This window comes from Carassius auratus, chromosome 13, assembly GCF_003368295.1.
Source record: "Carassius auratus strain Wakin chromosome 13, ASM336829v1, whole genome shotgun sequence".
NCBI lineage: Eukaryota > Metazoa > Chordata > Actinopteri > Cypriniformes > Cyprinidae > Carassius > Carassius auratus.
The window spans coordinates 25,390,493-25,452,498 of record NC_039255.1 but is presented as its reverse complement, the minus strand read 5'-3'; the positions used below and the strand labels follow the sequence as shown (position 1 = coordinate 25,452,498).

Here is a 62,006-nt window from a genome sequence, read left to right as displayed (position 1 = left end):
GAGTGGTGTGGTAGTCTGGACAAGCTTCAAGCATCAGTGAAATGATTTGATTCGTGTGAATAAGGTAAAGAGCAGTGCAGTGAAGGTCATTGCTTAACTGTTATTTTGTTTCGAAAAATGCATGTAGAAACCAGTTTATATACACATATATATATATATATATACAGTTGCAATCAAAGTTACTCAACCCATCAGAGACTGCAGTACTTTACAAATACAAGCTTTTCTGAAGATCCAGGATAACATTTTAATTGTATCTATTACAGTTCACTGGCATATTAAAAGTGATAGTCAATATATAATGTAATATTTTTGAGTTAAAATATTTATTTTTTTAATAATTATGCTATGTCATAATTATTCAACCCCTATTCAACATTGCTGTTTTTAAATCACTTATTTGCATGGTGGGGAATAAAACAGTCTCAAAACACAATTAAGCTTTTAGAAACTATTAAAAACAGAATTAGCTTGAGCCGTTACACATACAGTTAGCCCATACCCATGTATTGAAGTTGAGTAGCAAAAATGCCAACAGAGATCTCACAAAAACTAAAGAGAGTAAATATCGTAGTACTTTAGAAAGGTTAAGGCTATATGAAGATTTCTAAGACATTGAAAGTTCCTAGAGACACAGCTCTCAGCCTTATTCCTTGCCTTAAAGTGTGTTTTACCAGAAAACCTTTGAGGGTGTTGAAGAAAAAGCACAATATCATAAAATGTTTAATCAGAGCAACTGAGAAAAATCTGCAATGTACAGCCAAATACTTGCAAGACGACCCGATGAATGGAGGAAAACCATTTCAATGCAGTGTGTAAGAAGATCACTAGACAAGTATGGCCTTTATGTTGAGACATCTTGATGAATACCACTCTTGATCAAGAAGAACAAAAGGCAGACTTGAACTTGATAAAATTCATTTGTGTAGACTTGTGGAGCTCTGAAGGAATGTTTTATGGAGTGATGTGACCAAACTGGAACTTTTTGGACCCATGGATCAGCGGTATGTCTGCTGCAAAAAAGGCAAAGCTCATAAGCAGAAGAAGACCATCTCCATCCTAAAACTTGGAGGTGGATCAGTCCTGTTATGGGGTTTCTTTACTGTAGAAGGAAGTGGAAAGCAGAACCTGATTTTACCAAGTGAGACATGTTCCTGGGACAACATCGTTGTTGACCCTGGAACAACATTGTGATTAACCAATCAGATTTGAAGATCCAGTTTATAGATTTTGTGAAGTTTACGCTTAAAATCAGTGTTTGGTGCTTGTACATCAGTGTCATTCATCTATCATATCCTCTGATTTTATGGATTACTCATGGTTAAGGTTAGGTTTAGGTGTAGGGATATGGTTAAGAATATGTTTTTGGAGTAAAATGTTGTTCCAGGGTCAACAAAATATGTTGACCTAGGAACACATCGAACTTGGCAAAATCAGGACGTGCGAAGTGGAAATCATGACTGTATGAAGGACATCATGGATTCTTTGAAGTATCAGGCCATTTTGACAAGAATTGTGATTTCTTTGGTGCAAAGACTGAAGCTGATGCTCAATGGACTTTCCTGCAGGACAGTCATCCCAAAGTACACATTCAAATCTACTTCAACTTGATTCAGTGATCCGTTATAGAAGGTTCTTGAGTGGTCTGTTCAGTCTCCAGGCTTAATTCTCATTGAAAATATCTGGTTGAATTTAAAGAAAGCAGTGGTGAATGTGAAAACCAAAGATTTTCAGTGATCTGGAATTTTTTTCAGGCGAGGAATGGGTCAAGACTAGTAGAGAGATGACAGAAGCTTCTAAGCACTTACAGACAGCGTTTATTGGTGATTTAAAAAAAAAAAATTTGAGTTTCGGGGGTTTGAATCATTTTGAACATAAATGTTTAGAGCCAATTTGAATTTCATCATGATTCATCAGTGGTCCCTTCTCAGAAACACTCAAAAGTGTATTAACAAACTTTCTCTAATACTTTACTGGTGCCTTTGTTAAATTGTTTTCATAAAATTTTGTTCGCCGCAGCAAAATGCCTTACTGGTCAAAGGGGTTGAATAATTTTGATTATATATAGTGTTTTTTTTTTTTTTTTGCCTCAGATTTGTTTGGCTGGACTTGAATATCTTGGCATATTCATGAATGTGCCAAGAGCCAAAAATTCAGCTTTTTATAAATGTATGTGGTTTTGATAAAGCAGACATAGACACTCTTATAATCACACATTTTAATGAATGAAAAAGGAGGAAGTTCAGTAAACATTTTGGTGGCGCTACTTACATTCAGAGTAACTGCAGTTAGTCTTTGTAACCATCAATGTAACATCAGAAGAATAAACAGCAAGAGCTCTTAAATGTGCTATATGCAACAGCGACAGTATCTTTCACAATAAATGTTCTTGAGTTCATGATGCGATGGTTGTGACTGGCACAAGGTTAGCTCAGACCCATGATATCTACAGGAAAAGTCTCTAACCTTTTCCAGTGATTCGTCTTTCATTCCCAGTACCCCAGTGTACAATAAGAGTAATAAGTATCCACAAAAGTGTAACAAAACAGGATGACATTTTGAAGAAACCAACCATGCGGGACAATGTATGGTGGATTAAAGTACTGTTGTTCTCTAGTATTAATCAAGTTGTGTATTTTCTCCTGCACTTAATCACAGAAACCATTAATAGTGGTCTGTGGTAATGTGGTAATGAGGACTGAACGGTAACTACCCTTATTGAGTGTCTTATCTCAACGACCCCTTTTCTCTCTTGGCTTTATTCACAACTCAAAATCAGCATACTCATAAATGAAATTTCAGCTTTCTATCTGGAAAGTTTTTAAAATAAATAATTATAAAATCAATCACAAAGATATTTTAAATGTATTCACATGGAAGACAACATTTACCAAAAAAAAAAAAAAAAAACTTCCAAACCGATCAACACTGGCTCCTATTACAATAAGGCTAAAAGGCTAATAATTATCTATGCTTCTGGCCAGTTTCAAACCACTGTAGCCAGTATAAGCAAAGTGAATTAAATGACCGAATAAAACACCAAAAGTCACTAAAATCCCGAAAACACAAATTTATTCTTTAACATATAAAAATACTATACCAAAATGAAATACAAATATATATTAGAATCTGTTAAGCATTCTGTATAAAGTGAAGGTCTAGGGAGTTAGGAAAAGGAAATCAAAGCGAAAACAAACACCCACCAAAATTAAATGAAATAAGCTAAACTGCACTTATTTGCGTTTTAATTCTAGGACGATGTTTGTGGCAATTTGCAAACCTTCATGAACGCAGGAGCTTGCAGAGGTAATACTGTAGGAATCAAATAGAGAACATGGTGGAATCTGGGAAATCATTACTGTTACTGGGAGAACTGTCACTTCCAAGAGGTGTGTACAGTGTTGTGGTCATAACCCATAGTCATATTGTACCCCTCAAACAGTTTCAACACTGACCAATATTAGAAAATAAAAATAAAAACTGCAGTGGCGTCGCATATTTAGCAGTGTTTTGATAAGCGATGTTCTATTTTCTGCTCAGCAGTACTAATATTAACCACAATCCAGACATCACATGACAATGAGCATGCATCTTAGAAAACTGTGATGAGATCTATCTAGCGCTTGATTTCAGCTTTCCCTTACATTCTGTAGAGTTCTCTGTTTGAGGTAATGGAATGACAAACACTGTATGGAATAGATCGAATGGATCCTTTCGCTTGACTTTCATTTTCTCGATCTATCAGAAGTTGAAATATTGTAAAGAAGCTCCCCTCCTCCAACAACATAACTCTATATTATGGCACCAGAAGCTTCGCAGAGCTCTTCACACTTTCACATGGAAGGCTGTTGGGTATTTTTGGCCCCCCATGTAGTTTATTAATGATGTTATTTGCAGTGGAAATAGGGCAGAGACACATGGAAGAGTCCCATGTGCCATCCATAACACAAAATGATTGGGAATATCTGGTAAGACAGCATGTTGTTCCATGCATATCTGGTTTCACACGTTCTACTTTACCAGCATGTCTCTGAGGGTGTATTCTTCCACACAGATATAATCATATAGTTTTTTTCAGGCATGGTGGAAATGTGAATGTTCCTTTCATCACCATTACAGAGTCTTATGTGCTCAAATACATGTCCTGCACTGCAGAGAGAGTCAAAAAGACCATCATTTTCTTCTAATGCGTGACTACTGTCCTGCTTTTGGGCTTAAACAAGCCAAGGGCCACCTCGCTTGCCTTCCTCTCAGCAGAGTTGCTGTTAATTTACCTTTCTGAGACTTTATAAAAGAAAGAAATGGAGTTAAAATTTCAGGCTGTTGTGGAAATATAAAAGGGTGGGGGTTAGTGTGATGGGACGGGGCGTATGTCTCTGTATACCCAATGAAAGATATCTATTTCTGTTGACTTTTTGTGATGGCTCTTTCTGCGGATCTGTCAGACTGTGATGAGGTGGTGATGCTAGTGGTTGTGTTCTACATGCACCCCACACAGCCACACTTGATGGTCTTTTCAACCTCCTCGCTGAAGGATGTGCCATCGCTGCACTCAAAAGTGTATTTCCTGCGCTTCATCCTTTGACTGGCGCAGCAGGAGCCGGTGTCGCAGGAACCGCTGCACTCCACCCACGACACCATGCGTGTGGTCTGACAGATGGCGTAACCACGCTGGACCTGGTAGAAGTCCCGCACTGGCTCCCCATGGCACTCAGACTCTAAAACCACATGAAAGCCAAATTCACAATGGACAAGTAATTTAATAATAGTAAAGGAGCTATCCATGCATTATCTTGTCAGAAACAGAATGCTTGACAATGACCATGTGCCTGAAGGTTTGTGCTTATGTTTTCTTACCTTTGTCACAATGTTCTCCACTATAGCCCGTCTCGCAATGACAGTAGGCATCTCCTGTGTCAGATATCTGACAGTGACCATGTTTGCATTGAAGCTTTCTGCATGGATTGAAGAGCTCTTCCTGCTGGTTGCACAGGGCACCATGAAAACCCTCCTGGCACTCACAGCGGTACGACTGCATGTCCATTGGAATACATCTCCCATGAACACACCTGTGTAAAGAGAATGAATGAATTAAAGCATAACATATTCCTCAGGCCAGTCTGCTTATTTCACCTCGAGGATTTGACTGACTTGCTGCCCAGGCAGGGGTTCGCCGAAGGCTGGTCACAGTGTTGCCCACTCCATCCGGGCTGGCAGTGGCATACAGGGCCTATGGTGGTGTTGGGTTGGCAAATACCATGGAGGCAGTATATCTTTCGGCAGGGCTCACATCCGGGCACCACACCAGGTTTCATCTGGGTTTTGGTAAAGTCTTGTAGCTCATTATTGATGTAAAGGTTCTGAATACAGCCGTGAAAACTGGAGCTGTTTTGGATCTGCCAGACGCGGGGAGCTATGGGGTGGACACTGACCGGCATGCCTGATTCAGCGAGACAATTTAGTTGGGAAGAGACCAGTTAGCAAACACGTTTAGCAAAACACTTATGCCACTTGAATTCAGTTATCATTAATGGTATATATGTCAGGCTCTATAAATCCTGCTCCTTTGGGTCAACTGTCATATACAGAGTTTATCTGCAACTGTGATCAAACACACCAGAATAAATGAATCGTGGTCTAAATGATTACTGGAAAATTACAGCTAGGTGGATTTAACAAGGGTTGGAGCTAAACTCTTTAGGACAGTGGCCCCTCTAGGACCGGATCTGAAAAACCTGGGTATACTGATTTGTTGATTCTAGCCAATTTCAAGAGCAATCGAGTGGAGAGCATGTGTTGTGTCTAGGTCAGGATAGACAGTATTGTACAATGATTTTAGCTGTGATGTAGGCAGATATCCTTGGTGCACTCCTACCTCCCACATACAGTGGAGCTTCTCCTCTCAAGGGCTGCACTTTACCAAAGCTGTCCATGGTGGTTGGGATACCACCATCTATGGAAAGGTTCACCATCTGGTCAAAGGTCACCAGTTCTACAGTGTGGAACTGACCATCATTGATGGTCTCAGTGCTGTGTAAAACAAGCATGGAAGATATCTGATGTGAAAGTTAAATGGCATTAAAGCTTTATAAATGTTTCATTTGTAGTCAGCTGCTGAGTGGAAAATACAGAATCACTTGATCTTTTGAAAATTAAATGTAGTTATCAGTGATCTTCATAATTAGTAATATCCCTGTATGCCCACATTTCAATGGAATTCAATAAAAATACAGCTCAAAACTCCAGCTCACCTGTAGATTGCATGACTTGGTTGGCTGCCAGGGTCATAGCTGACTTTAACATGACCTTCATGAAGCTCCACAGCAATGTGGTCATTGTCCCCATTGTACAGAAGAATTCCATTATCTTCTGCTGTGGACACCTGAGAAAAGAACCAAAATAGCTCATATATCATCAGTAGAAGTGTATAAGGGTCAGCCTTGTTTGCTAAACCTTTTTGCTACACTGGTTACCTTTTATAAAGCGCTACTTGTGTTTTACTAGTTCTGAATGTTGCAAGCCATGTGAAAGATGTTAAACAATAACACTGGCAGATTTCATCCAGTGTTTGTTTAAAGTTTGAGTTTTGTTGAATACCTGTAGCGTGATGTTAGCCTGAGGCCAGTTCTTCAGGTCACTCAGTAGCAGGTAGGAGTCTCGGTCCACAAAGTTGACACTGACCAACTTTTCACAGCGTGGTCCACCAAACCCTTCCAGGCACTGACACAGTGCATGGCCCCCCCGCTCCACACAGGGGGCATTGTTTTGACAGTCAGCCAATTCGCAGAGAGAGCGCGGAGTAGATGGGACTTCACAAAGCTGTCCACTGCACACAAAATGTTTCAAGTCAGTTTTGATCATCTCAAATCTAATTGTGATTGTCATGAGCATGTCCCTGAGCATTTGTAAGAGATGTTTCATGAAAATGAAGTGACATACAGCCAAGTATGATGACCCATACGCAGAATTAGTGCTCTGCATTTATCCCATCCTAAGAGCACACAGACACCATGAACACACACCCGAAGCAGTGGGCATCATTTATGCTGCGGCGCCAAGGGAGCAGTTTGGGGCACCTTGAGGTGCTCAAGGGCACCTCAGTCGTGGTATTGAAGATGGGAGAGAGCGCTGTACATTCACTCCTCCCACTTACAATTCCTGCCGGCCCTAGACTCAAACTCACAATCTTTGGATTACGAGTTAAAATCGCTAAACATTAGGCTACAACATAAGAGGCACATACTTCAATTGGGTCTTTACCCCCAAAGGTCTTAATCACTGTTGTATGTAATGGCAGGCACACAATCAAACATTAAGGACATGTAAGCAACAGCTGCAAATGGAACAGAAGTAAGCCATTACACGGCCGCCGCCGAGAGCGTAAAAATCACTAAACAACCATAAACATTACAGCACAACACAGCATTCAGTCATTTAACAAAGTATTATGAAGTATTATGAGGAGGATGTTTATGCAATACTTACATTGTTCACTTCACATCATCTCTAGTCCATCACTTAACCTGCAATCTTGCTCTTTTAGTCCCTATCGAAAGCTCATGACCATAGATGAGAGTTGGAGCATAGGTTTGTCCACATGCTCAACTCACTCTTCATCACTACAGCCCAGTATAATGACTGCATTACTCCTGCCACTGCCTTAAGCCACCCAGCAATGTCATGTGGAGACAACTCATTCCTTAAAGAACTAAAGAGGACAATACGCCTCTTTGTGACTGAGAACCAGGGCCCCAGATATGGAAGCACAGACCCCTATCCCACCATCAAGTGTGCACTCAAGGAAGGTCACAATTAAATAATGCCCAGCTCCCCACCAGGAACCTTTCTGCTCCTGTGCTGTGCCTTGGGATCCCATCCATACATATCCCAAACAGAATAGTTGACATTTACTTTGGGTTCAGAAGTTCCTCAAGAGTTCCTTCCACCTTCAGACTCCATCTCAGCAGTTCCTGAACCTAATTAACTTGGACCAGTCAATACCTCCACTGTCTTAGCCATTTGATGGTTTGCCACAACCTCATTGAGGCTGACCAAAAGTACTTCACAACGGCTTATCTGAGCTTTTTTGCTTCTGCAACTACTGTGGCCAGACAGCCAAATCACCCCACAAGGTTAGCCATTCCTGAAAGACCTCCACCTTCACACTGACAGCCTTCATCACCACCTGTGTCTACCAATGTGTCCACACAGACTCCATGTCTCCAGCCTCCTTGGGAAAAGGGAATATCACCTCTGAAGGTGGGAATTAAACATCTTCTGGACAAGAGCCTTCACCAAACATTCTCAGTTCACCATCACAATCTGTTTAGGTTTCCTGGTTTTGTCTGACAGCTACCTTGCTATTTAACCAAACTCATTATCTGGTCATGATCAGTTGACAGCTCTGCTCCTCTCTTTACCTGCGTCTAAAAGAAATCAGATGGTACAATATTGCATTCCTATATACAACTTTATGTATAAACATGGTGTTTGTTGTATCCAATTCATGAAGAGGACAGAAATCCAATAACATATAACTGCTCAGGTTTAGATCAGGCAGTCCATCCCTCCTAATCACCTCCCTCTGGGTTTCGCCACTGTCACAAACATGTTTGTTGAAGTCGCCTAGCAGTACAGTGGGGTTTCTAGAGTGGTAGCTGAAGTTAAACCAGACAGGCTGACGAATGAACAGGACATAAATGAACATTTATTCTAAATTGACTTGAAATAATTTCAAGGTAATTCATCAGTTTTCCCAATGTTCCCAAATGATCTTCATCTGTTTAGTTCATCTGTTTAGTTTAACCCATCTCTTTTAGAGAACTACAGACCAGTTTCCCTTCTTCCTTTCATTGCAAAAACACTTGAACGAGCTGTGTTCAAACAAGTCTCTGCATTTCTCACACAGAACAACCTCATTGACAGCAACAAATCTGGCTTCTAAAGTGGACATTCAACTGAGACGGCCTTGCTCTCAGTTGTTGAAGCCCTAAGACTGGCAAGAGCAGAATCCAAATCTTCTGTACTTATCCTGCTTTATTTGTCCGCTGCTTTTGACACGGTTAACCAGATCCTCCTATCAACCCTACTGGCACAGGGCATCTCAGGACTGCACTTCAGTGGTTTGAGTCTTACCTATCAGATAGGTCTTTCAAAGTATATTGGAGAGGTGAGGTGTCCAAGTCACAACATCAATCTACTGGAGTGCCTCAGGGCTCAGTTCTTGGACCACTTCTCTTCTCTGTCTACATGACATCATTAGGTTCTGTCATTCAGAAACATGACTTTTCATACCACTGCTATGCTGATGACACTCAACTCTACCTCTCATTCCAACCTGATGATCCGACGGTAGCTACTCGCATCTCAACTTGTCTAACAGACATTTCTTGCTGGATGATGGACCATCACCTTTAACTCAACCTTACCAAGACAGAACTGCTTGTGATTCCAGCAAACCCATCGTTTCATCACAATTTTACCATCAAGTTAGGCTCATCAACCATAACTCCTTCAAAAACAGCTAGAAGCCTTGTAGTTATGATTGATGATCAGCTAACTTTCTCAGACCACATTGCTAAAACTGTCCGATCCTGCAGATTTGCTTTATTCAACATCAAGAAGATCAAGCCCTTTCTTTGGGATCATGCTGCACAACTCCTTGTTCAAGCTCTTGTTCTGTCCAGGCTGGACTATTGCAATGCCCTCTTGGCAGGTCTTCCAGCCAATTCTATCAAACCTTTACAATTAATTCAGAATGCGGCAGCAAGATTAATTTTTAATGAGCTGAAAAGAATACACACAAACCTCTGTTTATCAAATTGCACTGGCTTCCAATAGCTGCTCGCATAAAATTCAAGGCATTGATGCTTGCCTACAAAACTACCACTGGCTCTGCACCCATTTACCTAAATTTGTTACTTCAGACTTATGTTCCCTCTAGAAGCTTGTATTCTGCAAGTGAACGTCGCTTGATTGTGCCACCCCAAAGAAGCACAAAGTCACTTTTACAGACTTTTAAATTAAATGTTCTTGACCTCCCCAACTCCATTCCGAGCAACTGAGTGCTTAGCCATCTTCAAGAATCGCTTAAAACACATCTCTTCCATCTTTATTTGACCCTCTAACTTCAACACTCACTATTCTAATTCTATTCTTTAAAAAAATCTAACTACCTTTCTCATCTTTTTGTTTTCTATTTTCTTTTCATTTATTTTGCAATTGTATATGTGTGTGTGTATGTGTAAAGACCTCTAACTAGCTTGCTCTATTGTTTTTTATTCTATCTGTTTTCTTTTTATTATTTATATTATTTAAAATCCCATGCTACGTGTACTGTGTTAAGCTAAATGAGACTTGTTATATCACTTATATATCATTGCTCTTTTGTTGTTTTTGATTGCTTACACTGTCTTCATCTGTAAGTCGCTTCGGATAAAAGCATCTGCTAAATGAGTAAATGTAAATGTAGTTCACGTTTAATAATGGTGGATACAAAAAGAGTAAGAGTTTGCTCAGACACTCAACTGAGACAACTTTTATCCAGATTGACTTATGAATGGGGTAATACCACAGCAAAAGCCATTCATCCTACGGAGATGTAGGAGTAACATGAAAAGTGCACTCCACGTCAACACTTCTTCATTTCACTTCACTGAGTCTGATAAAATCCCTCCAGAATTAAAAGTCTGCCTGTATCTCGTGGGTTTGAGGACAGACAGTAATGGGAGGAGGCAGAGCAATCTCTCTGAATGCTTTACACTCCAAAGTATCTCCGCAGGGATAACAAGTACTTTCTACATCTGTCACAAGAAACTCCAGCTGCAGTGTGTGATTAAGGTACACTGCTAAACGTTCACTGGTTAGCAAAATGTATTTAGGTAATAGAAGAAAAGAAAAACAGTTGCAAACAAATCGTCTGATATTAGTTTCAGTCTATCAGAAGATGAAGTGCAATTCTGGATCACTGATAAACTGGGGTTCACTCCACAGATGTTAAACTGTAAAATTGTGTAAAGAACTGACCTGTAGGCCTTGGGGCAAACGCAGGAGTATCCATTAACCTCGTCCACACACTGTGCCCCATTCTGACACCTGTGGTCCTTGCAATCGTCATAGTTCATACTGCAGTCCTCACCCACATAACCAGGTGCGCATATACACCTACATCAAACACGTGTGCAACCATTATAGAGCTCTTTGAAAACAACTGATCATTTGGTTAATAAAAAGGCTGTTACTCAGCTACTATGTCAGAGGAGATGAGGTTACTTTGGGCCAGTGACTGTGATGAAGCAGGTGGACTGGTGCTTGCAGGGACTGCGTGTAGAAGCACACATGTCCTCCATATCGTCACACATCTCCCCTACACACACACACACACACACACACACAGTGCAGTCTGTAAGTCTGGTGTCATAACTATGTGCTTACAAGAGTTTGAGAGAAAAGACAAATTGGTAGCACTTTATTCTTCAGTCCTGTTCCACATTAGTGAATAACTAAATACTAACATTTAACCCATATAACTTACATTATCCAGTACACATTATACTGTAAAATAAAGTGCAACCGAATATTCTTTGTGATAACACTTTATTTCGATAGTCCTCTTTAGAAATTCTACTACAGTTTTGCTTTAAAAAAACAATCAACATTAATGGATGTGTTGAGGAAGTAACGTGTACCTGTGTAAAAAGGGGCACATAAACAGGTGTAATTGTTGATCCCATCTATGCAGGTTGCTCCGTTCTGACAGTCGTTGTCTTTACACTCGTCAATATCAATGTCACATGTGGGGCCTTCAAAGCCTGCAGCACACGAACAGCTGAGAAAACACACAAATGCGTCATTTTTAAATGACGATCAAGCTTCCTAAGCACCGAGAATGAATTTCATGAAGACTTCAAGGTCAAATTTCACCCCATAAGCAAAACATAAGAAATAAGAAATAACTGTGCTTTTGCAGCTTATTCTAGAAGAATAAATAATAATAATAAAAAAAGAAAGTAAATTGAATTTGGCACAACAAATAACCATTTAATGCATGCTTTCAACCACTTGACACATTAATAAATGATAAGACTCACCTAAAGCCTTCATCCTCTTCTCCAGACATGTGGCATGTTCCTCCGTTCATACAGGGCTCACCGATGCAAGCGTTGAGCGGCGTCTCACAGTTCTTGCCCTGTGTGTAAAAGGAAATGTGTGAATGTTTCATGTCCATCTATCAGGATTCACACTGCTGGTGTTTAGTGTGCTCACCTTAAACCCGTCTGAACAGCGACACCTGTAGCCGTCCGTGTGATCGGCCTCACAGCTGCCGTGGTTCAGACAGGGCTTGGACATGCACGGGTTACACTTGGCTAGTATAGCAGCGTCCACTTCACCTGCATACACAGAAACACCATCCTTACTGCCCTGACAGATGCAGAATAACACCCCTCATCCAAGGACACACAACGGGAATCTGAGTGTCTTTCTCAGAGCATGTTTACCTTGACACTCGAACCTCTTGGCCGGGGTGGTGAGCAGTAATTTCCCCTCCATGCCGTGCGGTCCAACACAGCGTGCGATGCCAGGCTCCTTGTAGCCAGTTTTCACCCAGTCAGAGAGCCAGCGCAGACGGCAGTCACAGTGCAAAGGGTTCGCACCAATTGCTCTGAGAGCAAACACACACCATTCAGCATTAAACAAATACAGATTGTTTTAGACAACCAACATCAGATGCACTGAACAAGCCCTGTCTGTGTGTAATGTACAGTACACAGCATAAACGAGTACATAGATATACTTCTATTTCTTAATGATCACTATTACTACTATTGAAAGAAGAATTTTTATTTTTTATTTTATTAAACACATATTTAATAAAAAGTAAAACTTGTCATTCCTATCTCAAAAATTAGCTTAAATTTGCTTAAATGCAGGGTTGCAAAAATAAATGTTAAGAAAAGTGTAATATTCTAGTACATAGTATGTCCTCCCTAACTTTAAAACTGCTCTGACTCTTCTTGGCTCTGCGTGATCTGTCCTGTTTAACTCCAGCAGGACCACCTCCTTTAATGTCCAGGTCTTTAATGGAGACTGTCTCTATAAAATCCTCTCTGAGAGAGTTAAAGTGGGGTGAAAGAGAGGACAGCAGCTGAATTCTGAAAATGTGTGAATTCATGACACTTTGGATAACTCGTACATCCGTGTGTTTCACTGCTGCAGGCTGTGTTTTACTGTGTGAGATGAAACGATTACTTTTGCCTGCTCGGAGACACTTGCTTGACATTATCCTGCTCTTTTCTCAGCAAAAACCACTGATTCAAGTGAAGGCCTGAACATTGTAACAAGTCCAGTTCTCTGTCAGCATTACGTCCGAGAATGATTTAATGTGCTATGTAACACTTTACTGCCTTTAACTTGAACCATTTTTTTTTTTTGCCATGCTACATTTGATCACTTTTATAAGAAAATCTTATTTTCTTATTATTTATTGATCAGCCAGTCTTGATACAACATCATATCTTCAAGGAACCCTAATGTCTTCTATGAAAAAGGAAGTGGAGCTGTTTTCCATCATCATTGCTGCTAGATGGCGCTGTAGATGTCCTAAACACATGTGGCCAAACAAACAAAGCTTGTTCGAATTCTATTCAACTCCCCTAAAATAAAGACAAATTGCACAAGAGGCTTTGTATTACACTGAATCTACAAGAAATAAAGGAATTGTTCACCCAGAAATGGAAATTCAGTCATCGTCTACTGTTCCACACCCACAAGACATTTGTGAAGCTTGGATTTGTAGAGTAAAATGTCCATGGTAAAATTCCAGCAACCCACACTCACATTTGGCTTAATGCTTTAATAAAATGCAGAAATATTCAATATATAATAACATTTATTACTATTAATCATTATTCTGCCATGTTTTATCACATGTCAAGACAGTTCATAGATCTGAGGACAGACAGACTGAGCACCAAGAGCACAAACCCTGGCAGACACAAGCACTGATGTATATCCACGGCTCTCTGAATCATAGCTTTAGGTCAAAGTGTGTCTGCATATATAGACGTGCATTAGTTTAGTCTCTTTACTCACAGATGTGACAGCGATGCAGCGTCGTTGAAGATCCCATCAGGCAGCTCTGAGATGTCATTACCATGCAGAGACCTTAGAATGACACAAGAGACACAAGCATCATCCACGCTCGTGACATTACCAGCGCGCCTCACACTGTTTCTTAGTTTCTCTCGACACACTGATGATATGACGTATGTTTTATACATAACTTCTCAAATGTAGGAGAGAGTGTGGGTTTTGATCTTAATAAAGGGTTCAGAAGGGGTTTGCATTAAAAATAAATATTTAGAGTTTATGTGTTTGAGGTGCATATACAGTATAATTTGTGTGTTGTGTGTATAAGTTGTGTGGCCGCAGTGTGTGAAAACAACCAGCCTATAATGGTAAAAATCCACCCACTCATTGTTTTATATTCCCAATCCCAATCTCAGTCTCTCCACACGAGCAGTTCCAGAATATGACGTTATACTCATTTGTGACGCTCTGCTCTATTAGCACACACACAGCCCTGAGTGAGGAGCAGCGGTCCATCATTACTGTTCTCTTGCTGTAGCTGCTGGAGATACAGTGTCAGCACCATAGAGACATTAACAGTGTTGTGTGTTGGGATGAACCAACGAACACAGGAGTCTCCATTGACCAATGAGGACACAACAAAAAAAAGAAAAGTCCTATACATTTGTGCTAACATTTTACACCGGACTACCTCACAAACGAGGGTCAGTTCAGCGCTGGAGTTGTGCAAAGATTGCTTCTGAAAGAGGGACGTTTGAGCGCAAACATCCAGACGAAAAGATTAAAAAAAAAAATTATATATATATATATATATATATATATATATATATATATATATATATATATATACTTATATACTTGTTTTTAGTTTTTGCTTTTTTTTTGCAGTGAATTACATTGTTAAAAGTGTCAACATTGTTAAAATATGGAACAAAATATTTCCAAATATTATAATTATATTATTAAAATGATTAAAATATATGAGATTGAAACATATTTATTTATGATACATATAAACCTGGTTATTTCTTTTTTAAAAGTTTATTACGTAAGTACTTTCCAGTAATATTACAGAAATCTGACCTGTTTAATTTATCGCACTTAGTTTACTAGTTAGTGTTAAATCTGTAATCCAAATAGATCAAAATATGTCATTCAGATACATTCATCTTAAAATGAGTTTGATGCCACTATTGTCGTCTTTAGTGCTGCTTCATAGTGGAATTGAATTTGCTTAATTTTTGGTGAACTTTGCTGAATCAACATTGTTATTTAAATAAACTGAATTAACACTGAACTAAACTGAGCTGAATAGTGCAGTGTACAGATGAACATGACTTGACTTGATGAACATGCATGAGCACAGCTGTGTTTTCTGCAGGTCTGGTTGGACAGCTGCCCTCAGCCGGAGCTCAGGTTTATCTGTTTCCATGCTGCAGGTTCTGAGGAATTCAGCGATGCTGGTGTTGGGTTACTGAACGCACAAATGATAGGCAGGATAACCAGAGAGAGACTGTTCCCTGCTTCATGATTAGCTGACTACACAGCTGTAGAGCAACAGGAGTCTTAACACAATTATCTGTCATCTTCAGAGAAGCAACCAATCATAATGTTTTTGAATAATGTATTTTGTACCGCAATCTCTGCTTATTGTCTCATTACATGTTGTTTGTTGCATCATACTAGTTAAGTAAAACATGTGGATTAGTATGAAAAAGATTTTTTTTACTTGTTTCATGCCTGTTAGGACAGTTAAACACCTTTCCAGTGCAGAGGCAGCTGTGTATGCAGATGAGCATTTTCAGATCCATGTTGAGCTTTGGATGCATTGAAATATTTGAACGTTTTGAACCCATATGTGACCGCTGACTGAATGTGATGTATCTAATCAAAACTCAGAGCATGAGGTGAGTATTACCAGGGTTCTTTTCTCTGTTCACTATCCTACTTGAATGTTGGAGACGATGGAAAAACAGGTTTAGTGCTTGATGTTAGGTAGTAAAGAGCTACGTACAACAAGCGGAGAGACCGAAGACCTCCAAAGGCCAGAGTCGGGATACAGCGAAGAGCGTTATAGCTCAGGATCCTGCAGGACAAAATCAGACAAATCCTGCAGTGAGAATTGAGTGTCTCAGCTGAGTTTCTGCATGACATTCATGTTGTTGAGGACGTACAGGGTCGTCAGCTGACTCATGTTGGCAAACGAAGAGTTGGTCAACGTGCTGATTTTGTTGTTACTCAGGTCTCTGAAACAAAAGATCACAACATGCCCATCAAACCAAAATGATAACCTGTCCAAGAATGCCTGTCTGTGAAACGTTAAGAGCGAGGCATACACTAGCTGCAGGTTTTTGAAGTTGGACAGCTCCTTCGGCACCACACTGAACTGGTTTCCATCCAGATACCTGCAGACACAAACTCACTGTTTAACCCATTCAGAGGACAGATTTGCATATTTATCTGTTTCTGACCGTCTTATGGCTTCAGAAGGCTTGTATGAACCTCTCTTATGATGCTTCTTTCTTTGTTAGTGAGTGTTTTGTTTGTGTGTGGTTCTGTAGCTCAGAGACAGTGTGTGTGTTTGTGTGTGTGTGTGTGTGTGTGTGTGTGAAAGTCTGCTGGGCGTTCCGCAGGACTGACACGGCCTCTCATCACCTGGTTGTGGTGCTTTGGTAGGAGGAGACCGCTTTAATGACTGGCTGAGAGCACAGCACACCTGGCCAGATTCAGTGAGAGCTCTAGCCAAATGAGAGGTTTTCCCACTCAGAGGAATGACAGGCATCTGCAGACGGTCTGTGTGTGTCACTCCCACTGAAAACCACCCTAATTACACTCCTGCTTCACACACACAAACACTATAGCTCCGACCAGTGCTGACAAAACATACAGCTCTCTTACTGATAACAAGAAAGGTTTCGCATTTATGACTTTATCTTTGTGTTTGTTTGTGTTTTGAATCAGATGAAATCCAAAACTAGATCAAGACAAGTCTAAGCACAGATTTATCATCTGTATTTCAGATATTCATGAACTGCTGTATGGTATCCTGAAACACTGCGTGCAAACCAGGTGGGATGTGATAAGAGATCTGGTAACCTTAAAAAGAATCTTTAAAGAATGATAAAAGAGTTAAAGAGCTATGAAAGAATCTTAAATGAAAGAGTAACCAGCAACAACACAAAAGTATTTAGACCAAAATTTAAGATACGTGTATTTGAAAGGCATAACCAAATTCTATATTCAATTTAAATACCTTAAATTTAGGCATACATATTATTATTCTTATTATTTTTATTATTTTGAGTGTATCTCATCAAGTAACATTTTCTCAGTTGCTGGGTCTCAATCTCTGTGAATTGGTCTGGGTATATCCGTCCACTGTGAAACCTCATTCTTTCCTCATCTTGCTCCACATTAACATGATTGGTTGTGATTTAATCTTTTTTGAGGGAAAAAAGTATTTGATGCTGGAAACTTCAGGATACAAAGAGAGTTTTGACTCACAGCTCAGTGACGTTGCGCGGGATTCCTTTGGGTAAGACATGCAGGTGTTTGTTGCTACAGCGGACCATGGACTCCAGACAAGTACACTCGGTAGGACACTGGACGGGCGGCGTGCAGCTCGCCTCTTCTTGATCTGCCCACATCAAAATGACAGAGGCAGTGAATCAACATACTGTGATACAATCAAAAACATAATGCAGTGTGTCAAATCAATCTTTATAAAGAGAAGAGTGTGTACCCTCTTGGCAGCGGAAGTCTGGTAACGCTACATCCTGCAGGGGAATCTCTTTGAGGAACGCTGGCCGCTGGCAGCGCGGGTTTCCCGTGACAATCTTACGGTTTCTCAGCCAGCTGCTCAGCCATGCCAGATGGCAGTTACAGTTGAATGGGTTGGCCAGCAGGTTTCTGCCACACACACACAAATATTTTAATTAGCCTCGTCAGCGGCACCAAATAGTCCTAAACAGCAGGCTACTCTTTCCAATGAGGATTATTTTGTAATTCATTACGATTAACACTGGATCTCTAGCGTATGGTGCAGCATAATGACTGGTATCTACCCTTCACCTACATCCCATCATGCTTTGTGTGAATTATGGGAGTAAATTTCATCATATGGAAATAAGTAGGAATGTGATGTTAATAGGCTTGCATTCATGGCCGTTCACACCAAATATGATTATATTAAGTAACTAACTTAACCATGGTTCTCTGATAACATGAAGTGAGATATCTCACTTTGGGAACAGCCTAGGCATGATTGATTGTGGAAGCACCAATGACTCCACCTCTGCCAATCACAGCAAACCAATGACTGCAGCGATCAGATTGTCCCGCCTCCCTGTATATAAACTGCAGTTACCTGCTGTTTTTTCAATCTCCGCATATCTCTTTTCTGTACAGAACACAGAGGTAATACTGTGAGATACCTCACTTATGTTTTTAAAGAACCAGGGTTACGTAAAAAAGTAACCTAAAATTTTCTTTCTAACATTAGTTCGATATCTCACTATGGGATATAGATATCTTCCGTGTTGTTGTATACTGAGGAAGCAGACTAAACATGAATACAAGCTGAATTAAACCTCTTTGACCCAACTAAAATTCTTAAAACAACAAAAAAATCTGACACTATTATAAACTGGATTACCCAAGTGCTTAACATACAATTTGTCCACACGCTTCCAAGACCAAATGGGCAAGTGAAGGTTCTGTCACTTCCAGTCTATAGAACCTCACAAAAGTGTGCTACAAAAAAGATTATCTTGCAATAGGATACATTACTGCCACAGACACTGCCCCTTCCAGTGTGCTGTAGAAGCCTCCTGCGCCACTTATTTTTGGTGTAGTCCAGGGCTTACCAAAAGAAGACCAGCTACTGCTGCCATGGCACTACCCACTCAGTAAGACTGGATAACACTGGGAAAACGTACCTGTACCACTTGGGACAAAATTGGGGAAGCCCCATCCTTCTCATATGAGTTTTCGGAAGAACTTACACATATGGACAACTGTTTGGGTGCATATGGAAGATTAGAGGTGACTGTAACCCTCTTAGAAAATAGCAGGAAGTCTGCAAGGGAAACACAGATTCTGAGGCTATACCGTGTATTTTACACATATGGGATCCACTTAGGTCTCTATATATGGAACCCATCCCTCTACCGGCTCTCACAGATTCATCAAGTGAGGGCCTGGCACTGGACACTCTGGCATGTCTGGCTGCCAAGGAGATGGAGGAGCTTGATGGGGTCTATGATATGGACTCTCTGGAGCAGTCTTAGCAAGTCAACCCGAAGCCGGGGCCTCTCAGTGCTTCTACCTGTTTGAGAACACAGGTGTATACCAGCTCCAAACAATGGCTATATATACCTGCTCCTTGGCCTCCCTGATCTTGCACTACCACTCTTTGTCTCTCCCAGGCGTCTCTATGCTGGGGTCAGCGTGTGTGCAGCCCTTACCTGCATTCGGGCAGAGAGTGCATGAGTAGTACATTTGACCGCTCTTTTGAACTGCCCACAGCTGCTCACTGGCTAGAGAGGAGGGTGAGTTTGATCCGAGACTGGCTTGTCCACAACACCCCATCCCCTCTAGGGACCCAGAGATAGTGTTGCTCTTTTGTCAAAATTTTGGGTACCACTGACCATGAAGTCAGTGGTGGGGAAAGAAAGATACAAAAGATTCTATGCCTGGCCCTCCTCCAGGGGAGGAAGTGGTATGTTCACAATCTCCCGAAGAGCAGCTCTTTCCATTTCTGGGTCGCCTGTCTCAGGGCCTCTTGCTCTTCCGCTTGCCACCAGGTTTGCCTTGGGACTGATTTTACAGTGCTGCTTTGCTGGGGGCTGCTGCTTTTGCTGCACAGGAGCAGGGCGTTGACAGGGGGCCATCCACGGCAACGAGTCAACTGAGGCGCTACAGTCAGTGGCCGGATGGAGGCAGCAGCTGAACGCCGGGCCAGGATGTGTTTGATGGCCTTAGTCTGTTTCTGTGTGATGGAGAACTTCTGGGCAAAGTTTTCCACCACATTGCAGAGGAGGCCGGTCTGGGACAAGAGGGCTGTTAAAAACTGAGTCTTGTCAGTCTCCCTCATGTTGGCTAGACACAGCCAAAGATGGTGTTCCTGGACCACTATAGTGAACATTGCATGGTCCAGAGACCGCACAGTAACCTTTGTTGCCTGTAGCAGGAGGTCAGTAGCAGTGCAGAGTTCTTTGGAAACTTCTGGGTTGTGCCCACCCTCATGCAGGTCCTTCAGTGCCTTGGCCTAATTAACCTGCAACAATGCCATGGCATGTAGTGCAGAGGCAACTTATCCACAGGCTACAAAAGCACTGCCGGTCAGGGCTGGTGAGTGCCTACAGTCCAGGGATGGGAGTGACAGATTGCCCAGCTTTCTTCAGGGGTATTTGGACACTTGTGGGATCTCCATATAACCCCACCCTGCCCCACCGTCGAGGGTGGTGAGGAGGACGAGCCACTGGGGTAGTTTCTGGCAGTAAAAGGTGTCATCTACGACCCATTGAGCTAATCATGCACCTCCGGGAAGAAAGGCTGGGGGATGGGGCCCTGAGAACCAGCCTGAGCCACCCTGAGAAACCAATCATTCAGCCTTGAGGGTTCGGGACGCATTGGAGGTTTCCATTCAAGCCCAATCCTCTTGCCAGCCCGAGCAAGCATAGCGACCATTTCCAGATCAATATCCGGCATTGCTAGCCACCTAGAAGGTGGCAGCACTGTCAGATAATCATCTCCAGAAATGTCTGGCTCACTCTCCAATGCAGCGATCGAAATCTGATCATCGGAGGGAGCACTGAAGGATACAAGTGGTACCCTATGAGAGGGTCCATCCTGTTCCTTCAGTGGCTCCACTGGCTGCGAAGTGCCGGTGGAAGGAGGAGCCCTTGGAGGTTGGTCACCATAAGACCAGTCCATCTACTGCCATTAGTAGTGTGCAGCCACCAGGGGAAGCCATAGATCTAGACAGAGGCATGGGCACCCACGCTCCTTTGCTGGAAACGGAGCCTGGTCCAAACCCCGCAATGAAAGCATGACTCATCCACAAATGCTACCTCAGCATGCTTATTGCCCAGACACATGAGGCAGTGATCCTGACCATCACCCGTCACCAGGTAATGAACAGAAACACATGGATGGAAAGGCATCTTTAAAAAGACACGTCTTTAAAAAGACGTCCACTCGTGAATGTTCTTTTTGAGTTTGTTCTTTAAGTGTGCTGAAGTGCAAAGGGAGATGTCCCCCTGCAACACAAACAGGGGATGCAGGTGAAGGATTGTGCAGCCTGATGTATGCAACCCACTCAACATGGGAAGAGCCACAGACACTGAAGCGCTGTACCGCCAGCATGAGAGCTTCCTAAGAGCGTGCTGAACTCATTGAGTTTCTCCGAAGCAGTAGTCCGGAGCAGAACAAAACAATCACTCGGCATCGAATCAAAAACCTGAATATGCGCTGCACTGGCTGCCTACTTATACTAATGCTGGGATCAGCAGCAGCTGGATGCAATAATCACATGCCAGTGTGCACTGGCTTGTTTAGTTACACTCGAAGTAGATCGATCTCTGTCTAAGCGAGATCCCAATTCATTGGTCATCCGACATGACGTCAAGAGTGACCAACTGAAGAACTATAGCTAAGTTTTAATAATCATTCTAGATTTATGACAATACAGATGTCCACACCACAACAATGTTTTGCTTACACACTAGGTGGAGCATCTCACTACTCTACTGAATGTCCTATCGTTTTTGACCACTGAGAAGAATTACATAAATGCTTGCTGCATAGCACATGCAAACTGTTAAGAAGTCAGGTACTAAGAATTCTCAAATGAAAGCAAGAGCATGTGTTGACATTCTATTTACCTTGTTAAGAAAAGTAACAAAGTAGTATACTGTGTTTAAAGAATAAAATGTAAAAAAAAAAATTCTGAATTATGTTTCTAATATAATTGCATTATATAATACTTTTCTTAGATTTTTACACTGGTTTTCAAAACAGCTTTATGTGCTATAATGCCACCAATCTCGCCCTTGTGTGCAATGTGGTCTAAAGCTCAAATCTAATTGGATGTCTTTTTCATCGCAGGGCACAATTCGACACACTCTTTGGGAAAAAACCTCGCTTTGTCGTGCCACGATTGATCTCGCCTGGTGTGAATAACTCCATAGGGATCTATTGTTTTGATTCAAGAACGTCATTGGTCTGTACATTTGCATCGCTTAATCGCACCCAGTGTGAAATGCCAACAAAGCTTTTGAAAGTCAAATGATAACAATGTATGAGAGAATAAATGAGGAAAATACACAGTTTAATGAACTGAAAAAATCCTGAAGCAACTGTCAGGCTCCAATGGCATGGCTTCCCAGCAATGAGCTGGCTCAAGTTAATGATTACAGGAAACATCTGTCTCTACTACCACATGCTAAACTCCTTCTCAGGATTTCTGCCAATGTGTGTTGAGATAGAGCAGCGGTTTGGCTCGTACAGGGTTGAGAGGCTTTGCAGCGTGTCGAAGGCTCCGGGTGTGATGGTGGTCAGCATGTTGTCGTAGAGCGATAGCAGACGGACGTTGTGCAAGCCTGTGAAGCTGTTGTTGTGAATGCAGCTGATGCGATTGTTGCGCAGCATTCTAAAAGAGAAAGATGTGAAGGTGAATGCACAGAAAAAAAAACATATATTTTGGCTGAATCTGATATTTGGTGGGAAAAAACTGGGCTTACAGCATGCGCAGGCCATCCAGTCCTCTGAACATCCCGCTGTGCGCCGAATCCAGCTGGTTCGCCGTCAGGTGCAGCTCATTGACCGAAGATGCCCCCTCAAATGCCCCATCCTCGATCTCTGAGATCTTATTGTTGCTCAGGTTTCTGCAGGTCAAATGTCATCATCAGTGAAGCATCACAACCAGAGCGTCACTCAGACATGAGAGCGGCGGCACTTACATTTTCTTCAGGTGAGAAAGCGTCTTGAAAACCCCTGTGGCTTCTATTGTCGTGATCTCATTATTGTTGAGACGCCTTAAGAAAACAGAATGAGAGTAAATAAAATAACAGACTTCTGATATTAATTGTTTGCAGAAATATAGCGCAATGTGTTTGTTACAGTCCTACAGTTCGGTGGTGGATGCTGGGATGTGTTCAGGGATGCGGTTCAGCCGTAGATTGGAGCAGTCCACTACATTTGACTCGCAGCGGCATTTGGCTGGACAGACTGGGTCATTATTACAGTCGTAGCTCAGCCTGGCGTCCTCCGTTCCTGCAGCACACACAACACTGTCGTATTCAAGGTGTTTGAGCAGAGACTCGCAGTGAGACGCGATCAGGGACATGTCAGAAGAACTTAAGACAGGAAGTGTCTACATACAACAAAGCTCAAAGCTGTTATCTAACAAGTGTTCAATAATTAAAGTGCACGCTCACTTCAGAAGACAGCAACTGTTTGTCAATGCAACCACCCCCAAATTGCCACAGTTGACATGATCTTATAATTAAGCACCATAATAGTTTCTTTCGTTGTTGTACTGAAATTAAAGTAGCTGCTCATACATATACTAACAGGAAAAACCACGGCTTCTGTATCATGTTAATAAACGTGTCACACACTCACCTGGGATGACGTACTGCTCTTTGGCTACGACAGAGACACAAAAAGACAACAATCACCAAGAATGATCAAGAAACTATGATAATCTCAGAATACAGATACATAAGGCCACAGATGTGCTTTGGAAAATGAACTATATCAATGTTGGAAGGCACTAGAGGTATAGTATAGAGTTATTACTGTATAGGCTCCGTTTGTGTAGTGTGTATACAGTACAGTGCTGTGGTGTTCAGCATGAAAAATTGAAGTTTTACATTTTCCATGCTTGTATTTTGGTATGTATATCAAATCCATTTCACCAGCTGTTGTGTGGAGGGTTTCATGGACAAAACTGAATCAGATCTGCAAACAGCATTTTCCTGAGGTTCTCAGTATCAAGCGTTTAATTCACATACTATATGTAACAGAAAATATAAGATTCCTGTATATGATTGTGATCCATTTTCCAGAACAAAAGATGATGATTAAACAGAGCTGGAAATGATTTGTGATAAATGACACCTGATCACAATCTGTCATTTCTAAAACAACACATGTGGGCCCGAAACACACAGTATACTGTACACTGCTGTTCTTCAAAAGTTCACCAAAGCTGAATCAAATGATCAAAAATACAGTATAAACAGTGATATTGTAAAATATTATTACAATTTAATTTGCTGCTCAAGAAACATTTTCTGTATGCAATTGCTCAAAATGACAGTAAAAACACATTTGTAATGTTATAAAGATGTTGATAAATGCTGTTCTTTGAACTTTCTATTAATCAAAGAATCCCGAAAAATAAAATATCAGTTAAAAAATAAAAATAGTTAAAAAATAAAGTATCAGTTTCCAAAAAAAGTATTCGGTAGCATGACTGTTCAACACTGATAATAATCAGAAATGTTTCTTGAGCAGTAAATCATCATATTATTCTGATTTCTGAAGATCATGTGACACTGAAGACTGGAGGAATGATGCTGAAAATACAGCGGAGCATCACAGAAATAAATTACACTTTAACACAGATTCACACAGAGAACCGTTTTAAATGGTAATGTTTCACATTTTTACTGTATTTTTTGTGAAATAAATGAAGCATTGGTGAGCAGAAGAGATTTCTTTCACAAATATTAATTATTCTGAGCTTTTGACTGCTAGTGTATATTAAGCAGATGCTATAATGTGATAGTATTGGTTTTACCTGCAGACTGACTGTAATTTATGGTGTGGAAAACTACTCACTCAGTACAATAAGAGGTCAAACTCTCATACTGTTTTTGATGAATCACACAGTGTGTGATGGAGAGTCAGTATTACTGTGTGTCTGATGGTTTTGTGATTAAACATCATTTAGTTTGACTAGTGTTTAAAGTTGAGGTTTGTGGTTTTGAGGACTGTGTTGTAGGCTGATGGCCAGTGTTTTACCGGAGCAGCGGAACTTCTTGCTCTTGATCTGGCCGATGCGTTTGTTGGCGAGCCGGCGAGGGCTGGTGCAGCGGGCACCACTGGTCTCGATGGGGTTAGAGCGCAGGTAATCAGCCAACCACTTCAGATTACAGTCACAGATGAAGGGATTCTGAGCCAAATGACTGCAGGGACACAAACACATTCACCTTAACGCCTCTGTGCATTCAGCTCATCTAGCTGCTTTCACAGCAGGATTAATACAGTTCTTCAAATATAACATCACTTCAGTAATGACTGGATGAACTGCTAACATTTACAATCTCAGCATGCTGTCTGTTGGTGAAGAAACATCTTAAACATGATGTTGAATCCATAATTGTATTAGCTACAGTTACTTGTATTTGCCACATGCATAATTTCAGTGGAATATATCCAGGTTCATTACTTATTGCATGTTTTTATAATAATACAATCACTAGGATTAAATCTGCGACACAAATGAAGACTCGTTAACTTAAGGCATGCAAGCAAGCGAGTTCTCTTATGACCGTCAAAGGATCTTGTTTAAAACAGTAAAAGCGTCTGGAGTGTGCGCTCACAGGGTCTGGATGGCACGCAGCGAGGTGAACGTGCCCTTGGCCAACGTCTGGATTTTGTTGTCATATAAAGAAAGCAGCGAGAGATTCTGCAGGTCCTGAAAGGTGTTGGCGCGAAGACAGTGGATCTTGTTTGCGTTCAAAAGGCTGGAAACAAAGTGAGGAAGAGAGATATGCTGATGAAACTGAGACATAAATGGATTCTCCAACAGAGAGAGGATGACACCAAATGATCTAAACTGTTCTGTCCAGATTGATTTTATGGCTTTATGAAATCTGGCTCTGAAGGAGCCTCTCACACTCACAGCAGCTGGAGGGCGTAGAGTCCGTCGAACACTCCTTTGGGCAGATCAGTGATCTTGTTTCCGTACAGAACCCTGAACATCAGAGAGACCGTCAGCAGAAGAACACATACACACGTCCAGCTCATCCTCACATGAGCGTTTGGAGGAATAAACAGAGCTGTAGATTCAGTGTCACAGTGCTGGCATCAGCCCTTAGTCCTGCTGGAACTTTGTTGAATGACATTCAAATATGCAATTCCCTTGGCTCACATTAGAAATATATTTCTGCTATAGACAGACTTTTAGCAGCAGAAATGATTTCAAACAAGAAATAAAGGGACTTTTTTCCATTAATGAAAATGTGTCAAAACAAATCCACAAAATCCCAGTCCATCAAAAATGAAAAGCTGCGTTATATGTAAAAACCGAATTGCTTCCAGCTAAAACATGAGTTCATAATCCATAATAATATTTCCTCCAGTGAAAAAGTTCATCTTTCACATGAAAATCTGCTCACTTGGCTTTAAACAGTGCTTGATCTGTGCAGATTTCTCTCCTGATTCACACCACATCACTTTTTCACTGGAGGAAGTCTTATTATGGATTAATATTTTAGTCCGTACACCAAGAAAGGTTACCTAGCAAAGTCAGCACGCTGCTAAGTGTCCTCTACAGTACTTACAGCGCACACACACACACACACACACACACACACACACACTCACAGGGAGTTCAGCGAGCGCAGGCCCTGGAAGGCGTCAGGAGCGAGCTCAGAAATCTGGTTGTTGCTGAGATCTCTGTAAAGACAGACAGAAGGAGAATGAAGAGACGCTTCTGGTTCAGCATCAGTAGATGATCTGTGTCACGCTGGGTCTGGCTGTTTTTGGATCGTGTGGCTGTAGGTATGTGAATGTGTAGCTCTGAACCTCCAGCCCTGCTGTGGTGGCGCTGTGGTGAGGTCTATTAGTAAACGGCAGCATTATAGGCCCTGGAGAAGACTTTAATAAGCCTGCGGTCTAGCCATCAAACCACACGCCAGTACCAGGGAACACACTCCCCGATGAGATCCGATGTGAATTTATAGAGTGGTGGAGAGTTGGCTTTTTACAAGCTGTGCTACATGTCAACTGTAAAGAGAGGGAATACAACTCTGTTTAAATGGGTCAGGCTGGTTTGTGCTGGTTTAAGGTGGTCTACCACATCAACCATGGCTCCAGATGTGAGTCCATTTAGAGCAGGTGTTTTCTATGACTGTTTAAACTGGATTATCAGTAAAGTCTAATCCATAAATAGGCCACTTACACTACTGTGAATCTGAGCTGATTGTTACTTTACAGTATGTTGCACACATGAGAGAAGTGTTGTGTTATCTTAGCTGCTGCAAACTCACATTCTGCGCAGTTTCTTATAAGGAGAAAACGCTCCAGGAGGGATGGATTTGATGCTGTTCTGTTCCAGTCGTCTGTGAAAAGAGAAACACAGAAGAATCTTTTTATATTGTATTTTTTGCTCTCTGTGTTGTCTGACATCTCAAATCCACATCAGCAGAAGCCACAGACACACTCCAACTCCATCTGAAATGGCTTGCTTAGTTCGGGACTCTTAATATCCAGAAATATCGTCGACTTGATTGCACAGATACTATTTAAACTGAACTGAGCTGGATAATGACATCATTGGATTCAATCAGGAACTGCATTTGCCTAGAAGATAAAGTTTACTATAGTAATTTTGCATTATTGACACTTTTTTCCTGTTTAATATTGTTCAATTGCTTTGACACAATCTGTATTGTTAAAAGCGCTGAATTAATAAAGGTGACTTGACAATCAAGCAGGCGTAGTCTTGTTTTTGTCCGAGTGCATAGTCTCTGCCCTCAATTCTGGAATGATCCATCAGTAAAGCAGAATGCATTCATGTATGAAGCTTGCTTTATTTTTAAATTTAAATGATCACTGTATACTTAGGGCCAGAATTATTAACAGCTTGCACCAGTGCAAACCATCTTTTGGTGTTAAAATAGTGCTGTCAGGATTGACTAAAGGTGTGCAGTGAAGTGGACAGTTATTTTTGCGCCTGACCTTACTGAATACACATCTGTAGAAGTTTCCCTTTCAGAAGCAAAATGTATGGGAGGAGAGTATTTAAATGAACGTTTACGCTCAACAAACTTCTGCTAATTGCACCATTATTTAACGCTCCCAAAAAACATGTCCTAAAGCAGACGCTAATTTGCGTTGTTCATTATGGTAATGATCTGCCTGCGTCTGTGTTCTTTAATTTGCATATTTGTCAGTAAATCACCTGCAGAAATGTTCACTCCCATTAGCGTTTTTTTAGAATTTATTCCGCGATAATTTACCTTGTTTAGTAAATCTGGCCCTTGGTGTAACGTTAATTATGACTGGGATACACTAAACTTGTGAACACACCATTTTCATCCTGGAAAAGTTGATGCAAGTTGCAGATATTAGGGAGTCTAAGTTAATGGATTTCACAGAAAAAAGAACAAAAAAGTGTTGTGTATAATGGATACATACTTGTATTTATTATCTTCAGACTAAGATTTTGTCCAGAGATCACGCATGTTTTATATGTAGGGCTGATTTAGAGCATGAGTTTGTTGTGAAAGTCTGGTAGTGTGTGATGTGTTTGAAATCTGTTCAAGTTGTGTAGTGACTTCCAGCTTTAACATACACAGTCCATTTGCAAGGTGACTGACAAGCAGTGTTGGGTATAGTTACTTTGGAAAGTAGTTAGTTAGGTTACAACGTTACCATCAATTAAAAGTAATCAGTTATGATACAGCATTACCTATTCATAAAAGTAACGCGTTAGAGTACTCATGCGTTACCAAAAATTAAAAGCCGTTTGCAGTGGCTCACACATGACAGACACAGCCCCCGGCCCCTTTAAATGCACCTAGAAGTCGTGACTCCCTACAATGAATAACGTCAGTCATCCGACTAAATTAACACTGCAGGATAACAATAACAGGAAAGACAGTCAGCAATAGGCTATTCCACATGGCGTTTTATTTATTTATTATCACAGAACATATTATTAATCAAAATTCGCACCTACCCAGCCCGGGTAGCCTAGGCTACTGTATATTATGAGCACCACAAGATAACTCCTGATTTTTCTTTAACTTTAAATAATGCAGTTATCAAAGTACAAGTATGCTTACTTGTAAACACAACCTTAAACAGGCTTGCAGATTTAAATCCATTTAGAAATGATGAACAACCAGCCAGCCAACGATCTAACAGAAATTAACAGCTGCCTGTCAAACAAAAATGATAACAAACCGAATTAAATCCTTCATTGCCACACAGGCAAATGACAAATCGCTTAATAGGCGAACTAATTATTATTAAAGTGTCACAGTCACAAGCCTAAATTCGCTGTAACACAGTCCTCTTACATTTACTCTTCAAAGTAGTGATTAAAACGTAGCAGAAGCAGATTTTCGAAACGTTTGTCCGACAGTCGATTTCTCCTGGGAGTAAGAACGAGAGTGCTAGATTGGTGTTTGGATGCGAGATGTTTTTTTAAATTTGAGGTAGAATTTTTGGCGGTCGACTGAAGCAGAAATAACGGAGTTACTGATTACTTACGCACGAAACTAACGCGTTAAGTTACACATTTCAGGAAAAAAGTAATTAGAGTTCTGTAACGTGTTACTTTGTAATGCGTTACCCACAACACTGCTGACAAGTACAATCACAAATGGATTAATGCCAAAACCTCTTTTACCCAGACAGCAAGCAGTTTCGGCCCAGAACCGGCCCACATCTGGCCAGTGTGAAATCCATGTGGGCCAAATGTGGGCCAGATCTGGGCCGAAACTGCTTGCTGTCTTGGTATAAGGTTTTGAACAAAGTTATGTGGTCACAGTATGTGTAAACAACCGACCTATAATGGTAAAAATATTCCCAGTAATTTATAAATAGTCTCTCCAAACGAGCGAAAAAATCGTAGCGAAAAAAAGTCCTGCCCATGTGTGAAGATCTCTGCAGCAGCAGCAGTCTGCCATTATCGTTTTCTTGCCGGAGATGCAATGTCTACATCAAAGAGGCATCCCAAAAAACATCATTCAGTTCAGTGCTGGAGTAGTGCAAAGTTTGCTTCTGAAAAAGGGATCAATTAACTAAAGCTATAGCTACCATTGTCTCTGGCTGTTTTCACTGATGCTGCCCTCACGTGCTACCAGAATGATTGCAAATAAGAATGTGGTAATTAAAAATTGCATTTGAATTGATAAAAATGCTTGAATTTGTTGAGCTCATAATCACAAGTGGGACTTAAAGTTTGTGATAGCCTGCGGCGGCACCATGAGACCAGCTATTTTGTTTATTTTATTCACGCTACATTCCCAGACTGTGTAATTCATAAATGCATGGTTTATTATGCACAGTACAATCAGACTTTCAAACCGAGAAGGTTTCTTGTAAAGATAACAAGCCTGAACTAATAGTGGAATGTTTATTTGCCAGCATTGGTGTGCATGAGATTAGGAGGCTCCGCCCTCTTCTGAATAGAGATACGGGGTTTGCATTTAAAGGGACAAACACAAAATCAGTGTGGGTTGGCTCATACCCTAAAAGTGGCAATTTTAACAAGCTATAGAAAATATCTGTGGGATACTTTGAGAAAATCTTCACATACACTGGGGACATGAGACACTTTTTTTTTACATTTTGTAAAATAGCATAATAGATCACCTTTAAATGTAAGGCATAAATATTAGGCTGGCCGTTCTTGGGGGGGTGGGGGGGGGTTTATGTCTATATGTCTATAGGACAGTAAGAGGACAGGAAGCAAAGTGGGAGAGGAGGACGGGATCGGGAAAGGTCCGCAAGCCGGGACTCGAATTTAGGACAGCTGAAGCTACATGAGGGTCTATCAACACTGTTCGGTGTTTTTATTTTTAACTTAATTGACAGCTTACTAATGGTCTTGTATAATTAATAACTATGTGCTGTTATGGTCATTAAGACATAATTTCAGTTTTGTTGAGCACACCCCAAATATAATCTCAGCAAAATTAGTTTGTTTGCATTTCTCATAAAAGGGATTTGACTGGATGGGTGAGAGCAGACTTTTGTTTAAATAAGGGCCACCCTAACAAACATGATAATTCTACATAGAGTTATTTTATTTCCAAAACTAGTCTGAATTCCCATGCGTGTATGATTTCTGTGGTCTGGCTGGAACGACCGGTGATAGAAAACAATCTCTGTCTTGTAGCTGAAGCTTGGAGAACAGAGTGAGCATCAGCAGTGCTGATAAAGGCAGATGCAGTGTGTGTTTGTCAGGTGTGGATGCCATTAGTGTCTGTGGGGGCTGCTGGTGTTTCTTTAGGGTCTGCTTTAATAGCACACCCTGCAGGTTCAGATCACAGCGCCGTTGAAGAAACCAGTTGTTTTCAGTCTAAAGAGCCTCATTTAAAACAGGAAAGTCATTTGTCAGGGTCATTTAGTGCCTTCAGAGCCACAGGCAATAACGGTTTGACTTAAACACTTGCAGAATTTCCCTCCGCTTCAAAAGCAGGGCACCCGCTAGGAAATATAGAAACACAATTTACATTCTTTGGATTGCAGTGATTCCAGACAGCACATTCCTGTGGCCTTCACTCTGCAGACTGCGCTTTTCAGTCTCTGCAAGCGTGTCCAAATACATCTGTCGTAGATCTTGCCACTGTAATCAAAAGATCGCAAGTGGCTATAGTTCCTTCTCTCACGTCTGGAAGCAGTGCGCCATAATCATGTGTGTGTGTGTGTGTGTGTGTCTGTGTGTGTTTGTGTGTGCATGCCCGTTATTCACATTATACTGGCCGATGTATTTTAGTACAGGACCCTCAGAAGCTCAAACTTGTGCATTCCAAACTGACTTACATTGATTTCCAGATATACATTTGTTCAGTTCATGCCTTCTCTGGGAGTTGAACCCACAACCTTGGTGTAGCGTTGCAGCATGCTCTAACATTCCGATTACAGGAGTGTTTTTTATTAATTTTTTTTTTTTAAATGTAACTATTTTCAGAGAACATTCCAAAGAAATACTCCCATAATGTTTGCAAAATAATAGAATGGAATGTTCCCCAAACGTTTGTTAAACCTAGATTTTTTTTTTTACATTAAAAAAACTAAAATAAGAAATTTCAGAAATAATTCATATTATGTTGGCCTTTATGGGTTTTTAGTAGAGTTTGTGTAATTTTTGTACATCCAAAGCAACTTACATTGCATTCAAGGTATACATTTTATCAGTTCTTGCATTTGCTGGAAGTTGACCCCACAACCTTTGCGCCATTGTCTACTGTTTGAATTACAGGAACTTACATCTCTGCCATGCTGTCGGGCAGGTTTGCCGGTATCGCCATCAGTCCTTTCCCTCTGCAGTCCACAATATTATTATTGCAGGTACAGACGGCCGGACACGAGCCGGCGGTGAAACTACACGACTGAACAGCAGCGTCTTCAGACTGACCTGCAGAGGGACATTTGGAAAGAGTAAGAAGAGGTTGTGAATAATAAAACCTAAGTGTGCAAGTGAGAACTCGTTATTGTTCTTTGATTCGGATCAGAGGAAAGCAGTAGATGCTAATGTTGGCTGAAGAGACTGGAAGGAAGATTGCTCACTGTATTTGTTTTGATCGCTTGTGTTACCTGAACAGCTGAATTCATGTTTCTGGACCTCGGCTACATTAAGTCCTCGAAGCGGAGCTGGAGTGCTGCACTGGGTGAACAGACCGATGGTGGGCCGCTCGCGCAGCCACTGGGACAACCAGGCCAGATTACAGTCGCAGTTCAGGTTGTTGGAATGTAAACGGCTGGAGGTGGAAAAACGGCAGTGTGAAGGTTAACATGAAGCTTTGTTTGAAGAAATAAAATCATCTACATCTTGGATGAAAGTGAGGGCATTTTCAGCATTTCTTCCTTTAAGCAAGCTCACAATAGTGATTGTTCAGAGCTCCTCGTAAAGACCAGCAGCAGATCATGTTGTGTTTCAGGTGCTCTCTCCAGTATAATCCAGTCTGAACTAACATGCAAACCCCTGCTGTGCTAAGCCTGTCACTGAGCTTTACTACTAATGCCAATAGCCAATTATCTTTCCCCTGTTCCCAGTATCTGATCAGCGGGGTCTTTTCTTCTCTTAGGTAAAGAGGACATGCTGATAGGGTATGCATCATCTACCCGAAAAAACTATCCTGTTTTACAGCCACATACTGTTTCAAAATATTCCACAGAAACTGCCTGCAGTCACGGGGTTTGAGATTTCATTCTCCAAAACTTCACTTATATTCCTGAAACCTGACCATTTCATAGCATAAATCTGTGAGCGAATAACAAAATAAATAAATAAATAAACCAGACCAAAATGAAAAAAGATACTCATGTGGTAAAACATGTGGTAAAACGGTTCACAAATTCCAGAGAAATGTAGCAGAATATACATATCATAAAACCAGTGTGTGTGGGTGTTTATTTCTGTATGTGTGTGTGTGTGTGTGTGTGTGTGAATTACTGACTGTGGCTTCTGGCAGAGCCGTGTGGCCTCCACCGTCCCGCCACGACTGCATGGAATGACACCGTGTGTGTGAGTGTGTGTGTGTGTGTGTGTGTGTGCGTGTGTGTGTTTGTGTGTGTGTGTGTGTGTGTGCATGTGTGTGTGTTTACTGTCTGTTGTTTCTCTGTGTTGAGCTGTCAGATAAGATGGACAAAATCTGGAGTTCCCATAGAAAAGATCATGCAAGCACATACACATATTTTATATAGAAGCCTGTTTCCATCACTGAATAAAAAATAAAACAAGGGAATTGTGACATTTGCAAGAATCTCATAGTTCTGACCTTTTTTTACATCTTTACATCTCGCAATTCTGACTTTTTTTCTTAGAACTGCATGATATAAACTCACAATTGCGAAAATAAACAGTCAGAATTATGAATTAAAATTGTTATTACTATTATTCAGTGGTGGAAACTTATTGTACTCTAACTTGTCAATAAGATGCATATTCTGACCGTGTATCACACCAGCTGAAACAAACTGGTATGTGTAGAGAATTTTTGACTATAACAGTTGATAAGAATAATAATTAGTCTCATTCACAATATTTTATAAAGTAACCTGAATTTCCTGGGAATCGAACCTATGACCTACTCTAATATTTTAGCTACACGCTTGCAAGATTTCACAGAAAACACTTGTGTAAGTCCAAATCTGCTTCGTAAACTAAGCACCATCTATCAGCTCTCATAACTCAGGACACTCAAAAAAATGTCATCGCTCATTCACTTTCACATTATCTCAAACCTTTATGACTTAAATAAGATATTTAGATAACGGTTCTTGTCCACATAATGAAATGACATTTTTCTAGATATGATCTGCAGAAGAGAGGACTTCCTGAAACGAGTGAGTAAATGAAGACACAATAGATTGTTTTTCTCTTGAAGAGTGACTTGGTGCACACTCACACGGTGTGTTTTATGTGTGTGTGTGTGTGTGTGTGTGTGTGTGTGTTACTCACAAGGTCCTGAGCTTGGGCATGTGGTTGAAGCTGGACACTGGGATGCTGCTGATGTTGTTGTTGTTCAGGGTTCTGCGAAACATCCAGAAGATATGAATCAGTTCAACGTGAATTAATGCAGCCTGATCTCTGAAGAATTCAGAACTACTTGTACATAGCATTCAGCATTTTTGTACTTTAGCATTAGGTGAATGCGTTAAATATATTGGAATTTAAAATCTGTAATTCAACTAATGTCATGAATTCAATAGTCTATGATCCTGATGAAATCACAAATATTCGGTCAATTAAAGATGCATGTTTTAGTGTTGATGCAAACAGTGCTAGAAGCAGATGTCTAGTGATTATGAATGAGATCACAGTGGCTCTATCACACTTTCGTTTGCCTTTCACAGATAGATGATGGATGCTAAAGAAGGTCAGACTCGCTCTTATTCATGCCACATGTGAAATTTCGGTTCATATTTGTTCTTTGGCTGTTAAGATGGAGTCAATAGGATGGAGTGTTTTTGTACTCACAAAACTTCAAGTCCACGTAAGGCGCGGAAAGCTCCGTCCTCGATGCAGCTGATGTGATTCTTGTCTAACTGCCTGTAAAACACAGAGGGGAAGACGGTTAAACAGACGCTGGGTTTAGTCTGCTCTCGGTGCAGGTGTTTCGTGGGCTCTCACAGGTTCTTGATGTCAGTCGCTCCTCTGAAGGCCTTTCGGGGAATCGCCTGGATGAAGTTCTCACTCAAGTCTCTGGAAAAAGAGAAAATCTGGGATTAAATACACTACACAATGCACATACATAATATCATTTTATAAATGACATTACAGGTACGTTACATCAAAATAAGATGCACTTGAATGATCTGTTTCTGAATTCATGTCTCAAAATGTTCATGAGAGGCTTAAAACGACTGCATCATTGGAATACAGAGATCATTCAGAAAGCCTAACCTGATTTTACCAAGTGAGACATGTTCCTGGGACAACATCGTTGTTGACCCTGGAACAACATTGTGATTAACCAATCAGATTTGAAGAACCAGTTTATAGATTTTGTGAAGTTTACGCTTAAAATCAGTGTTTGGTGCTTGTACATCAGTGTCATTCATCTATCATTTCCTCTGATTTTAGGGATTACTCATGGTTAAGGTTAGGTTTAGGTGTAGGGATATGGTTAAGAATATATTTTTGGAGTAAAATGTTGTTCCAGGGTCAACAAAATATGTTGACCTAGGAACACATTGGACTTGGCAAAATCAGGACGTGCATTCAGAAACCATGGGACAGGTCTCTTTCATACGTCATACATCAGTAAAAAGTTGTCACAGAGTATGAATAATTGATATAGCTTTCATTCATATTTTGATATTTTATAAATAATCTTTTAAAGTTTTTGTTAGAATTTCAGTAATTTTGTTATGTGGTTCTGAAAAAAAAACGTGAAAAGAGGAAAATTATTATTGCTGCGCATTGCACAAGGCTTATGCATCATGCACCGAAAATCTGAAAATCAGTTCTTTGTTTCAAACATGATTCTGACGACGAAACAAAGGATCAGCAGCAGTATTAACAGACTGAGGACGCTTCTGATAATCAGCAGAGACAGACATGGCATCGCAGGCCACGCTAAACAGCAGAAAGCAGCTGAAAGGCAGCATCCTAAATCCTGCTGTCATGCTTTAAAGTGATCGTGTGCTGAGCACAAAGCTCTCTGGGTAATCTGAGTGGATTACACGCTCGTGTTTAAGAGGCTAATTGCGTATCTCTAAACACTAATGAGAAGCACTCACTTTCATCACAGCGTCACGATTGTAATTAGGCTCTATATAATAATGTCTGGGTTCATTCACTGATACGACTGAAGTGCTGATGTCTGCTGATGTCTGCTGGCTGTAGGTGAAGGGTTAGTGTCTGTGAGCGGCAGAACTAATGAGTGTTTGCTAGAGGGCCGTCCCGTGACAAACAGGGCCACACAGACTATACACATCTCAACAGAGGACAGTTTGTGTGGCTAAAACGAAAAAGTAACACATGCCAATCCTTTCTGCTCCTTCAAAGCACTCATAGTTTTATAATCACATCCATGGTTGGCAGAAAGGTCATTAGAATGAACATTTTTACTGAGTTTTCAGTTTTTTCTTATTTGGTATTCTTCTAAGAGGAAAAACATGGGGATGACTATAAGGTCTTATTGTTATACAAACTGTATATTTAACTGATAGAAAACAAATCGATAAAAAGATTGAGTCCATATTTCGACTATATTTCTACTTTTTAAAATACTAATCATTTTTGACTGAAAACACCATAAATGTATAAAGATTTTTTTTTTTTTTAAGTACACAAATGAAAATTTTTTGGTGACTTGTTATACCCAATTAGTTTTAGATAATCCTCTAAATGACAGGAACGTAACAAGCCTGAGTTTTTCTTGTTCACTTCGACTAATAGCACAGGCTGTTTGTAAGGGCGCAGGCTTCACATACTTCATCACTAGGATACCATTATCGTTGACTTTGAGTTATGAAGTCTTCCTGAGGGAGTGCAAACCGTGCTGGGAATCGTCTGGAAGCCTCCCAAGAAAGTCCAGTAACCACAGAGACAACGCAAATAGCTTTCATTCCCTGAAGATCCAGACCAACAATGAAAGCCTTGCTGAGCTTTCTTCATCACCATTTGTGCCCATTGTGCTCATATGCAAGCTTTGGCCTTCTAAGAGTACCATTCGCTATTTGAAAATGCAAGAAATGCACATGTATCTAAAACCGACAGCTTCTTAAATAAATAAAGCCAGTAATATCCAAAAAAGAAAGAAAACAGATATTGTGGAAATTGTGATATGTGATGTTTGGCAGTTTGACGTACACTGGGCCAGAGGAGTGAAGGAAACGAACGACGGAAAAGATATCACAATCCCACAGGACACGTGCCGCTTCAGCAGGACATACATCACAGCTCTCAGAGATGTGCACGACAGCACTCTCTCACACACACACACACACACACACACACACACACACACACACATAGGCCTCATGCTTTTCTACTGTACAAACTGTGTTTTCTATTGCCCTACACCTAAACCTACCGCTCACAGGAAACTTTGTGCATTTCTAGATTTTCAAAAAACAACAACAACAATATATTTATATTTTTAAGGTTTTTTGATTTACAGGGACATAAGAAGTGTCCTTATTAAACCAGCTTCATATTGTAATACTTGTCATACTTGTGTCATTATACAAATTTGTGTCCTCAAACTCCCAAACCAATGCACACACACACACACACACACACACACATCTCCCCCAAAACTGAAGAAAACACTGCAGTTAAACCATTTACCAATTGACCAATTGAGTCAAATTATGTTTATGGAACATTTTGACGATAAAATTCTGTCACCAATTATTCAACCTCAAGTCGTTTCTAATCTGGTTTTCCTACTGTGACAAACAAGTCAACACAAAACTTATTTTATTAAAGAGAAAATATATATAGACTCAAACACTGACTGTCAAGGAACTTTCACCAGTCTACATTTACACTGCATTGCTTCAAGTTAAATACTAATTTTGGAAAATTCATTTCATTTCCACATACATTTGAGTTTCCTGCTTTATTTTAAAACTGTTGTGCACTGTTGCACCAGCCATACACAAGCCAAACTAAACATCTCCAAACTGTTATTTATGTTGAAATGCATGAAAAACAGGCAACAGACATTGCATGTATGGTTTTATGGAGTTTGGTATTGATCCAAATGCAGCTGGGAGACGCTTTGGGCAGTAACAGTGGGAAGGTCCTTGTGATAAAGCTGCCGTCAATCTATCAATCTCACACTATTGGCAGATGTTTATAGGTGATGAGAATTCATCATGGGATCCTCTAGGAGTCTCCAGAAGAGTGAAAGAGCAAAGCCATTCAGGAGAACTACAGTAACAGATGAGTCTGGAGTACATATATGATCCGCTGATGTGCCAGCTACAGCTGAATACATCTAAAATATCTGGCGTCATAGTCAAAACTGACCCATTTAAATGGCTCTTGTCAAGAAACTGAATTTGCACATTTGAAAAACTGAATGTTTTTGGAAGCATGAAGCCAGCAGATATCAGAGCTGAACACCAATACAGCCAATCAATGCCACCAGTAAAACTGCACATTAAGTTAGGAGACAAGACTCAGACTTTTGGGCGTTTGATGGCTGAAGTCCTGCCGCTCCTGAATGGACACATGATGCTACAGTAGATCTGAAACAAGCTTCAGCTTTCATCGTTTTCACGTGGCTTAGATCAGTCTAATCCAGGATGTCAGGTTCTTTCACCCCGCTGTTCAGCTGCTCAGTAAGTGATCACACATCCTGAATAATTATCTGAAGTAATTACCATACTTTTAATAAATAAACATCTCTCTAGGCTTCAGCATCTCAAGCTTTGTCCTCATTTCCCTAGAACTAAATGTGTTATTCTTCATAACCCAAGTGAAACTGATTCTTTTGAGTCAATTATAATAAATGGCAATTATAAGAGAGAGAAGTTTGAAAACAATGTGAAATATCCAGAGCGCAAAAAGTACAATAAAATATATCACTTGAGAAAATCAGAAATACGCATCCCAATTTTTTTGCTACTGTATAAGTATGTTCAATAGTGTAAAAAAAAATGCCATACCTCTAAATACTATTTCCCGCAATGAAAGCATTAGACATTTCTGCATAATTAAAACTGACATGACACATGGATGCTAAACCACCTGTAAACACATAATCATGATGCTTTCTGAAAGCTTACAGTGCACTTTATGACAGCAGATGATGATATAGATAACTAAGGAAATTATCTTCTGGAAAATGCAATTCCAGCCGAAACGGCCTCAGTGTGAACAATATGAAAGAGTGCAGGACAGAGGGAACTGGCCTCATTAATGGCAGCACAAGTGTCTCATGGCCGAATACGCTACACTAGTCTTTTGTCTGCCGTTCTATTGAGTGTCAGTCGTGTAAGGGCACTTTAGCAGGATTAGACCGGATTCATTCATATCTGCTTTCTCACACATTTTCTCACGCATTCTTGTCCTGCTCGCTTCAGTCTGCAAAATATGAATATTCAAAGCATGGCTTCTTTTTTATCTCCTGCTTTGCCAGGTAGTTTTTAACACTCGAGTAAATATGTTGAAAATTGTGTTTGGTAAATCCACCGTCCAGTCTCCTGATGCCACAGAATGTTCAGAACAAAATATCTGTTTCTATGGACTCAACCGCGCAAATGAAACTGGAAGCGATGAAAGCAGAGTATGACAGACTCTTGTGTTGATCTTTGTACCTGTGATTCGGTGTGTGTGTGTGTGTGTGTGTGTGTGTGTGTGTGTGTGTGTGTGTGATGCTGTATTATGTGTGTCACTCTCTGACACAATTTATGGAGCAGAGAGGAAAGCATGAGGACTAAATAAATAAATATAGAAGGCTTCAGTGCAAACACACACACACACACACAGAGAGAGAGCTCGTCTCTTTCCAGGCTTGCAGTGCTTCATGGGTAATGAGTCGGGTTTATTGCGGTCAGAGGCCAGTGATTGGTTTCTTCATCAGTTCATAAAGCTTCACTGGTCAGTTATCTTGCCTGCGGTGCTTTGGATGACAAAGGACACCATTTTATTTTGGTGTTGTGCATCAGCAGATACACAAATGAAAAGATGTTTTAGGTTCCCTCTAAACACTCAGATCCATCAGTGAGTTATGTACAACAGCCAAAACTGCCAAACTGGTCCTGAAACAGCAATATTGCCTTTTTTTAATTAGTAACTGGTGGATTACTATGTAATAAACATGTAATAAACCAATATTGGTAGTATTAATTAAAGCAGCACCAGTAAACTAAAAAACAAATAGATACACAGGTGATTTACAGATTAACAATGCAATTTCCACGCAGCAGTTTTTACTTAACAAAAAAATCAATTAGAAATTGCTAGCAAATTTCACAATTAAACAGCAAATAACACATCGACACTAACCCTAAACATGAAGCAAGACTGAAACAGTGTTTGGTTGTTGTGTACACTTGACAGTGTAACGTCAGAAGAGTTCATTCAAAATGATTTCGATGTCTGTTAATACAAACGTAAGCATGATGTGTGTGCTGTTTCCCAATATTAATAACTGAGCTACCATATGTTTTCTTCCCAAGCATGACTATTTACACAAATTCAGACTAGAAACCGTCATTATTATCTCACGTTCAATATCTTGCGCTTGTGTTGACATACAGCCAAGCAAATAGCGTGATGTTAGACTGAAATACGGCACATTCATCAGAATATTCACGGCCTACAGAAATCTAAAGGTCTCGTCTCTCCGTCTGTTTCTGCGGGTGTAATATAAATGTCCTGAGGCTTTGTGAATCAATGATTCCTCACCATAGGTGCCGCCAGTCAAATTACTGAGGTGAAGGTTGCTAGGAGACCAAGGTACCCAGCTGGAACTGTGTGTGTGTGTGTGTGTGTTCAGGAACAATGGAGCATGAACAGACAGAAGTCAGTGTGTGAGAGTCTCTCATGTTCACTCTAGACTCTTACGCATATCTTGCATCTTTTTTCACGCTTCCAAACTCCCACAGTCCCCTCCAGAAAACCAAAGCTCTGTCTTCTTCGAGAAAGGTCATTGTCTGCCACGTTTCACAGCCCAGAGGCTTCAACATAGGAAACTTTCAAACAGAGAGGGAATAAATAGAGCCTACATATATAGAGCTCTCTCTTAGGAATGCCAGATAGCAGAGAGGACTGTCCTGCTGGCAATTTTTACAAGAAAATGAACCAACTTCGAATTCAATCCCAGTTCACATTGGTCTGTAAAAATGCAGTTAGGAATGAAAACTGTGAAAACAAGACCAGCATACTCATGTTTCATACTTTAAGCATGAAACTTAATGTAATTTTAATCATCATGAATCATGGGAAGAAAAAAAAAAAACAGTTTGTTTTCTCAATTTTACACAAATAGTAATGTTGACTGCAGTAAATGTTTACTGCTAGATACATTCTGTTACTTTATAAAAACAATATTGCAGTTTCAACCTAGACACCAGTCCGACCAGAGAGGGACAATCACAGCTCATGTCTGCAGGGGTCTGGCTCACAACACAATCAATACAATCCAATCCCACTGAGCACCCTGCCATCGGGGATGGGCGGCAGGTTATCTTTGTTTTCTTCTAGGCATTTACAACCTTCCCTCTTTGGACAGTCAGTGCTGGTGTGTGAATAGGCAGCAAGAGCTCTCAATAAAGCGTAGACATCATCTGTGCCCCCCACCGACCCACCACACTGACCTCTCCACCTCAGGACTTCCTCAGGCAAACACAGCTCCAGGGGGGCCCAGGCTGACCAATCCATCTTGAGCCAGTGACAGCAATGGGAACGCCATTTAGACCCGAGGCCAAGGGTGAGAGACTAAATAAAGAGGACAGGCGCGGGTGTGATCAGGGTTACACATCGGCTGCACAATGGCAGCACTGCTCCAAGCCAAGCTTGGACATTTCTTAAGAGGAATTATTTGAAAATCAGTGTGTAATTGTGTTGTTGGTAGAGTCCACCTTCCCAAAAGTATGACCATTGGATGCATGTGTACTTTTGTGAGATTGTTGTTTGCATGTCAGAAGTTACAATGGTATTTAGACAAGCTAGTCTCATTGGTAAAATGTGCCTCTACATTTTCACAAAACTCCAAAAGCATATCTAATCATACAATCCACAGCAGTTTCCAGCTGACAATCTCATTCATATGCATTCGTTCAATCTGCTTACGCCCTACTGAAGGTAAGGTTTAAGGCTGGGACTTAATGTTTAGGGGTGACCCTCCATTATTAAAATCTTTAGAAAAATCTTACATTTTTGTTCAAATTCATATGCAATTGCCACCTCGTAAAAAACTTTTCTCATAAAAAAAGTGTTCTCATGAGATCCCATTATTATTATGACCACTAAACACTTTTACCATGCTGCATGAATTTGTAAGCTAACGCATGTTAACTATTTATCATAAATTCATTACTATTTTCCATTTTGGAGAAGTGGTGGCTAAGTCATATTATTGGTGGCTAATTCGTAAAAAAAAAAAAGTACGTACATTTGTGCACAATCTGATTATACCCCACTGATGGTTGGGTTTAGGGGCGGGATCTCATGTTTAAGGGTGAGCTTATACATTTTAAAGTAATATATTTTAATGTTTGCATCACATAACCAGCTCCATATGGCTTTTCAGACATAGTAAACTTGCTCATTAGCGCACCTGGTACAGCATTGCACTTGTAACGTGAAGTGCTCTGGTTTGAGTCCTGTGAAACATAAATCAAAAAATCTCAAAACTTGCAGAAGCAATCTAAAATGACATAGTTTCTCCTGTTTGCTTTTGCTAACACTATAAGTTAGATGCAGTGTAGGATTTAGTGTGGGTGCTACATAAAACGCTACAGAGGAAAATCAAAGCTATATGAGAACGACTGCAGAAGGAAGGAGTTTTTGAGAGGGGTTAAGGATGAATCAGGGAGTAAGAGGACAACAAGCTGCTCTGGAATGCCTTTGTGTCGCTTGGCTAATATTTGCACAGGGATTTGGCTTTTTCCTCTTTAGCTTTCAATGTTTGCAAAGGCGAATGAAAGGGCAACATGGCGATGTGTTACCCAGCAGCATAGGATCAGTAAAATGGAATAACTGGAGGGTAGACGTGGTGACATTTTGGGAATGTGTTTGTCATTCTTGATGACCGATCAGATTAACTTTCTCACACACACATTCTTATACTCACACGAGCATATGAAGGCATATGGGTTAATGCATCAACACACACTTTCTCATCACTTTTGAACTGTTATTGGTGCCCACGCTGTACCGCCTTCTGAATATGAATTAGGCTTTTTTTATTGGGAAAATGCTCAAATCCAATGAGAGATGGATGGTGTGTGAAGTACAGCTCACACAATAGAAGGTGCCATTAGTGAAAAAGCAGGGAAAAAAACAGCATTCAGGCGCTACTAAACTGAAAAGCACCATACAATTACATAAAATGTCAATGATAATGCAATCCCCTCGTGTGAGCTCTGCTTCCTATAGGGCAAAGCTGAGTGTCTGGATAGCATCAGACAGACAGTCACATGATATACACCATCAAGGCCTTTCACTAACAGCTTTAACAGTCTCCTTTTGGACTCTAATGCAGCCGGTTTAGTGTGCGTCAGCGAGAGCCCAAGCCTGACAGCAACATTCACAATTCTCTTTTGTCATCTGGCTGTTCGGTCTCGCTGGGATTCCTCTGCTTTAATTCACCAAACAGAGTCTCTAAATATTTAAAGAATCCTTTCTGTGTAATTAATAACACTGGAGCATGCTGGCAGTTTGATCAAGGTTAAGTCTGTAAAGACTTTCAGAGAAGTGGAAGTGGAACATTAGGCAGTAGGAGCAACTTACCCTCATGTCCTTGTCCTCTCTTTAACACTCCAGAAGTAGGGCAGAATCGCTTATGTGTTTACACAGGGGAGACTGCAGTGAAATGGTCATTACTGAACACACTCCTAAATATCCATTGACTTATACATACTCTCTTAATAATTGTGATGCCAATAAGTTCTCTAGCTGGTTGCCTACTTATATGCAATCATGAGTCGAGTGCTGTGCAACGAAGAAAACATAAACAGCGGGACGGGAAATAAACGATCAATAATACTAGTGTAAAATCACCTCCAATTCAATGATTTCTCCACCATCCACTGAAGCAGCCCTAGATTAGCCATTCTCAAAGCAAACCTACAGAGAGCTGCTCTCATTTCCAAACACAGTTTATTTATTAACAGAATCTCCATCCGCCTCTCAGTGTAGATGAGCGACAGAACTCCAGAAACCACACTCCCACTGCGACTCCACTTCTCTAGAAGTTACTTACGTTTGCAGGATCAATTATAGATTTTGTCTTCCTTTATTGTCTGTATTACTTCAAGGAACAGTTCAGCCAAAAATGAAAATCTGACATATTTTACTCATTCTCATGTTGTTCCAAACCCATACGATTTTAATTTATTTCAGATTTGTCTTGTAAAGAGACACAATCATTTTATATGATGAACAAATTTATTTGCATTAAATGTATTTATTTAAACATAAACACTGTTCAACACACTTACATAGAGATCATCAAATGTGGTAAACAGAAGCACAACTGTACATGCTTGATTCACAAAAACAGTAAGGTACATTTAAACAAGCATGGTTGACGTTCTGGTTGTTTTTTACTAACCATTTGATGCATATGATGTATTAACTGAAAAACATTTTCTCAATCTAGTAAGCCCCACTCCTTAACAGCAGAGTTATAAAATTATAAATTGTGAATATAAATTATAAAATTGTTAATAAACTGTGATCAATCACTTTACTTGTAAGCCAGACTTATTAGCTTTTTATGACTAAATGTGTGGCTCTTGACCAAAACTGTATGGTATCCCCCAAGGCTTTGTTCTAGGGCCGCAACTGCTCTGAGGAACATTATGGTATTTGACTGCATACATCACATATTACACAAAATTAAACTTATCTGATTGGCCAGCTGAAGTGAACAGACATCAGGATAGTAACTGTAACCATCTGTACATTATGTCCATAAAAGCCATAATCATTTATTCTGACCTTGTTGTGCACATGAGTAACATCTGTAGAACAGCCTGGTTTCACATAGAAAGTAACTCAAAGAGCATATTTATATTCTGTACACAATGGAGAGGAGAATTTAAAATATCTTGACTGTAATACTTTGATGAAAGGATGTTTCTCTGGATCACACATTTTTGTAACATATCCAAAATTAATGGAGCAGCCATTCACAGACCAACATATTCCACACAGATGTCACACCTTTCACACATCAGATTTAAAAATAGAAATGACAGATAAAAGACTATGATTTTGACAAGAACAAAACATCACAATTTTTCTAAGCCACGTACTGATCTCCCATGAACCTCTCGTGAATACATTACAAGACTCAACTCTTCCTGATTTCTCTGTTGTCTTTCCTTTCCTTTGTTTTGTTTTTTTTTATTTGATTGTTTTTGAAGTTAAGGCATTGTAATTTTAAACTATTTTTCACAGTTTTATTAGAAAGTAATAATGAAGTTTGGGCACACTGTAAACACATCCAAAAGTTCTTTGTTGGTTAAGGGTTTGGTTAGGGTTAGTGTTGGGTTCAGGTTTAGAGTTGAAGTGTAGGTATGGTATCACTAAATGTTGGAAACTATATTTTCTAATGCAATGATCACTCTCATTCAAAACGAATTATAAAGCTGCCTCCACTTTGCCTGATCCAGCACACATTCAGCAGACGCATGAACTCAGAGATGTATTTCTGGCTGTCCTAAATAAAATATTATACAAACGTCATTTTTGTGAATTGACAGTAACAAGGGCTGGATTTCCCAAAACATTAACTGAATGTTACACAAATGTAAGTAGCACATTTCCCAAAAGCACTGTAATCTAAGTAGCATGAAAAGTGTTTGTAATTTACCAAGAGCCTTGGAGCACACTGGAGTGCAAGTCCATTATATGCTATCCAAGTGCATCTCTCACCCATGTTTATCTGAGACAAATGAACACTTCCGAAATATGATTGATGCATTTTCATCACATTATTTTCATTTGAAATATTATTTATTTATTTAAAAAAACATCTAATTTAAGCAATAGCTGCTCTGCAATGCCATGTGAAAAAGGAAAGAAAGAAAAACAATCTTATTTTAAAGGGAAAACAAGATTACTTTTCTTACTCAATTGGCAGATATGTTTTTCTTATTTTAAGCAATTTTTTTAATATATATATATATATATATATATATATATATATATATATATATATATATATATATATATATATATATATATATATATATATTTTTTTTTTTTTTTTTTTTTTTTTTTTTTGATAGATTTCTCAGAAAACCAGACATAATATTGTAAGTATTTTTTCTTCTGAAGTAAATGCATCTTAATTTCAAGAATGTTCAGATATTTATAGTAGAAAACTAGACAAAATACTTAGAAAATCTCTTTTAATATTACCATAATGCAAGTGATTATGGTTGGGTCACCTGATAATGTTGCAAATCAAGATTAACTACAATTGCACATTTTAAATTTATTTTTTATTTATTTATTTTTTTTATAATGGAAATTCAAATTTTAACTCATCAAAGGGTTAGTTCTTCTGAACAGTTGACAATAAACACCCGCTTACCCCCATTGAAAGGCTTGGATTATTCTGAAAGAAGAAAGTCACATTCACCTAGGATGGACACATTTTCATTCTCGGGTGAACTAACCCTTTAAGTGCATCGTTCCAGAAGTTGTGAAGTCTGAGGGTGATGACCTAAGGCATAAATCATGATGATAAAGGCTTTATAGTTGCTGTCCTTTGGTTGGAAACTCGCACACAGACGAGAGTATTTGCTGTAGTTATATATCATAGAGAGATATATTGATTATTGAAAAACATTGTGCTTTCACATATAGTTTTGTTTGAGGTCCAAGCGTTTTGCACTTGTTACACCTCCAGTACAATTCTGGAGGAAACAGAAAATAAAAGATCTGAGCCTCGATCAAGATCCACAGTCTGTGTTTGCCTGGACTTCTTCTTTCCACAAGTCAGTGACACCCGTCACATGATGATCGTGCACTGCACATGTTTTTGTAAGATTTTGGTGGTCTAACCAACCTTCTGCTAGCCTGCTCTGAGCCGCTCTTTGCTAATGTTCATAATAATGGCCGTGAAGGACGTGAGAGGGGGAAGAATGGTCCACTAAATGGCAGAGGAGTTTCAGGACATGCCAGGCCCCATTGTGCCATTCTTTATCACGCCTGACCCAAAATCAAACATGCAGGTCCCCGATCTCCTTGGCAACATTGCAAGGACCATCGCTTGGAGACCGAGGACAATGGCAGCCTGGGAAAGCCCTCGGCGTGAGTAAAACCCAGTCTCTTTTGCTCAGAGAAGAGATGCCATAGCACTGACTTACAAACATGGGCTGAAGGAACGGCTCTTCCATATCTCACCCTCTGAAAGCCCCTGGGTTCTCCTTTACTCTTTACATTCTTCTCTGGGTTCTCCTTTACTCTTTACGTTCTTCTCTGGGTTCTGATAATCGAACATTTCTTAAATCAAGAAGGATTTTCTAGGCAAGTCAAAATGATTGTCTTGTTTTCAGGAAAAAAACATGTCAAAATTAAGTTTTTGTCTGAAACTGTTTTACTTGTTTCATAAACCCGTCTTGATTTAACACTTTTTTGATATTTTGGCTGGAAACAAGACAAACAACCTAAGCAAGAATTTTTTTTTTTTTTTTTTTTTTGCAGTGCACTTCCTTCATTCATATTGCTTTCAAAAAAGTTGCACCTATATTTAAACTACTTTTGTGTAAGTAACATTTCATGATAGTTTGTAAGAATCCAATGTAAGCATGCTATGACTAAAACAGGGAAGATGCATGGCAACAATAATACGGCAAGAAAAAATGAAATCTGTACTTAGGTCAATGACCCAAAGTCTATGTAATATGAACTACCTTCCAATAAAGAGAGAAATAAAGCAAAATGTATTTCTAATTGCAAGCATGAAAGTATTATTGTATACTCTTGTGTTTGTTTTATGTTTATCTTGTTTATAAAACTTTGTTTTGAGTGTTTTTCCACTTCGTGCATTCTTTTGTTCCATAAAATCAGTCTAAAACACAAATCTCCATTACTGACTGGCCAGATGAATTATGATCATCAAATAAATTCTATAGGATTCAATGAGTTGCTAGAACTATATTGATAATTAACTGATCAATTAAAAAAAAATCATCAATAGATCACAAAACGTAATAACAGAAAAGCACTTTAACACAAAGTAGTTCAACTCATGAGGCACAAGAGATGTCAATGTCCATCAGCAAAATCATCCTCAGTAAACGTTCAGTTAACTAACAAACCTATTAATAAACACTGGCCACTGTTTTAAACAGAAGCAGTCAAAATGTGTGAACAGGTCTGATTAGACTCCAACATGTCCTCTCTACTCTCTTTCCTATGAGTTATGTTATATACTGTATAATTAGTTATGAGTTCAACCAACTCATGCTTCTGTTTAAATCTTGTGTTTTTATGTTTGTGAGGCATCCTCACTAAAATGGTGAAACAAACGTGTGTTTTAAGGGTTGGTTTGAGAAAGATGATGACAGTTTTAGGCAATACAGTGAGAGTTTACTGTAGAGACCGTCCTTCATCAAACATCCAGTCCACGCTCTTATTTCAACGGGGACTGAAGCTTGCACATAGTCCCTGCAGCGATATGATTGATGTGTCCGAAGCCGCTCCAGAAGACATGCTGTCCTTGCTTCTTCCCCTCTCAGGGACAAACAGAACGGATCTGTGTTGCTTATATGTTTGGTGATCACTCTTGGCTCATTTGAGATGCCAAACGACTCGATGTGAATGTAGATGAGAGGAGGCAGTCAAAAAAGAGCTGTCAAGGCGGACAATTCTTACTTCTCGTAATCAGTTTATAAGCAAATGCAAATATTGCATTTGTGTTCTGCGTTCCTGGTGAAGTGAATGCATTTCAAATATTGCTGCTTTTGCATGAAGATGAATATGATGACCAAATAATTCCACCAAAATCCTTGTCTTTCTATTTTCTTTAGTAGAATAAAGCCATGATTTCAGATTTGATAATACTGCTCCGTTCCTGACCTCTGCTAAACACCACAGATGAACCGCACACATCGCGCTGGTCTACCTGCTAATGTGTAAAACAGAGACGTGTTCTGTGCTACACCGAAGGGTTGATTTTAATATTTGGATGTCTGCCACAGTTTCATCCAAGGCACTAAACAGATTTCTCCCATCGAGTCTCAGCCAAGAAGGCCGACGCAAAAGCTTTCAACTTTCTACCTTCAGAGGTTTCTGAAAGCGAGTGGCTGTGGAAACTTTCCCCTGGATTCATTCCAGCTCTATAGGAACAGGATTGTATGGTGAAGTTTGAATAACATCACCTAACCTCGGCGAGCACTTTTGATCATCTCAACATACAGTACAGAGACAGGATCTTACATCGCAGAATATCACAATGGTTGGATGAAACACATTCAGAACAATAGCAACCGTTCTCCAATTACTGTCATGTGTACTTGGCTTGAAGTCAAACCGGTGGATTGAGTCGAAGCCACTGTTTTCCTGTCTAACTGGGCCAAGAACAAGGGCACAGTTATCCCAGCAGCCGGGGGAACTGTGTGTGTCTCTGCAGGGTTCACCTGTGCTCACTGCCACAAATACACCAATGAACACAACATACACAACTCTGAATTACTCAGCTCCATCACACCAGACGCAGTGATCAAGCTGAAAACAACCATTTCTTTGACATTTCTTTTGGCCTCATCTTTCGTGTTACTTGTTACAGTGTCACTTCACATGGTTCTGTGAGGCACGAAGCTAGTTTTAGAGTAGTTTCCCAGCTAACGTGTTCTTCCAGCAACATTAATACACATTCGCTCAGAGTTCTCTGGTCTTTAATAATGTTCATAATAATGTTTACATTCTAGCTGAACATTCGTCAAACTATTTTCTAAACGTTACTAGTTTTAGAATGTTCAGAGAATATTCAAAAGTAACATTCTCATAAAGTTAGCAAAATAACAAAATGGAATGTTCCCTAAATGTTCACATGACTATGAAAAAAAAGAAGACATTTTTAAAACTCTTATTGTGTACGTGCACAGAACTGAATGGGAACTTTAGAAAAACATTCTCATATTTTTGTAGCAGGATTTAGAGTTGACAAAAGCAAGCACATCTCATTTTAGACGAGGTTCACAATGCTTGCTATAAATGTTAATGATTAACATGTGCACTTGAAAGAGTGACATCAGCAGTCAACGGCCAATCACACGAAAGCTTTAGTCTGATTCACTTCTCACGAGAGGTCAGCTCAACTCACTTCTCTGCTGAAGAGTAAGAGATCGTTATCAAAATATCATGAATTCAATCATGCGTTTACAAGGCATTAAAAACGCTGCTGCTGCTGTGAAAGTTTGCCTCACATGTGACATGCAGACAACAATATAATAATAATAATAATAATAATAATAATAAGTTTTATTTATATAGCGCCTTTCCAGAGCTCAAGGACACGTTACAATAAACGAACAACAATAAAGGCAATTGACAAAGAGAGCAGACAGAACAACAATAGGCAAATGAGAGTGCAAGTACAGTAAGTGAGAATTGTGTAGATGGGGCAGCAACCAGCAGAGAGAGAGGGAAGAAAAAAAACAAAAAAAAACAAAAAAAAAATACAACACACACTAAGACCTATAACATTCAGAAAATAGGTGTGTTTTGAGCATGGATTTGAATTCAGAGATAGTGTTAACAAAATGGAGTGATGGGGGGAGAGAGTTCCACATTTTGGGTGCAACAACACTGAATGATCTGCCCCCCATTGAAGCAAGGCGATGCCGAGGGACAACGAGAAGACTGGAATCAGCGGATCGTAAAGAGCGAGTTGGGGTGTAAGGGAGAAGCAGATTACAGAGGTAGGGGGGAGCAAGGCCATGCAGAGACTTAAAAGCGAGAAGGAGAATTTTGAATTTAATACGGTAAGCCACAGGAAGCCAGTGAAGATCATGCAGAATTGGGGAAATATGTGCAGAACGCTTGGTGTGGGTGAGTAGTCTGGCAGCAGAGTTTTGAATGTATTGTAATTTGGAAATGGAGCTAGCTGGTAGGCCGATGAAAAGTGCATTGCAGTAATCAAGACGTGAGGTGACAAATGCATGGATGACAGTTTCAGCATCTGAGATACTGATAAAGGGACAGAGCTGAGCGATACGACGTAGATGAAAGAATGCCAATTTAGTGATGGAATTAATGTGAGAGTGAAAAGATAGAGAGGAATCAAAAATTACACCAAGATTTTTAACAGAACTAGATGGTTTGATAAGAGAGCCGGCGATCTCACAGGTGAAGTTAGTAGGAATTTTATTAGTGAGTGATGAAGGTCCAGTGAAAATAATCTCAGTTTTGTCCATGTTAAGTTTTAGAAAATTTGAATGAAGCCAATCTTTTATTTCATGTACACAGGCAGAGATTTTGTCAGTTGTGAAAGATAAAGTTGATGTACAGGTAGTATATAATTGAATGTCGTCAGCGTAGAAATGATAATTAAAACCATGACGGCGGAGGATCTGACCAAGAGGGATTATATAGATTATAAATAATAATGGCCCAAGAACGGATCCCTGAGGGACACCTTGCTTCAGGGGGACAGTGGGTGAGCGAAAATTCTGAAGTGAAATGTAAAACAGTCTATCAGAGAGATAAGAGGAGAACCAGGAAAGAGCAGCACCAGAAATACCCACATCCGAAACATGTTTATCATGACCTCTAATTAAGAATTATTTCCCACGAATTAAGAAACTGTTCCTTCATCTCTATATTTAGTTTAAATCCTTTACTATGCATTCCCTTGTTTTAGTTCAATCTTAATTCTTAATCAGTGGACACAATATTTATTTATTGTCTCGCTGAATAAAGATGTCTGCCCTGACAACATTTCCTCATTGAGAAAAGGTTGTAATGATTATGCCTGTGGTGTGACTCCATCATGTCTGCGAGTGTGTGTTCAGCAGGGCAGGTTGTTAGGAGCGAGAGATGGTTGTTCAGAGGGACACAGTTCCTCCTGCTCTCACAGAAACACACACACGTCACTCCTGCTGATGTGCTTCACTGTGAATATTTCACAGAGCTCTCCTGTCATGAATAATGGATGACGGCGAAATATAGAATCTCTTGTACATACATGGAGAATTCTGTCTGTGTTTGTCCTCTTTTCATCTCTCTCGTCCCACTCGCTCTGAATATTTCAGTGTGTTTTTTAAAGATGTCTCTCTGGCTTCCCTCAAATGGGTCTGTGGAGCCTGTGCTGCTCTCGCTAGCCACGTAAATCATTAAAATACAGCAACAACATAAAGATCCACCTTGAAAGGCAGGGAACAGCAACAAAGAGTAACGATCAGACTGCAGACGGCAGAGCATTGTTCACTGACAGTCTGCCAGTGCTAGAACTATCAATGAACCATAATCTTTAGACACAGTTTAGACATTACCGATACATGAATACTGAGGACGTTTTCCACTTTAAGCACACTGTGAGCTCCTGAACCAAAGCAGGACAGAAACACCATCCATCACTCACATTACAAACAGGTGAGCATGCAGGTATCAATAAGATGATTTATCATGCACCCCGTGACAATATAATAACCTATTAAAACTATTTCCCCATTAAAATCTTCCCAACGGCTGTCAAGTGAGTTCTCAGGTTTGGTTCTGCTGTTTGTGTCTAGATATCTGCTTCAGTGCGAACTCATATTACAAATGCATCATGGAATATTAATCCTCAGTTCATCGTATACGCTTCACTTAAATCAATCCAGAAAACTGTAGCGAGCAGGGACTTACAGTCTGGAGAGAGCCGCGTTCTTCTGGAACAGAAGCTCTGGAAGCTGGTGAAGCTGGTTTCTGTTCAGACGTCTTTGAGAAAAGAAGAAACACACACATTCACAGACTGAGCAAACACAAGTAGATCTACAGAGACATAATTATGATGCAAAAGTGCTGTTTACGTGTATATATTTTGTTCTTATGTAAATATATTCAACGTGTACATTTAATATTTTAAATAATAAATGTATTTAAGAAGAAAATGCAGCCTCCGCCGTGTTACCAGATTCATTTATTATAAGCATCTATGGATTTGTTTTTTCCACTTACGTGACAATTGAGAAAATGTATAACGTGGGAGGCTGCAGGTTCGGGTCAGCGATATGTTTGTTATTTTATAAATTCTAGATTTGGACTTACTTTGGTTTATTTTGTTTTAGATTATTATTATTATTTCTTCAGAACATCTGGCAACACTGCATCTCGGCACTTAAACTGGCAGTAATCACATCCACTGATAAGCAGCGCGGGCCGGTTATTCCTGACAGGACACTTCACTCAGTAACACTAACATAATGATATTATCTGGAAGAGACACTATCATCCAAGGCTTCAGGTAACAGATACGTTTGGTCTAACTTTCCTGTCTGAGATTGCAGCTTTTCAATGATGATCATTATTTGTGTTTGTTTATAGCATGTTAAGGTGTTCAGCCACTTTGATATGTTGATATTCTTTATTTCTGGAATGTAATGTCTTCTTTAAAACAGGAAGGACAAGACGACCATAGTTTAATAGTAAGCTTGCAGATTTTGTATTGTTAAAGTATCAGTAGAATATGTGTGTGATATCCACATTTATTTGTCTGCAAGTGTCTGCCGGATGATGCAAAACGCATCATTTGAAATCCCCCAGCAAACCTTTGACATCCTTGGTATTCCCGCCAAAATCTAAAGTGCATTATGGGTGTTGAAGTTTTTGTCAAAAGAAAACACCACAGACCTTTTTTTCGGTTTTCTCATCCATTTCAGGATGTTATAGACAGACAAGTTTCTTGTCAGTGAAATCTACATACAAGACATTTGCCTGAAATCATTTGAAATGATTGCTCTGAGATGTATCCCATGCCTGTGATTTGATATGGAGCCCCTCAGTTTAGTAAGAGAACACTCACAGTCTCTCCAGCTCTCTCATGTCATCAAACGCACCGCGCTCCACCGTCCCAATCTGGTTCTCCATCAGCTGCCTGTTTAGAGAAAGGACAAATGACAGGAAACGACTGAGATTTGAGGAGTGGAGCAGGAAAAGAGCTGCTGACCGTGGAGGAAGACAGAAGCCACTATCACATGAACCGTAAGAAGAGGAGTTCTGTGAGCTTCATGCAGAGTTTTTACTGCCAATAAATTCTAAAACGCTTCATTGTCAAGAGAATAATGTGAGGAGAAAGAGCACTTACATCCAAAAGGTAGTCAAAAAAGCTTCACAGGGTAGCTACTGTATAAACCGCTGAAATCATCTTAATAAACAGCCGTTTGTGGGTCTTTCATTGCATTTAGTTTGATGGATGTCCAACAAAGGGCGAGCAGTTCACTCAGTGTTTGCTTTACAAAAGCCTACATTGCAAAATATAGTGCTGATAAATAGTTTCATGGTGCCTTTCTGATGTGATTTAGTTAAATAGTAGAGCCCATGCTTGTGTTTGGTTAAACATCACTGCTCTGCCTATGACATATCTGCACAGAAAATCCCCTCGCAAAGACATTTAGGACAAACTGACTGTAATGCTGTGTCAGGATATTTGTCTGCCCTTGAGAGTTTGAAGATGTCCAACAGAGAGTCAAAAAACACTTAAAAAAGCATCTATATTACACGCAAAAAGAAAGAAAAAAACAACTTACAAAACTCGAAGATACTTGAGTCCAGAAAAGTCATTTCTGTTGATGCGTGTGAGGTTGTTTCCATTCAATTCCCTGAAAAAAATAAAGAAACATAAGTTATGGCTAAATCTAATGTCAGTCATGACTTATGCTCAACAAGTGTCAGAAACCAAACATTTGTATTTACAATATATACACACACCGCAGCTCAGATCAGACTATAACTATACAAGCATCACTCTACATTAACTCATAAAACATAACCAAGAACCACTTAGAAGACGAAACAACAGATGCAATGTGTGAATCGGTATGATTCCATCTCTTAAGAAAATTGATAAATTGACATGCAATGTGTCTAAATTGACTGGATAATGCAAGACAAGTCTGAATATTATTACATATAGACGTTTGCTGCTGAAAGTAATGTGTGGGTTCTTTGCAAATGTCTGCTCATTATTGGGAACATGTGTTTCTTTTTTGTTGTAAACCTCTTCCCCAATCACTGAGAGAAACACACACTCGCACAAATCTCCAGTGAATACTGGATACAAAGTCATGCACTTTCTATTGGTTCTAATGACCACTCGTGGGAGCACAGCTAAACAGAGAAGGAGAGATTGCAGACAGATGTATGCACAGGTGCACAGCCAAATAAATAATGGGCTGCCATTCATCAGTCATGGCCAGATCTCCTGATACGGAGATCTTCTGTTATTATTCTTTTCATTTTGCACTTAAGTATATTGTTTTAAAACTATTACTTCTGTTATAAATACTCCTTTTTAAGTATTCTAGTGTAGTTCTTTTTCACAAAGGCAATGCTTCATATTTCTATTGCTGTGTGACAACCTCACATTCATGAAAACCTACGCAAAACTAGACACAAAGTTGAGTTCACTTGTTGGGTCTAACAAGTATGATTCAGCTCAGATGTGTTGGTCACTAGATGCTGTCCGATGCCAAATCTCTTTCCAGAAACAAAACATCTCATTGACACTTCCATTGAACATTAGCTGTACTTGCAATCATTGACCTAAACACATCTTAATACAAGGTCTAAAAATCCTTATAAGATAACTGGGCTAAGCCAAGTTTTGTGATGGGTAATTAGGCTCGATGGGGGTCTTGCATCCCTCCAGGAGAATGGAGTGAAATATCTGATGTAGGAATGACTTTTTACACGGATATTGTTAGTGAATTTTACAAATATTTAGAAAGTAACACTTGCATTATTGAAAATTAATCATGCACTTTTTGAAGTCTTGTGAAACATACTCCATTGATCTTTATTTTATTTGCAACGTGGGAAAGTTTAAATGCACCAACAGGTTTTAGCAATCACTGAACTCTAAAGTCATGCACTACAGAAATGTGTAACTGAATGTGTAAAAAATGTGAAACCTTTTACCCATACGTGCTTACCATAAATAAACCCTTCTCTCAGGTCACAGCTTATGATCAGAGAGTATTTCTACCCAGGAAGACTTTGTTGTCTAAAGAAGAGCAGCTTAAATGATTAACATAACATAGTACTTTAGATTTAGTAGTTTTCTTGTTTAAAATACGCCTGTGAAAACACTTTGATCACTTTGTTAAGGTTTAACTCAAGTCTCATTAATTTATTAACCAATTTAAAACTACAATGTAGACAAAAGTGATGAACATTAAGGAGATACTCCACCGCAAAATGAAAATGTTGTCATTATTCACTAACCCCCATGTCGTTCCAAACCGGTAAAAGATTTGTTCGTCTTCGGAACACAATTTAAGATATTTAGGATGAAACGCGGGATGCTTGTGACTGTCCCATAGACTCCCAAATAAATGACAGTGTCAAGGTCCAAGAAACTATGAAACTCATCGTCAAAATAGTCCATCTGCCATCAGCGATTCAACCGTAACATTATGAAGCAACAAGAATACTTTTTGTATACGAAGAAAACAAAAATAACAACTTTATTCAACAATTTCTTTCCTCTGTCTCTCTCCAAATCAGCGTAGCGCCATTTGGGTAAATCTGAGCTTTACACAGATGGCGTATGCTCTTCTGTATCAGCCGCACCATAAGGATACGGTTTTTATGTGTATTTATGCTTTGGTTTAAAAGCAAACAAGCCTTTTACACCTCAGATTGGCCAAAATGGCGCTACGCTATGCTGATTTGGAGAGACACAGCGGAGAATAAAGTCGTAATTTTTTTTTTTCTGTACAAAAAGTATTCTTGGTTGAATTACTGATGACAGATGGACTATTCTGATGTTTGACAGTCTATGGGACAGTATCAAGCCTCCCGGTTTCCATCTAAAATATCTTAAATTGTGTTCCGAAGTAAATCAAGCTTTTAGCAACAACATGGGGCTAAGTGAATAATGACAAAAATCATTTTTGGGTGGAGTAACCCTTTAACGAAAAAAAAAATGCAACCAGCCATATTAATTTACAGTACCCTATATTGCAGTATGCAAATATTTTCTATTTATACACTGTAAAAAGGAAACAATATTTTGTTTTTGCAGTATTTGTGTCGTCAATCAGAATGACGTATTCTTTTAAATGGTCTTGAAAAACCCACTGCTTCTCTATAATCTAAACCGTAAAGGAATGTATGCAAGGCATCAAGCACAGTCGATCATGTTCTAATGAACACAGAAAGAGTAAAACAAAGCGCTCATTACAGTTCATTCACACCACTAAAAACCAGACTGTGATGTGGGTTTAAAGAGCAAACTCTACAACTGGCAAACTGCCAAACCATTTCTGCCATAACACAGTTGAGTTAGGGAGAAAAAAGAGCAACCGCTCGTTATCCAGCTAAAGAATTGAAAGAGAGGGAGAAAAAACAGATTTCATGGAAACCTGATGCTCTAATGGTGGGGCAGTTCTGGAGCTTTAATAAGTCTGATCCATCAAGCAGCCCAGTTCTTCTTAATGATTTGGAAGGTACCTTCTCAGGTACAGGTTTTCACAAGCACCCCCTGACATTTGGGGAAAGCCAGAGCATTGGTTTCACTTGCACAGAATCACAAGCTGTTTAATTTTCTCCGTTACATTTGGACACAAAATTCAGGACATTTAAGAACTAACACGAAACCAAAGCAACACTACATGCCTGCTTTCCCCCACTAGACAGAGCACATGATCGAAACCATCTCTGCCACTATGTGACTGCCATCACAAAGACCTCCCACAAGATAAAAGCTCTACATTCACCAGCTAATCTTATATTGCTTATGAGATTTATCACCGGAATCTACAGCCTATAGTGTTTCTCTGTCTGAGCTGCCATCCACTTTCAAGACAATCAATAAGCAATCAGTAGGAAGCACACTGGGACATTTGGCCTGCATTCTTGAGCACATCAGAGCTGGAGTTGATACGCGAGCGGCCCAATCCTCTGAGCGATCGCTGCAGTTTAAAGAGAATTCTCAATCAGATCACTCACTCTTGACACATCGGCGCTGTTTGATCTCCGGCACAGCAGCTTCCGAAGTGTATATAAATAGATGTGCTAGCATAGATAAAATAAGAAGGGTCGAGTCTCTGGACGTCTGAAGAGGAATGCAGGGTACATATAAAATGACTGAGATTATTCATTTAAAGAGCTGATGTGTCTCAGATCATGAAAGAATCTGCCTACATTAAACAGTACTGAACTCATATAGAGCTGCTTAAGGGGGGCGTTTACTTTCACACGCACTGTGTTAATGGCGTAACCCTGTAAGCAGCTTTCTCCACACCTTTATTATGTTACAAATACTTTACATAAGCCACATTCCCAGGCAGAAAGCCAGAAAATGTTTGTCTTGTGATTTGGTGATGGGCTGTAAGCATGTGTTATAGGTCTGAACTGCAGGTTAACGGGGAATCCTTGTGGGGTGAAGAGAAACGTGGGGTTGAGGTGTGATTTTCACACTTCCTGAACACATAGTCATTACAGAATCCATCAAAGACATTCAAGAGGTGCTATTTGATTTAAAAAACACCCTATGACAAGTGCAAATTGAATTGGTTTGTTGATCCACCCCCAACCATCAGCCTTTCCATGTGGACACTGATGGATGTTCCTGCCTTGTAAAAGTACTCGAGTCACTCTGTCTTTATTAGTCGATCAGTCGAGTAATACATATTCACTCCTAAGCCATGCCTTGTCTGCAATGTATTTGACTTGATAAAGATCTAAAATAGTGTTTCACACTTCCACACGATGAGCCGCAGATATCTGACCAAACACTCACTGTGGATGATAGAGTTCACAGTATTTTATTCTAGTAAACTAGTTCTGTCTGGTCCTTGATATTCACACAAATGTGCATTTCAAAGTGGTTCTGCTGCTTCTCTGATATGCATAATTCATCAGAGGTTTCCTTTAGAACTATTTTAAGAGTAGCATTTACTAAACCCTAGGGAAGCAAAGCTCTTTCAGTAAATATATCTCATTTGAAAGTGTGAAAGTGACTATAAAATGACTCTGGTCAAAAGAGTGAAAGGAAAAGGGAAAGTTCTCAACAGCTGAAAGAGTGATAGGAAGTTTCCCTCCTCCTGCAGCATGTGTCAACATACGGACGCATCCTTGCAGATAACATCAGATGGTACCTGTCCAGGACAGCAGTGCCTCATTGAGCTATTGTTCTCATTCAATTCCTCTTGGTAATGATGCAGCACCCTCCCACACACACTCAACACCAAACACTCAGATGCAGTCACACACACGCAGATGGACGTAAAGTGTGTACTCACAGCCTCTCTGTGTTTCGGGGTATGTTCCTGGGCATGGTTTTGAGCTTCAGCCCATGGCAGTCCACTGTGGTGCCGCTGCAAGTGCAGAGCGCAGGGCATGCCGTGGCAGCCTTACACAGCAGCAGTATCTGGATACACACCTCCACCAGTCTGCCTACAGAGTGTCCTCCTCTCACAGGCATGATCTTGTACGCTAGGCTAGTGCTCTCCCGTTTCCAGAATGTGAGAAGAAAAAAAACGGCTCCTGCGCTCACACGATTCACTTTGTGCACAAACTCTCCTTTTCCTCTTCTTAGAGGAGTTGCTTTGCCGCTTCTGTGTGTAATGTGCTCCTGCCTCACTGCTTTACTCAGCAGCGCTCTGCCGTCTGCCTGAAGAAAGAGGGATACTGAACAGCACACAAACAAAAAATCTCTATCCTCTCTTACACACACACACGGCAGTAATCCATCACAAGGATCTACAAATAGCAGTTCCCGGACTCCTCCCACCCCCTACCCTCTCTCACACCCCTCCCTATCAAACCCTGCTCTCCCCCACCCCTGCCAGAACCTTAAACTCCCCTCACTCAGGCTCACAGGAGCTCCTACAAACAGACGGCGCAACGATGGCCTCCCCACATGGCACGCCGCAGCCGTCCTCAGGCAATGGCCCCTGTAAAGAGAGTGGCCCGGGGAGGGGTCCACTGGGGAAAGGCAGTGTGCCCATACCCCCCACCATCCCTCCCCTCCCCAAAAGAGCAGTGTATAATCATGATTTGGGATGGGGGAAGGTTAGAAATGCAGAGAGCGAAATGACAGAGCCTTTGTGGAAAGCATGGAGGAGGATTTTTTTTTTTTTTTGTCACTTGACTTCTTCATTGAAAACCAAACCTTGGCTGAAGTTTGAAGGAGATCTTGTGAGCATAACGAATGCATAACAATTGAAATCTGCTATCGGAACAGAGCTCTTTTTCACAGCCATTTTTCTGCATCTGATTATGACATTAATGTTGATTGTCTCAGTACTACGATTTGATTAAAAGGGGGGTGTTATTACCTTGTAATAAAGTTTATAACAACAAATGCAAACGTTTTTTAGCAAATGTTGTTTAGCAACATTAGATTTTTGGAATGTAAGACATTGTCAGCTTTTAACACTTCTTCACCATACTCATACTATACTAGCAAAAGGTCTAATCATGGATATAATGAAAAATGTGAATACTGAGTAAATTAAACCTCTAGTGGAAACATGATTTCCAAAATCTGTGACATTCACTATAGGCAATGTTTGAAAACAAAAAGCATGAAAAATATATTTTCAAGCAATAAGCAGTTAAAAAGTAGTGCACATTCCAATCATATTCTAATTGGGTTTTATTGGTGTACAGATGCAAATAAAATGTTGTAACAATGCAAATAAAATAATGTGATGAATAAGCATTATGACAAACTGGGACATTCTGTCATGTTGCATATTCATCCAGTGCAAAGGGTCAGCAACACTAACAATAACAATGTGTCCATCTTAATGAAACGTTTTTCTGGACAAAAGGACATGCAGAAAAGACTTCTCCACATCTACCATCTGATTACTTCACACAAATTCCTCCACTGCTCCCCCTTGTGGCTAAAATTAAACGATAATTTTGCAAAAGTTTCTCACAGTTGATTACATGCTTTTCTTTATATGATCTACTTAATAAAAACCCAATGCATTTTTTTTTAAACAACCAGTTACACATTTACCTAATTTAATTTCCAAAAAGCACCAAAATATGTCACATGTTCTAGACTCATTCCACCACTGAATAGCCTACTTTATTTTTATAAAACAAGACTGAATATTTGTTGCAAAAGTTCTTTGAGAAAAAGGATTGTTTAGGACCATCACATTGAAGATGTGTCAATAAAGAAAACTGACCAATGAGACCAGATTTTGGTCACACTTCCCAGATTACTGATGCTGCACAATTCAGTGCAATGATGGTGCAAAACAGAAGAGGAACAAGAAACTTAGACACTGGATGTGGAGCTGGAGTGAGCTCTGGGGCTGGAGCAGACACTGGACTGAGCTCTGGGGCTGAATCTGGATCTGGAGCCCTTCCTGGACTGGACTGGGGATCAGGAGCACTCCCTGGGCTTAACTGAGAATCAGAAGCCCTCCCCAGGCTGAACTGGGGATCTGAAGCCCTCCCTGGGCTTAACTGGGGAACAGTAGCCCTCCCGGGGATTAACCTGGAATCAGGAGTCCTCCCTGGGCTTAATGGGGAATCAGGAAGCCTCTCTGGGCTTAATTGAGAATCAGGAGCCCTCCCTGGGTTTAACGGGGAAACAGGAGCCCTCCCCGGGATAACCTGGAAA

The 62,006-nt window shown here is 40.0% G+C and overlaps 1 protein-coding gene across 1 annotated transcript; it reads right to left on the bottom strand.

Moving 5' to 3' along the window:
• Positions 1 to 2,203: 2,203 nt before the first annotated feature.
• On the bottom strand, positions 2,204 to 60,132 carry LOC113113110 (slit homolog 1 protein). The gene is made up of 37 exons (XM_026279282.1): positions 59,662 to 60,132; positions 54,943 to 55,014; positions 54,219 to 54,290; positions 53,063 to 53,134; positions 35,198 to 35,269; positions 35,045 to 35,116; positions 34,526 to 34,597; positions 32,659 to 32,822; positions 32,332 to 32,479; positions 27,375 to 27,446; positions 26,710 to 26,781; positions 26,006 to 26,077; positions 25,704 to 25,847; positions 25,123 to 25,286; positions 23,716 to 23,739; positions 23,220 to 23,364; positions 23,052 to 23,126; positions 22,833 to 22,976; positions 22,598 to 22,741; positions 17,831 to 17,997; positions 17,593 to 17,725; positions 16,425 to 16,493; positions 16,263 to 16,334; positions 16,103 to 16,174; positions 14,092 to 14,163; positions 12,498 to 12,661; positions 12,265 to 12,389; positions 12,090 to 12,187; positions 11,688 to 11,827; positions 11,272 to 11,365; positions 11,026 to 11,163; positions 6,598 to 6,826; positions 6,252 to 6,382; positions 5,876 to 6,030; positions 5,152 to 5,440; positions 4,858 to 5,069; positions 2,204 to 4,718 (listed from the first exon to the last, which is right to left on the bottom strand). The coding sequence occupies exons 1-37, from the start codon at positions 59,841 to 59,843 to the stop codon at positions 4,480 to 4,482; spliced, it is 4,581 nt and encodes a 1,526-aa protein (XP_026135067.1). The 5' UTR covers positions 59,844 to 60,132; the 3' UTR covers positions 2,204 to 4,479.
• Between the last annotated feature and the right edge of the window lie 1,874 nt (positions 60,133 to 62,006).

Excerpts from the sequence above, each read along its gene's own strand:
- LOC113113110 (XM_026279282.1), bottom strand. The coding sequence starts at position 59,843 with ATGCCTGTGAGAGGAGGACACTCTGTAGGCAGACTGGTGGAGGTGTGT. Across the intron at positions 26,782-27,374 it reads TATAAGAAACTGCGCAGAAT|AGATCTCAGCAACAACCAGA; the intron begins GTGAGTTTGCAG and ends CTGTCTTTACAG. Across the intron at positions 16,494-17,592 it reads CCGCGCAACGTCACTGAGCT|GTATCTGGATGGAAACCAGT; the intron begins GTGAGTCAAAAC and ends TTGTGTCTGCAG.